Source organism: Eubalaena glacialis, chromosome 1 (assembly GCF_028564815.1).
Source record: "Eubalaena glacialis isolate mEubGla1 chromosome 1, mEubGla1.1.hap2.+ XY, whole genome shotgun sequence".
Classification (NCBI taxonomy): domain Eukaryota; kingdom Metazoa; phylum Chordata; class Mammalia; order Artiodactyla; family Balaenidae; genus Eubalaena; species Eubalaena glacialis.
Window position 1 is genome coordinate 112,619,127 of NC_083716.1, and position 69,697 is coordinate 112,688,823.

General features: G+C 57.5%; 1 protein-coding gene across 1 annotated transcript; it reads left to right on the forward strand.

Moving 5' to 3' along the window:
- The first annotated feature begins 17,124 nt into the window (after positions 1-17,124).
- Positions 17,125-60,475, forward strand: HS6ST1 (heparan sulfate 6-O-sulfotransferase 1). The gene is made up of 2 exons (XM_061183000.1): positions 17,125-17,713; positions 57,085-60,475. Exons 1-2 carry the CDS (start codon positions 17,187-17,189, stop codon positions 57,791-57,793), a joined length of 1,236 nt encoding a protein of 411 aa, XP_061038983.1. The 5' UTR covers positions 17,125-17,186; the 3' UTR covers positions 57,794-60,475.
- The last annotated feature ends 9,222 nt before the right edge of the window (positions 60,476-69,697 follow it).

A 69,697-nucleotide genomic window follows, 5' to 3' on the forward strand; every position in this document is an offset into this window, starting at 1 on the left:
GGAAGATCCCATATACTGCAGAGCAACTAAGCCCGCAAGCCACAACTACTGAGCCCGCGTGCCTAGAGCCCATGCTCCGCAACAAGAGAAACCACCGAAATGAGAAGCCTGTGCACTGCAACGAAGATTAGCCCCCGCTCACCACAACTAGAGAAAGCCTGTGTGCAGCAACAAAAACCCAATGCAGCCAAAAATAACAATAAATAAATAAATAAATTTTTTTAAAATACCAAAAAAAAATTATTTAAAAAAAATAAAAAATGTTAAGCACAGCTCCTAACCATCCTATGTCATGTCCTCTGCACAAGGTTTTTGTGTGTGTTTTAAGAGAATCATGAGCTTTTTCTTGCTGTATTCCTAGAATAAATCCTATTTTGTCATGGTGTAGTGTTACTGGATTTAATTTTCCCCTATTTAGTGTTTTTACACTTATATACAAAAGTGAACTTGGTCTAGAGTTGTGAGCTCGCATGCATCCGTGTGTGTGTGTGTGTGTGTGCGTGTGCACACGTGGGTGCTGACTTTATCAAGTTTTGACATCAAGGAAATCCTATGGGAATTACTTACCTAAAGTTTGGTAGACTTTGACTATAAAATTGCTTGCACCAATGAGAAATTACAATAGAAAAAAGTATTATATTTATAATAGCAATACAAAATAAGTATCTAGATATAAATTTCTCTCCACCGTACTGTTCTTTTTAATTGATGTATCTTTTACATACAACAAAATGCAAAGATCTTCACCTTTCAGTTCAAGAATTTTGACAGTTGCAAACAACCAAATCAAGATCCAGAATATTGGGGCTTCCCTGATGGTGCAGCGGTTAAGAATCTGCCTGACAATGCAGGGGACACAGATTCGAGCCCTGGTCCGGGAAGATCCCAAGTGCCGCAGAGCAACAAAGCCCGTGCACCACGACTACTGAGCCCACGTGCCACAACTGCTGAAGCCCACATGCCTAGAGCCCGTACTCCGCAACAAGAGAAGCCACCACAATGAGAAGCCCGCGCACTGCAACAAAGAGTAGCCCCCGCTCGCCGCAACTAGAGAAAGCCCGTGAACAGCAATGAAGAACCAACAGAGCCAAAATTTTTTTAATGAAATAAATAAATTATTTTTTTTTAAAAAATCCAGAATATTTCCATCACCCCAGACACTTCCTCATGCTCTTTTTCTGCCAATACCCGACACACACTTTCAGAATCAATCACCATTATGATTTCTATCACCAGAGGCTAGTTTTGCTTGTTCTAGAAATTCATGTAAATGAAACATACCATATGAACTTTTTTGTGTCTGGTTTCTTTCACACAGCATAATATTTTTGAGATTCAACCCCATAACTGTGTGCATCGATAGTTCATTTTATTGGTAAGTAGTATTCCAAAATTGTATACCAAAATTGTTTAATTCATTCCCCTATGGATGGATTTGGGATGTTTCCAGCGTTTGGTAATTTGAATAGAGCTTTAATGCACATTCATGTGCAAGCATTTTTTTTGGACTCTTGTGTAGTTTCCTAGGAGTGGAATTGCTGGGTCATAGGATATGTGTAAGTTTAGCTTCGTAAGGAACTGCCATCCTATTTTACATGCCCACCAACAATGTATGAGAGTTTCAGTTGCTCCATGTTTGATATTGTCAGTTGTCTTAATTTTTGCTAATCTAGTAGGTATACAGTGGTAACTCCTTGCAGTTTTAATTTGCTTTTATTTGATGACTATTAATGTTGAGCATCTTTTCATGCACTTATTAGCCATGTATACATCTTCTTTCGTGAATTGACAACAAGTCTTTGCCCGTTGTAAATTGGGTTGTCTGAATATTAATGATTTTTAGGAATTCTTCAGTACATATTATAAATATGAATCCTTTATCCATATTATGAATATGTTTCCCTCATTTGTCCCTTGCCTGCATGTTTTCTCTTAATAGCATCATTTGATGCTCTTGATGATGTCCAGTTATTATTTTTTGATTTATGGTTCATGGTTTTTGTGCAAATTTGGTCAGTGTCTTTGTCTTCCTCAAAATTGTAAATATTCTCCTATGTTTTCTTCAAAAAGATCGATGGTTCTAGGTCCATATTTAGATGAATTTTTGAATTATTTTCTGTGTGGTATTGTTTATTTTTTACGCAGATATCCAGTTTGTTTCAGCATCATTTGTTTAACAAGTTTTCCTTTCCCCTTTGAATTAACTTGATTCCTTGATCAAAAATCAACTGAAAGGAAGAGGCATCTGACCTCCTAAGCTCACTGCAGTATCATTCACAGCAACCAAGATATGGAAACAACCTAAATATCTGTCCACAGATAAAAGGATAAGGAAAATGTGGTACACATTTAAAATGGAATATTATTCAACCTTAAAAAAGAAGGAAATCCTGTCATTTGTGACAACATGTATGAAACTGGAGGACATTATGCTAAGTGAAATAAACCATACACATAAATACAAATACTGTATGATCTCACTTATATGTGGCATATTCTTTTAAAAAGCCAAACTCATAGTAACAGAGAATGGAATAGTGATTACCAAGGTCTCGGGCATGGGGGAAAGGAGTAGATGTTTTTAAAAAAAAATCAATTGACCATATTATGTAGGTGTATTTCTGTTCCACATATCCAATGTCTATCCTTATGGCATCCTTTACCACCTTGATTACTGTAGCTTGGTTGGAAGTCTTAAAATCAGGTAATGCACCTCATTCATTTTATTCTTTTATGAAGTATTTTGGCTCTTTTATATCCTTTACTTTTTCATATAAATTTTAGAATCAGCTTTCTTCAAAAAGGCTGTGTGGAAGTTTGTTTGGCACTGTGTTGAGTCCATAAGCCAATTTGGAGAAAATGGGCATCTTCTTAATATTGTGAACTCCAATCCATGAACATGGTATATCTCTCCATTAAGTTGGCCCTTATTTAATTTCTCTCAAAAATGCTTGTGCAATTTTCAGTATGAAAGTCTTGCTCATCTTTCATCAGATCTATTCATAGGTATTTCAATGTTATTTTTAAGTATTTTTAATCTCACTTTTGTAGGTTTTTGTATGCCTCCTTCATAAGATTGAAGATATTCTCTTCTATTTTTAGTTAGCTGAGATTTTTTATAATGAATATGTGTTGAATTTTATCAAATTCTTTTTCTGCATTTTTAAAAATAATGATACATTTTTTTTCTCCTTTAGTCATTTAGTTTCCTTTAGTCACCACTTTATGGTGGTTAATTACATTGATTTATTTTTGAATATCAGATAAACTTTTTTATCCTTGGCATAAATCCCACTTGATCATTATATATTATTCTTTCTTTCTATGTTTGCTGAATTTGATTTGTTAACATTTTAAGAATTTTTTCATATATGTTTATGAGGAATATTAATCTAATTATAATTATCTTGTCAAGTTTTGGTATCAGGGCTATGCTGGCCTCATAAAATGAGTTGAGAAGTATTCCCTCCTCCTTTATTTCCTCCAAAGGATTTTGTCAGATTGGCATTAGTTTGTCTATAAATATTTGATAGAATTTCCTGAAGGAGCCATTGGGCCTGGAGTTTTCATGGCAGGAAAGTTTTTAATTATAAGTTTAATAACTTTGATAGACATAAGGCTATTGAGACTTTCTATTCTTGTGTGACTTTTAGTAATTTGCAATTTTCAAGGAATTTGTCAGCTTCATCTAAGTTGTTGAATTTCCTGGCATAGCATTGTTCACAATAGTCTCTCATTACCACTTTAACATCTGCCTGATCTGGGGTGGAAAGGTTTTTTATTTTTGGTTTTGGTTGTTTTTCTTTTTTTTCCCCCCAGCATTTAGTGTTGTTCCACTGTCATCCGCCCACAATTTATTCTTTTTTTTTTTTTAATATTTATTTATTTATTTATTTTGGCTGCATCAGGTCTTAGTTGCAGCAACTGAGATCTTCCTTGTGGCACACGGGATCTTTTGTTGTGGCACATGGGTTCTTCATTGCAGCGTGTGGGCTTCTCTCTAGTTGTGCTGCATGGGCTCTAGAGTACGCGGGCTTAGTTGCCCCATGACATGTGGGATCTTAGTTCCCTGACCAGGGATTGAACCCACATCCCCTGCATTGGAAGGCGGATTCCCAACCACTGGACTACGAGGGAAGTCCCCTGCCCTCCATTTACTCTGATGAAAAGTCAGCATAATTCTTTCTACTGTTCCTCTGTATATAATGCCTTTTTTTCTCTGGCTGCTTTTAAGATTTTATCTTTATCTTTGGGCTTCAGTAGTTTGACTATGACGTGCCAAGGTGTGGTTTTATTTGTTTTTACTCTGCTTGAGGGTCACTGAGATTTGTGCATCAGTGGGGTTATTGTCTTTCATCAATCTTGTTAAATTCTGTATCATCTCTGCTAAATATTTCTTCTGCCCCAATCTCTCTAGCCTCCCCTTCTGATGCTCCACTTACACATTTATTGGACCATGTGGTATTGTCCCACAGATTTTGGATAATCCCTTCTTTTTTTAATATTCTTTTCTTTTGTATCTCAGTTTGGAGATTTTCTCTTGACCTATCTTCCAGTTCACTGATGTTTTCTTCTGTTGTTCATTAGCAAATAAATTTTGTGTTTTTGATAAAGTATTTTTCATTTATAGAATTTCCATTTTGTTCTTTTTTTTCTTTTAAAGACTTTTTATTAATTTATTTATTTTATTTACTTATTTTTGGCTGTATTGGGTCTTCATTGCTGCACGTGGGCTTTCTCTAGTTGCAGTAAGCGGGGGCTACTCTTCGTTTCTCATTGCGGTGGCTTCTCTTGTTGCGGAGCACAGGCTCTGAGCATGCAGTCTTCAGTAGTTGTGGCTCGCGGGGTCTAGAGCACAGGCTCAGTAGTTGTGGCACACGGGCTTAGTTGCTCCACGGCATGGGGGATCTTCCTGGACCAGGGCTTGAATCCATGTCCCCTGCATTGACAGGTGAATTCTTAACCACTGCGCCACCAGGGAAGCCCTGGTGTATTTAACTAAACAGAAAATTAGAACTTCTATATGACAAAAAAATATGAATTAAAAGATAAATGAAAGTCTTTGAGAAATTATTTCTAAAATCTGTAATAGACATGGGATTAACACTATTAATATTTTAGAAACTAATAAAAATAAAAAATAAACACCCCAATAGAAAAGCAAACTAAGAAAATGAGTGGGTAATTTGCAAAAGAAGAAAATAAATGGCCGAAAAGAATGAAAACAGTTCACTGTTATCAGTAATTGAATAAATGCAAATTAAAACAGTGAGATACCATCTTTCACCTATCAACCTACGACAGTTTGAAAATAGTTAAGAGTCCTTCATTCAGTAAATATCAGTTCAGCATCTTCTACATGCACCATCTGTATGTATCCCTGGGAGCTGGAATCCAGAAGTGAATTGACAGTCTCTGCACTTAGGGCCTAGTGTGGGCAAGACAAGGTGATAAGCGTAAGGGAGAAAGATAAGGGAAAGAAAGGGGGCTAGGAAATAATGGGGAAAGGGGATGGCTCTTTTAAATAAGATGAATGGGGAAGGCAATTCTAATCAAATAGTATCTGAGCAGGGACCTGAAGAAAGTGAGGGCCATTTGGATGTCTGGGAAAAAATATTTCAGGCAGAGGGAGCAGCAGGTCAGGTCAGGGACCAGCCCCTGAGGGCAGGACGTGCTAGGAACACTCAGGATGACAGTAGGAAAGCCATCCTGTCCGGAAACGAAGGCGAGCATGAATGATGGAGTCAGAAACCTTGAATTCCTGGAAACTAGTTTTCTCATACACTGTTGGCAGAAATATCCATTGGCAAACATTTCTGAAGGACACCTTGACAAGAGTTATCAAAAACCTTAAACCACACATATCATTTGACTCCAAAATTCAAAACTTCTGAATTTATCCTGAAGCAATAACCAGATGAGTGCACCAAGGTATACATAGAAAAATGTTCATCACAGTATTATTTACTATGGAAAACAGGGTAACCTAAATTTTCAACATTTGTGGTTATTGAAATTGTGTATATTCGTACAATGGAATTCTACATTGTTATTAAGCACAATAATATACTTGCACATTTCTTGACAAGGAAAGATGTTCACAATACGTTTTTAAAATGAAAAAGCAGATCACAGAATGATATGTATTTTATGATTCCATTTTAGCTAAAATGTTTTTTCATATGCATTTGCATACATAGAAAAAAGTCTGGAAATACAAATATGAAAACATGAATGTTGTTGTCTGCTGAGTGGTGGGATTGCAGTAATTTTTATATCTTTAATAAATAACATGCTTATGGGACTTACCTGGTGGTGCAGTGGTTAAGAATCCACCTGCCAATGCAGGGGACATGGATTCAAGCCCTAGTCCTAGAAGATCCCACATGCCACAGAGCAACTAAGCCTGTGCGCCACAACTACGGAGCCTGCACTCTAGAGCCCGCGAGCCACAACTACTGAAGCCCCTGCGCCTAGAGCTCATGCTCCACAACAAGAGAAGCCACCGCAATGAGAAGCCAGCAAACGAAGAGTAGCCCCTGCTCAGAGCAACTAGAGAAAGCCTGCACGCAGCAACGAAGACCCAACGCAGCCAAAAATTAATGAATTAATTGATTGATTTAAAAATAAATAAATAAATAACATGCTTAATTTTCTTGCGATCACCATGTATTACTTATGTAAGCTAGAAGGAATGTTTCAAAATCAAATGACACACCAATATGATAAGGGAAAGTGTTTTTAAAAGATGAGTCTCGGGGAACTGCAAAGAAAAAGAAAGCAAGGTTCTCTTTGACCACTATAAAGATTTTATTGTCTTCCATTTTCACAAGTTTAATTATGATGTGTCGACCTGAATGTCTTTGGGCTTATCCTATTTGGGGCTCGCTCAGGTTCATGAGTCTGTGGGTTTATGTATTTTGCCACATATGAGATGTTTTCAGTCATTATTTCTCCAAGTACTCTTTCAGCCCACTCTCCTTCTCCAGCTGGACTCCAACAACACATGATACAAAGGTGGGATCTCTTGTTATTGTCCCATGGATCCCTGGAGATTTTTGTTCGGGGGGTGTGGGGGGGGGGTTGTTTGTTTTTAGTCTATTTTCCCTCTTTTGCTCAGATTGGATGAATTCTATTGTTCTGTCCTCAAGTTCACTGATTTTCTATCCTCTGTCATCAACACTCTAGTATGGAGTCCATGCAGTGGGCTTTTAGAAATTTCTGTAATTGTACTTTTCAGGTATAGCTTTGATAACCAATTTCTTTGCTGAGATTTTCTATTTTTTTCATTTGTTTCAAGAGAATTTGTAATTGCTTGTTGAAGCATTTTTATGGTGGCTACTTTAAAATCCTTGCCAGATAATTCCAATGTCTGATTCATTCAGGTTGGCATTAATTGATTTTTTTTCCATATTCAAGTTGTGATTTTCCTGATTCATTGAAAGATGGCTGACTTTTTATGGTATTCTTGACATTTTCCTTACTACATTTGGTGACTGTACGATCCTACGTTTCATTTTAGCAGTCAGTTGCCAGTTTAGGTTTAGCCTGTATGTTCTGGCCTAACTTTATGGACTGAGTTTCCAATGAGAATCTAATTTCCAGAGCCTTACGGCACTATTTTGGTCTGTTGGTTGATCCTGTGCGTGCTGGGTCTCCCACTGGTCCCTGCTGGTGCCAGAGTGGTAGATGGGGTTTCCCCAGGCCCAGCCATCTGGGGCCTCTAGGTGGGTGAAGGGATTCTCCAGCCCACAGGGATGAAGGGGCTTCCTGGGTAGGGCCACTTAGGGGTGGAGGTGGAGCTCCCCCTTGCTGTGGGGTTGAGGCCCAGCAGGGAAGGAGAGCATCCCACCTGGCCACTCACTGTCAGGGACCTCCCCACTGACCCTCCTGCTGGTGCTGCCTGGCTCACCTGTGATTTCAGCAGCACTGCCAATCCACTGGGGGAGGAACGAGCCCATCCAGGCTCCTTACGTTGCCAGACTAGGGGGCGGAAAATGCCAGGCCCAGGTCCTTCTTCTGTCACTTGGGGTCTGTATGTAGCCCTGCCCCTGTGCTGTTCCTCCAGTCCTGGGGTCTCAAACTAGCTCGCCCTCCTCTTCTACCTTCCAGAATCCTCCGCAGGTTGTCTCCTGTGCCATTTCCAGGGTTTGTAGCTATACTTAGCAAGGAGGAGGAGGCAGAAACAGGTCTACCCCACCTTGTCCAGACCAGAAGTTGAAACATTGCTTTTTATTTTTTGTTTTTGTTTTTTTATATTTATTTATTTGGCTGCGTCAGGTCTTAGTTGCGGCGCACAGGCTCTTCATGGTGGCGCACGGGCTCCAGAGCGCACAGGCTCAGTAGTTGCGGTGTGCGGTCTTAGCTGCTCCGCGGCATGTGGGATCTTATTTCCCAGACCAGGGATGGAGCCCGCGTCCCTTGCATTGGAAGGCGGATTCTTCACCACTGGACCGCCAGGGAATTCCCAACACGTGGCTTTTTGTTTCTCCATCTACTCGATCTGCTTGACAGCCCGTCCCAGGGTTACGACAGAGAACACCTGATTTAGCCCCATCCAGTCATTCTAGACAGATCCAATCATTCATAAGGCTTTATTTTCTTTCTTTTTTTATTTTCTTTCTTAGCTTTTGTTTATGAAAAGTTGGAATCCATGCAGAAGTAGATAGCATAGCATAATGAACCCACCGACGCCCGTCCCATTTCCTAGGCACCCCTCCCCACGGGAGCATTTTAAAGCAAATTCCGTAAGTGCTTCAGATTGTGTCTCTCATCAGATTGTGATCCTCAAATCCTCCCTTTGGACAGCCTGGTCTCTACTTGCACGGCTCAAGTAAATTCTTTCAGAACTTTGAATTCTTGGGAGTCCAAGAGGGCCCAGAGCAAGAGGGCAGGTGAGATTCATGGGAAGCGGGCTCGCTGCTGGGATTGATCTGGCCACTGTCCCATGCGGTGAGGCTGGTGGAGCCGCCCGCATGCATGGGCACGGGCTTTACTGCAACCCCAGACCTGGCCCCATGGCCCACGGGAAGCCACCCTGCCCTGGGACGCAGTCAAGTTCTGAATCCCTAGTTGGGGCATCAGAAGCCTCCAGGCCCCACCTCAGCCACAGAGAAACCGAAGGCTGCTTGGGAGAACAAATCCAGCCTGCCCACCACATGTAGCCCGTCGGGGCTTCCCCCTGTTGGCACGGGCTGCCCTGCAGAGCGGACGACACCACCGAGCAGCTCCGAAGGGACTGGGCCCCCCACAGACACCTCTGTATTCACGGACACCTATTTTCATCTTGAACTGTTAAGAGATGAAAGTTGTCGAAAATCTTTACCTCGCAACGAAGTCTGCCTTTCAAGCCTACTGGCCAGGTGCAAATTCAGAAAGTCTCATTTTGGAATTCTGAAGCTGAAGATTGCTCCTGCATGCCCAAACTGCCCGAGGCAAGAGGATGCCTCCAGCGAAAGAGGGAGATGTCAGGACCAGGGGATGCAAATGAGATGGGTGTATTAACATATTCAAAACATGTTATTCCCACGAAAAAGTGATGAAGGCTGTGTGAGGGAAGCAAGGGCCCAGAGGCACACTCAGTAGGGTCCCTGGGTGGGAAATGCCAAGCCAAGAAGAGTTGGGCCAGCCCAGGGGGAGGCGAAGGCTGGACCCCACCCAGAACCTGGTTCTTGGATCCCCCCAGGGCTCAGCTGCCCAGAAGTGTGAAGGTGAGAGGACCCTCGGCCCCGGCTCTCACCAGGCATGGGATAGTGTCACCTTGGCCAAGACACTTCCACTTGTTCAGCCTTAACATCCCCATCTGTGAAACAGGGGAATGATGCCCATAGGGCAGCTGAGAGAACTGAATAAAATAATGCCCAGAGGAGGCCAGTCCAAGGGCCAGCACATGGGAGGAGTTGGTCGTCTGTATTCAATAGAGTGCTTACTACGGATCTTTAGTGTGTGATGTACGTTGGTTCACTTATTCCTTACAATGACCCTACGAAGTAGTCTATCCTCATTTTACAGATGAGAAAACGGAGGCCCAGGGATCTCAAGTAACCTGCTCTGGGTTACACAGCTGGTTAAACAGAGCTGGGAAGTGAACACAGCACCCTGATTCCTAACAGCCCCACTTAACTTTGTTCTTATATGGCTGAGGCCGAGACGCTCCTCCTTAGGCCCCTGGCCCACATGGCCTCAAGGGACCAGCCTGAGGCGGGAAGGAGTGTCCCAAGCCTCAGTCACCCAAAAGCCAAAGTCCCACAAGGAGGCTCTCGTCCAGCCCCAGGGTGGCCGGGATGTGCAGGCAGGCATTGCAGTGCAGGCCCCCATCCCCGGGCCTCCTCATCTGAGGTGAAGCCTCTCCCTGCCTTGCAGGCCTCAGCCATGAAGCAGTGGCCTCCATTCCCTGCCTGCTTCCTCCTCTGCTGGCCCTGTGGCCTTGGCCTGGCCTCCCTGAGTCCCAGCTTCCTCATCTGTAAAGACGGAGCGACAACCGGACTTGCCTGAAAAGTTGCTGTGTGTGCAGATTAAATGAGATGATGCCTGAGAGGCTGGTAAGGCTGGTTACCGGCACAGAGGTGGCCTGACTGCCCCGGGTGAGTGGGTCTGAGCTGTGCTCACCGGCCCTGCTGCCCACCTGAGCCAGAAGCAGACCCCTTCCTGACCACCAGCCACATGCAACCACCACAGGGAATTGGGCCCAGCCCAGACCTCAGCCAGGCAGGTGTCCTGGTTCTCCCCGCTCACGGTGTGCCCCCTGCCCCCTGCAGCTGCAGAACTGAAGTAGATGCTATAGCTGGGGGCTAGCCCTCCCCATCCCTCTTGTGGTACCCAGGGGGGGTTCTGCCCTCCTCCCATTAGCTGCTCAGAACCCCTGGGCCAGGGCCCAGCTGGGACTGTGTCACAAAAGGCTCCTCTGTGAAGGAGGGGGGTTAAAAAGGGGAAGGGAGAAAAATGAACGGCAAGAACATTCCCATTTGGAGAGACAGGTGGTCACTGCAGAGCTGGGAGAAAGTGACGTGGCCAGTCAGGTCACAGCTGGGGGACACAGGGGCAGTGCCTCCTGGGGCCTGGTTTCCAGGACAGATCAGCCCCCTCCCCACAGGGCTGCTGGGGCAGGCAGGCCACACAGGCAGCAGCCCGGGGACCCCCTTTGACACCCAGCCCTCTCCATAAGCCGCCCATATCCCCACCTTTGTGCCCCCAACTGGAGCCCACTAAAGGCCCTCTGACCCCGCCCAGGAGAGAAGCTTCCATCAGAAAAATCAACCAGGTGTCACACCAACTCGAACCTATCAGGAGGGTGAATCTTAAATAACAGCCTAAAATGACAGAGGAATCTGCTAAAAAGAGCCAGGAAGAGAAGGGAGGGGCAGGCCGTTATCTTGCAGGAAGGACAGCTGTCGCAAAAGGGGGAAATGCACCCCAGTGAGATCCACAGAGAAGTCGGTGGAGGGGCCAGACCCTCAGTGAGAGGCGAGCGGCTAAGCCCGGAGGTAGAGAGACACGAGCTGGTCACAAGCCTCACATGGAGTGGAGGGCGCTGACCGCACACGCCCTCTCCCCTCGCCAGCTCTGCAAGACGTCAGGTCCCCGGAAGACCCTCCCCCGCCACCCCGTGCCCTGGCCCTGGTGGGGGCAGTGGCAGCAGGCACCTCTGTCCTGGTGGCTCATCTCCATCTATTCCATTCAGCCCTCGCAAGGGCGCTAACCTCCCAGGGAATATTCCTACCCGTGCATCTTTCCCCTGTGCCCCCACTGGCCTCCCAGATGGCTCCCCCAACCCCGGCTAGGTTGGGACCCCTTCTTGGCAGAAAAAACAATGATATAAATGTGGGATGAGGTCCTGCTGGGAGCTGGACACACCAACGAGACACCTCTCGCCTCTCACCTCACCCTTCATTAGCCCTGGAATTTCCAAAGGCGTGTCCCTTTATGAGAAGTTTCCACGTATGAGGACAATGCCCTCGGGATAACATTATGCCCGTCCAGGCCTCACCGAGCTGGCAGTACCTGGCCCTGCCTAGTTCAGGCACTGTCCTGTCAACAACCCGGCCAGCAGGGACGCACCTGGGAGGAAGGCGGGCCTCACTGCCCTCTCTGTGGTCCAGGAGGGGAGGGAGACCGAGAACAGGGCCTCCAGTGCTGGGCGGGGAATCCCCACCAGGCAGCAGGCCAGGTGGGCCCCTGCCTCACCCACCTCCCAGTCCCCTCTACACAGCAGGCACCGGGTAGAGGGGTGCAGGGCCAAGCTCCCAGGTGTGATCGGTTGGCCAGGGTGGGCAATCACCCGGGCCTAGCCGGGCAAGGGCTGCCGAAGAGCCACTCACACCGGTTTCCCCTCTGGGCCACAACTGGGTCACAAACCTCAGCTTTTGGGGGCGCGTATTAGATGTGGACTGTTATTTCCATCTGAATTGCTCAGATTCTCATTAAGCTATTTATACTCCCACCTCCTCCCCACCCCGCCCCGAAAGGATTTAAGGATGCCTTAAAATCCAGCAGGAGAGAACACAAAAACCAGCCACTGGCCGCTGGCCACTCGGCGGTCAGGGCAGGCAGAGAGAGTTAGAGACCGCTGCTCTGGGGCGCCCCTCCCCCAGGCCGGGCCGGCCCCGGCCCTTCCAAAGTTCAGGTGGAGGTGGGGACAGCCCTTCAACCCACAAGACCGCGCCCTGGGAGGACACTGCGCAGGCCTCTGTGCTGGGCCGAGGCGGAAGGAACTGGGTACCGCGCATAGCCTGCGGGGCAAGCCAGCCCTGGACACCCGGACAGCTCTGCGGTGGGAGGGGCGGTTGAGAAGGCTCCCTGGAGGAGGAGGCCTTAAATAGGCGGGTAGGACACCCCAGGAGACCGGGGCAAAGGCAGGAGGCACGAGGGGGAGCGTGGGGACCCCTGGAGAGAGAGGCCTCCATAGAGGGGAGGACGCGCTGGTTAAACCAGCGTGGCCCTGAGTCTCCCGGCTCGGCCCCCTGGCGACCCCACCCTCCCAGGTCCCACTGGGCCAGCCCCTGGGGTCACGGCAGGCCGCTCGCGGCCCCCCAGGCGGGTCCAATCGCCGCGACGCCGATTCCGCCGCGATCCAGAGTCCCCTTTAAAAGTTTGTCCCCAAAGAAACCCCTCTCTCTCTCTCTGACCCGCCGTGGGAAGCGGGACCATCCCCGGAGGAGGCTCTGAGGACAGACTGGGGTGCCCTCCTCCACCCCCTCGGAAACAACAATGGGCGACCGACCGAAAGAGGACGAGGGAATCAAGCGTGGAAAATCCCCCAATCCTGCAATGTCAATGATGGGCGCGCGGCGGGCGGGCGGCCGCGGTGCTGCCTCCACGCGCCCTTCCGCGGGACTGCAGCCCGGGAGGGAGGGGTGCCACGGGTTGATCTCCTGGTTCTCAGACTCTGAGGACGCAGGGCAGGTAGGGAGGGAAAGCTTGCGTTTGGGTTCTTATGGCTATTTTAGGCTCAAAGGAAATTGCATTTCATTCCTAAAGCCGAAATCTTCTCACTGCTTGCACTTTCCCGAAGCAGAAGTACAACGACTTGTTTTTATTTGATGATCACATCCTACAACTAGCCGTGTTTTTTTCTCTTTCTTCGATATTTAAGCCAGAGACCATACATTAAAGACTTTATGAAGTGAATAGTCAGGGGACAAAGATAGTCACGGAGCAGAAGAGCGGCGATTGCTTTTTCCTGAACTTTGAAAACACTCAAAGCTGGGCGCTGCATCCAGCAAACTATTAGCCCTCCTTATATTCATACACGGTCTTAGGACCGTGGGGAACCTTGGCTACCAGGCCGATCAGGTAGGGAGAGGAAGGAAACAGCGTGTGAGGAGGACCCACTGAGTGCCAGGCGCTTGGCGACGCTGTGACCTCACTTGAGATCCACACTGCCCTTTGATGTGTGTGTTTCTGCCGGTTGTTGGGATGACAGTGAAGGCTCAGCCGGGAGTAGGTTGATGAGGCTGCCAGTCGGGGAAGGGGAGAGTCTGTATTCCATCCTTCTCCCAAAGGTCCACTGATTCACTGAAGCAACTTGAGTCCATCCGTGGCTCCTCTGACTTGACTTTGCGATAAACTCACCTATGGCCTTGGGGTCTCACAGTGTGTGCGCAGCATTTAAAGGGGATAACTGAGTAAAATCCTATAGCCATCTAGAAAGATTTTCTTCCCCCTAAGAGAATTCTAGGAAGAAAGGGCTTCTGAGCTAAATAGGAGGTTCCCTATGAGCCATTCTGGCAGGTACAAAGCTGGATAAAACAGCTTCCCTGGAAGAGCTGCTAATCCGAGGGTCAGGCAGCTCTGGCTCCCATTACGGCTCCTGGGAGGGGCAGCCACCCACTGCAGACCCTGTACTAGACCCTCTACCCTCTCTGGGCCTTAGTTTCCCCTTTGGGACAGTCAGATTGTCACAAGATGGGGCCACAGGCCGAGCACAGATGGTTTTGGTGGCCTTTCGGTAACACTCCAGGTTTCTCCTGAGCATTCTGGACCACATTCCCATCTGGCAGCAGAGACCATCGCCAGGAGCTGAGGAATGGTCCCTCTGGACCCTCTCGCTGTGCCCTGCTCCAGCCTTGGCCCCTGGCCTGGGGGAACTGAGTGGAGTGCAGGGGTGAGTAAGGGCCAGATGGGCCAGGATCAGAATCCCAGCTCTGCTGACTTCACAAGAGTAAGAGGAGCTCTGCCAGGCCTGGGGGCTACCTGGGCTCTCCACGCTGGGCCCAGACACCCAGAGCTGAGGGGATGGGGTGCCCGCAGGGGAGGCTTTTGCTCAGGCTTTGTTCACCCTGCTCTCAGTTTTCTCTTCTGTAAGATGGGTATTATAGTCTCCTCCGCAGATTTGCTGATGGGCTCAGATATGACACATCTACAGTGATTGGTACCCAGTAGTTCTGGGTAAGAGCAGCCTTAATTACAATTCACCACTTGATAGAGGATTGTCATCTGGGGAAGGACGCCCATTGGGTTGACCCTGGACAGTTCTGCCCTCCAGGTCTGAGCTGCTGCCTCCAGGGCCATAAAGGAAGACTCCCCAGGCCTCAGCCAAAAACGGGGTCAAGTGACTGCAGACAAGCAGGTGGCTCCAGGCTCCCCACTGTGCCAGCCTCCACTCCTGGCAAGAATGAATCATTGCTGGAGAAGTCTGAGCAAGCTACCCACAGGCCTCCTGGGCCAGGTCCAGTTTTCAGGCAGCTAGAGGATGGGCGGGGGCTTTGGGGCCCTGGGTCACACTGGGGACTGGCCACCCCACCCCACCCCCAGCGGGCCTTAGGTCACCCTGTAGAGTGCTCAGGGTGCCGCATCAGAGTGGATGTGCCTGAGGCCCCTTCTGAAAGTTGCATGCTCCCCTCTTAGTTGGATTTTGGGGTGTCGGTGGTTGGTTTTCCAGTTCTCCGGGTTTGCTACCAGAAGGGATTTCTGGCATGATTTTATATATTTTCAACAGTTTAGTTGAAGTATAATTGACAATATAAACCCTCACAAACCCTCCCCCCGCCCCCATGCTTGCAGGACCCATGACAGAACAGAAACCAGGGGAGCTCCTGACATGGGATGACGTGGGCATTTGAACCCAGGCCTGGCAGCAGCCTGAGTCCAAAAACTAGGACCCAACCCAGCGATGCGGGATACTGAGATTCTCAGCAGGTCATTTCTGACCCTGGCCCACCCTGTTCCACGGAGGTGACACAGCTTCTGAGCCCAGTGAGGGCCAGGCGGTGTGGGTTCCGGGGCTAGTGCGGGGAGTCTGACTCAGGGCCCAAGCTGGCAGGCGGGGGGCAGGCTGGGCTAACGGGGAGGGAGGCCCGCAGGGCCCCAGGGGCACCACCGCGGATAGGAGAGGCCCAGGGCCGCTAGACCCTCTGACCCATCTACCAAAGCCAGAAGTTAATGTTTTTGTGGACCATCAAAATTTTAAATATTGGTTCAACTTTTTATAACTTTTTCATTGGGATTATAATAAACTTGGAGGGAAAAGCGCACATTGACTGCAATTCCTTTTAAATAACGAAGGACTACATAAAGTCGGCCCCTGCGGACACTTTAGCATCTCTCCACGAGGGGGTAGGGGAGAGGAGGGGGGAAGGGAGGAGGAGAGGGGAGGGGGGGGAAGGAGGAGAGGGGAGGGGGGGAAAGGAGGAGAGGGGAGGGGAGGGGGGAGAGGAAGGGGAGGAGGGGAGGGGGTGGAGGAGAGGGGAGGGGGGAGGAGGGGAGGGAGGAGAGGAGAGGGAGGAGGGGAGGGGGAGGAGGGGAGGGGGAGAGGGGAAAGGAGGAGGGGAGGGGGAGGGGAGGGGAGGGGAGGGGGAGGGGAGGGGGAGGGGAGGGGAGGGGAGGGGGAGGGGAGGGGGAGGGGAGGGGAGGGGAGGGGGAGGGGAGGGGAGGGGAGGAAGGTCCCAGGCTCCCCACCCTCAACCCTCCCTTGTTCCTTCCCGACCCGCTCCCCGCCCCACCGCCCCACCGCCCCCAGATCCCACCAAGTCCATCCAGCCCGGGCCCCCTCGCGTTCCATCTTCAGAGTGCCCAGCTTGCAAAGCCAAGGCTTTCCCTCCCGTGAAGTGGTGAGGGGAACCCAGGCCCCAAGGCACCCACCACCGCGAGCCCCCTCCAGCACAGAAGGGCCGTCCGCGCCCCACCACACGTTTCTCCAGTCTCTCCCCACGCCTCTGAGGACAGAGATCAGTTCCCAGTCCTCGCTGCCCGCCTCGGAGCGGCCTCCCCAAGGCCGGAGACCTCCGTCCGGGCGCCAGGTACCGGCCTGCAGCCCCGGGGCTCTGGGGGCGGGGCCGCGGATCGACGCGGGCGGCGACGGCAAGAGGCGCGGCGGGGGCGGGCCGGGGGCGGGCCGGGGCGGGGCGGCGGCAGACTGCGGAGACGCGGCGGCGCGCGGGGCGGCGCAGAGCGTTCTCGGCGCGGCGCGGAGCGGAGCGGAGCTGGCCGGCGGGCGAGGGGCCGCAGGGGGAGCGGACCGGGCCGGAGCCGAGCCGGAGCTGAGCCGGGGTCGGGCCGCGGAGCGGGGCCCGGGTGGGGAGCAACCATGGCGCCGCGCAGGGCCGGGGCCCGCGCCGCGCAGGGCGGCCTGGGTGCCGAGTAGCCGGGCCGGAGCGCGGGCGGCGGCGGCGGCGGCGGAGGCAGCTGCGCCTGTGCCCCCCGCTCTCCAGGCCCGCGCCCCGCGCCCGGGCCGCCGGCGATGGTGACACATGCGGCGGCGGCGCGCCGGCGGCAGGACCATGGTTGAGCGCGCCAGCAAGTTCGTGCTGGTGGTGGCGGGCTCGGCGTGCTTTATGCTCATCCTCTACCAGTACGCGGGCCCGGGACTGAGCCTGGGCGCGCCCGGCGGCCGCGCGCCGCCCGACGACCTGGACCTCTTCCCCACGCCCGACCCGCACTACGAGAAGAAGTACTACTTCCCGGTGCGCGAGCTGGAGCGCTCGCTGCACTTCGACATGAAAGGCGACGACGTGATCGTCTTCCTGCACATCCAGAAAACGGGCGGCACCACCTTCGGCCGCCACCTCGTGCAGAACGTGCGCCTCGAGGTGCCCTGCGACTGCCGGCCCGGCCAGAAAAAGTGCACCTGCTACCGGCCCAACCGCCGCGAGACCTGGCTCTTCTCCCGCTTCTCCACGGGCTGGAGCTGCGGGCTGCACGCCGACTGGACCGAGCTCACCAACTGCGTGCCCGGCGTGCTGGACCGCCGCGACCCCGCCGCGCTGCGCACACCCAGGTGAGCGCCCGCAGCCGGCCGCGCCGTCGGCCCGGGACGGCGGGGTGCCTGCTCGCGGCCGCTCCCCCGGGCCCGGCCCTCGCCGGGCGGACCTGCGCCCACCCTCGCTCCCTGCCCTCTTCTCCTGCCCTCTTGGGGACGCCACTCGCCGCGGCCCTTCTGGACCCCCTCCTGATCTCAGGGCGCCCGAGTCCCCAGTTGGTCCGCCGCGGTCCGCTGCTCGAATCCCGCTCTCACCTCCTCTGTGCCTCTTTACTTTTCCCCACCACCCGGCGGGCTGCGCGGAGCCTGGGCTTCCCGGGGTCACCGTCCCCTGCCCGCCGCCCGTCACCTGTCGTGACCCAGCTCTGGGTCCATGCTGGCCTGTGTCGTCGGGCGGGAAGACGGGTTCCTGTGCGAGTGTAACCCACCTGGAGTGCTCGCTTTCCTGCGCTGCACTCACGCTCAAATCGGAAGTGAGAAAAGTGAGGTGCCTCTCCCCCTGCACCTGCGGGGCCCCCGGCCCGCCAGCCTGCCTCGAGAGGGCTGGGGAGGAGCTGCCAGCGAAGGGGGCTGGCTCTGCCGTGCCCAAGTGTGCAGGTAGAACAAAGGCCCGAGTGTCACCTGGGGCTGGGGGCAGGGGGAAGGCAGTGCTGCCTGCCCCTGCGAGTTGGGCCAGAACCGGGCGCAAGCTCGCTCTGGAAGAGCAGCAGGAGGCCCAGGGCAGGTTGGGGGGAGCTGAACTGGCCGGGGGCACCTATGCAGCCAGGTGCCTTCCCTGGGGGCCCCCATTACTGTGGAGGTTGGGAGCACAGGGCTGACCTGTGTTGGGGGACAGCTCTCCAGGGAAGCGCTTTGTAGCCAGAAACACTCTCTTTCTCTCCCCACGGTGCTGGGTTTCCAAGGGTTAAACTTGGCAATCTTCTCCTGTTCACGTGGGTGCCCTGCGGGGCCTTCCCCCCGAGATGCCTGGGCTGGGAAGGTCCAGAAAGGAGATTTTCTTGCCGGCCTTTTGTTTATCTTCCTCGTTTGCCTTAAGAGTGCGTTCGCGGGCAGGATGGGCGTCGGGGAGCTGCGTGACCCGTGTAGCTGAGTTCATCAGCACTCCTGGGTCGAAGGTGCAAGGTCTCCGTGTGCTTGGATGATGAAGCTTTGGTATCTGGCCAGCTCGGAGCTCTCCCTGCTCAGCCCTGCAGTCCTTCTCCTGTTGTCTTTCCCAGATGGTCAGGAAATTGGGGCCATGGAGCTGCGGCTGGGGCGGGGGGGGAGTGTCTTCCCACTTTCCCTTGGCTGTCCCCCCACCAGCAGCAGCTCCCAGCCTGAGAGGTGATGTGCTGGGTGCCTTAAGGCTACATGGCTACCAGTAGCCAGACGCGGCCTGTCCAGGGGCCCTTGAAGCATTGCTTCCTGCCCAGCACTTGGTCTGATCTGCATAGATGCACTTTCCAGGCCTCGTACCATCTCCTCACCCCCTCGCTCCCCAGGGTCCTGCCACTCTGTGCTAGACTGAGCTGGGCCTGGGAGCTTGCAGCCACTTGCCCATCTATCCTTCTGCCCACCAGGGCTGCAAGCCCCCGGAACTGGGCACTAAGCAACCCATATAAGCCCAGGTGGGCACTTCTCTGCCTGCAGGAGTGCGGGTGTGGAGGGCAGAACGGTCCTGTCTGCCAAAGGCAATTAGGTCGCGAGAGCCCGGAGGGGAGAGGGTTCAGACCTCGCTCTAGGCGCTGCCGAGGGGCCTGAGTCAGGCTTGCCAGCAGACGTGGCCTTGACCCTCGTTTGCCACCAGGACAGTCGTCCTACAGCCCCACCTCCCGAGGCTGATTTTCTCTTTGGGTCACCAGGGTGAAGGGCCCCTGGCGTCCCTTCTCCAGAGTCTGTCCGCCAGAGCAGGAGGCCCCGCTGCCCCTACAGACAGGCGCGGAGGAAATGGGGAAGTGGCCAGGGTCTCCGGGTGCTGCACGAGGGTGGGTGCGTGTGGCAAGGGTGGAAGACTCCGTGCGCGGTCCACGTGGTCCACGTGCGTGGTCAGCCGTGGCTCCCTCCTGCCGCGGTGGGGAAGTTGCTGAGCTCAGCAGCTGCCGGCCGTGGAGGAGGGGTTTCCAGGGTTCTCGGGAGGCCCGCCCTCTGCCGTCCGCTCGAGGAGTGGGCTGTGCCACCAGGCAGGTGACAGAGCCTTGCCGGCCTTCCGTGTCACTCTCCCCGCCTCCCTTCAGTTCTGGTCCAGGCGCTAGGTTGATGGCGTTTTTAATAAGCTTCCTGGAGGGGCCAGGGTAGTCTTGGCTTTGTTTGTTTACAAGCCTGTGTGCTCCCCTGGTCTGGGGCTGGGCCAGAGCGCTGGGGGTTCAGGAGGCAACGCCCCCACTGCCCAGGGACCCAACACCCAGAGGGACGGTGGCAGTGCCCAGCCCCCATGGGATGCCTGCTGTCGGGTGACTCGGGTGTCGCCCTTGCCCTCTTTCCCGCCCTCCCCACGGCCCTGTGGTGCTGGAGCGACTGCCTGGCTGGTGAACTGAGGAGTGACGTGGCACTTTGGGGTCTGGGCCTGGGCGAGAGCCCTGTCTTCCTCCTCTCCGGTCCCCAGGGCCAACCACCTTGGGGGGTCGGGGTGAGGGGCGAATGTCTTCCCGCTGTGAGGTATGCTTCTAGAATCTCTCCACCGAGCCTCTCCCAGCTCCTGGTGCCGGCGTCCGCGGGGCTCTGGGGCCTGCGGTGTGGGGAAGTGAGGGTTTTCATGCCTCCCACGCCTCCCCGCCAAACGCCGTCAGCCAGGGTAGTTCTGAGATGGGCGTGCATCGAGGTGACAAACGGAGATGGACAGGTTTCCAGCGTTTTGCTGGAATATGGTTTGGAACTTCCAGCATCTGTGAGCGCTTCCTGGCGTGGAAGAGAGGAGCAGGTGTGTGATAAAGCGCTGGCAGGTCCCTGTTTCGTCCTGTGTCCAGCAAGGGAGCTGCCACACCTGCTGGCATCTGCCAGGAATGCTTGTAAGGCCCCCAGGGAGGCCTGGCCTCAGGCAGGTGGCCGACTGTTGCCAAGGGCCACTTTGGTTAGAGTGTGTCAGTGCCCCATGCTGCCATTCACCTCGTAGGGTCGGGATGGGGCTCCTAAGGTCCAAAACGTCCCTCCTTCCTCTTCCCGTCGGCCTGAAGGAGACGGAAGAGGAGACACGGTTAGGGTCTTGCCTCGGTTGCCCTGGAAATGCCCCTAAAATCGTGTAGGCTTCATTTGGAGCCACAGAGGGCATTTGGGACCCGAGTATGGCTTCCGGGCCACCTTCATGGGGTCCTCTCTGCAGGTGGGCTCCCAGCATCCTTGATCTTAGCCGGCAGAGGCTGTGCTTCCTTGTAGGAGGAAGGAGTCTTTAGTGTCAGTCCTGCAGCCTCACTCTGGTCGCACACCCTCCCGCCACCATTCCGAGTCCTGTCTGGTTTCAGAAATCTGCTGGTGCCGCCAGCTGAGCCTGTGCCGCCCTCAGCGCAGCACGCCCTCCTGCCTACCACTGCTCACCCAGCTCCTCCTCTCCCTTCAGCCTCAGCTTTGCCGCCCCTTCCTTCAGGAAGCCTTCCCAGATAGCGCCCCGTTGCCTTAGGTGCCCTTGGCCGCTCTCCATCTGCCATCCTGGCATGTCCATGGCATGTTGGCACTGGCCGGAGGCTGAACGGGTGCTGCCTACATGTGGCACCAACAAGAACGTTCACCTCTTGGTCCTGCAGCCTCTCCGGGAGCTGCAGTCAGCGCGCCCTTCCCCCATGCGTCCTCTGGTGAGTCAGGTTCAAGGAGACAGTCTTGAGTGCAGTGCTGGTCCCAGAGAACCTCAGGGGCTTCTCAGTGGGCCCAGCCAGGTTAGCTTGGAGCATTCCTATGGCACCGGGCAACTTGGCTTCACAACCACATCCTTACGTGCAACTAAGGGACAAAACCTGCATTTGCCTGCAGTGGGGCAGATGTTACCCAGAGCACATGACAGGGACCAGTGAACAGGGCCCGGCCACCTGAAGGAATCGCCCGGAGAGGTCTTGGGTTGAGACGGAAGGAATCTAGGTCAAGAAATTCAGAGTTAGATTTTCTTTAAACATGAACAAACAACCCAAAAACCTTTTCTTTTTAAGCAAATGCGTGAGAAGACAAACTTTCAAATGACTTACCGGTGATCATTTTAAATGATGCCCTGGCTTGTGAAATCATCAGGCTCTACAATTCATGTTCTCCTCAAAGCACCACAGAACTTGCAAGACCAGGGCTTCCTGTCCTCCTAGGCACTTCCCTTGTAAAACCCGGGGCAGTGCAGAGTGGGCTGGACACGGTGCAGGGGCTTGTGTGCCCCCACCCCGGGTCAGAGAGCCTTCCTGGTGGGTGCAGCTCCCAGCCCTGGGGCCTGGGGGCTGGTGAAGCCCCTGGTCTTTGTGGAATCAGTCAGGGTCTCTTTCTCAGTGGCAGGACTGAGAGGTGGGGCTGCTGCCCTGGGAGAGTGGCAGGCCATTAGCGGGGGCCTGGCTTTGTCATCCTTAAGGGACCCTGAGTCTTTTCGTTTCATATGCTTCTCGTTTTTGTTATAAAGTAATGACTGTAGTAGATAATAGGCAGTAAAGTATAAAAAAGGAAAGTTACTGTATTCTCTATGCATACCTTTTTTTTTAATTATAATTGGAACTATAACATAAATAGTCTACAGATGTTATTCTGTGTCATTAAAAACAATAATTTAGTGGCTACAGGTGACTCACCTCTGGGTGCACCATAGTTGGTTCTCTGGTGTTGAATGTGCAGATTTCCCATTTCTGGTTCCTGTAAGTAACAGTGCAGTGGACATCCTTGTACATAAAGTATTTTTGCATACCCCTGACTTCCTTTGGAAATTCCTAGGTGTGGAATTTCTGAGTGGAATAGTCTGAATGTTTAAATGCTCTCAATGTAAATATTAAATTACTTTACACCTTATTTTGTAGCCAAGTATGATATTTGAGTATTCATCTCGTTGGTATTCAATATTGTTCTGGGTTTAAAGAGTTTACTCTCTTCAGTGAGCAAACTGTCTGTATCTGGTTTTTATTGAAAAGTCCCGCCTGACAAGTGCACCCTTGAGGGTGGCCCATCACTTTCGGGGAGGGGGGGAACAGGGCTGTACCCAGCCACCCTGAATGCCGGCCCGTCTGGTCACAGATGTGTGCATTTCACCCCTGCCCAGAGTGGAGGTGCAGTTCTCTGCCATCTGGGGCCAAAGGGGAGGGGTGAGCGGCCGTGGGGGCCTGAGTTGGGGGAGCCCGGGTCACAAAGGGAAGGGTGCAGATGGGAGGTTGGCTCTTGTCCCCTGAGTGCTCCGCGGGTACTTGGAATGGGCTATCTCATTTCCCCCTCCCCACTTCCACAAAGCACGTGTGACAGTTGTCCCCATTTTCCCCGCAAGGAAGTCAAGGCCCAGAAAAGTTAGGAAGCTGACATCCCGACGTCTGTCTGTCCTATGGCCCGTGTGCCCTGTGCAGCCCTCCCCCTTGCTGCCCCCAGCTGGGAAGACCAACCTCGGTGAGAACCACCACCAGCCACCAGCCGTTGCATCTGTCCCGTCCGAGGCAGAAGGGCTCCCGAGACCCTGGGCGGACACGGGCGGTTTCACGTGCAGATCTGGGTAGTCGGTGTATTGGAGAACATCTGGCAGTCTTCGCCCCTGCAGTAGCAAGACAGGACTCAGGCCACACCCTCCTGGCTCTGGCAGGGCAGCGCGGAGGGGCTGCGGGGGGCGTCGGCGCTGCTGACAGCCGAGAGCAGGCGAGGCTCGGGGGCTGCCGGCGCAGCAGGGGCTGCCAGCACAGCGGGGCCGGCGCCTCCTGCCGCCCCTCCTGGGTGACCGCGTCCTTCTCAGGTGGTCCTGGTCCTGCAGCTGCCAGCCAGCCCCACCCCCAGCCCTGCTGGAAGGGCTGTGGAATTCAGTCCAGGACATGATTCAGCTGATCTGCGGGGAGGACGGGAAGGGAAGGGGGCATGGGCCCTCCTGACAAGGTGGTCTCCCTGGTGGGCACTTACAGCCGTGTGGATGCGTCTCGTGGCCGACCCGCTCTCATCTTCTCGGGCCCGTCCTTTGGCCTCGCTGGCCGGCACTCGCAGGTGGGCAGGCGTGTTTGCAGGGTCTCCATCTCTCAACACTCTTACTCCTGCCTTTTCCACAACTCAGCGGTCTCTTTCTCTTCCTGTTACATTTTTGCTGTCAGTTTGGTTTGGGGTTTTTTTGGGGGGGTGGGGGGGATATTATGCAGGAAAAAGGTCCTAAGCACAAAAATAGGCAGGCATGCGAGTGGTGACAGCAGGAGGTGTGACCCGTGGCATCGGAGGGATTTGGAGGAGGCACCTCCGCGTGGGGTTTTGCAGGATCATTAGGAGTAGAGACGGGAAGCAGTGCTCTGGAACCACGGTGACTCACGTCGTCTGAGACCCACAGCCAGTCCCAGGGACAAATGGTAACAAGAGGGCAGTGGGGACAGGGAGGCCGTGTGCGTGGACAAGGGCCCTCCCAGAGGCCAGGGTGTCCAGTCTGTCCCCGAAGGCAGGCCTGTCACTTTCTGGCTGTGGGACTTGTGGCCTAATCTCTCTGTTCCTCCCGAGGTAAAATGTCCCCTTCCTGGTGTGGTGTTGTCCCAAGTCCCCAGCTTTCAGGCCCTGTTATTTTGGAAAAGCATTGCGTGGCCACATCCACACACCAGAGAGCTAACAAGCTGCTCCCAGGCTGCCTGACCTGGGTGGGCACTGTTGGAGGACATCAGGGTCAGTGGTGGGGGGGGGCCCAGGGAGGAGGCGTCCAGCCGCTGGAGACCGCACACATCCTGCCCCAGCCTTGGTTTAGACCTGGGGTCTCTCTTCCTTGATGGGGGAGCAGAAACCAGCCAGGGCAGCCCTGCTATCCCACTGCCAGCGAGGCCCCCGGCCAGGCTCCCAGCCGGCTCTGTGGGTGCTGGCAGCTTTGCTGAGGACACGCAGCCCCGCGGCTGGCCGGCGGCCTTTCCCTGCAGCGCTGCCTGCGTCCGTGTCTCTCGAGGCTCCTCCAGGACAGCTGGACTGTTTGGAGGCCCCACCCCGCCCTAGCTGTTGTTCTGTTCACTCGCTCAGCCAAGCACCCAGGGTCTGGGGCCTTGGCTTACCAGGGGCTGCCTGCAGGGACTGACACACCCCGAGTTCTGCAAGGCCTCCACAGGAGCTCCTGGGACCTCTCTGGGTGCCCGGGGCTCAGGCTCCGGGGCAGGGCGGAGGTGCGTGGGGACTTGGCTCTTGGGTTCCTTCTGAGAAGCCCAGGCAGCAGCTCTGGGCCCCAGCAGGCCCGACTGGGAACCAGAGGAGGAGAGAGGAACTCCCGGCAGCCTCTCTCACCTTGTGTCTGGAGCCAGTGGGTCTCGTGGGCACAGAGAAACAGCTGTCTGAGCCTCAGTTTCCCCATCTCTAAAATGGGGATATGGAGCTTGTCATTTGGTTCTCTGGAGGAACCCAGTGTCCTGTTACCCATGACCTCCTGTGACTTCCTGGGCCCTCCAGCCCCAGTTTGTGTCCGTGTCCTGTTGGAGCCGTGGCCACTCGTAACCCCGTAGAATTCTGCAATCCAGGGGTGAGCGCAGGCCTCACTGCCCAGGGGTGGGGCCCAGGTCCTCACCTGTATGGGGGCGGCTGTCAGCAGCTTCCCTCAGCGCAGAGTGAGGGAGGGGGTGGGCCTGGGGCACTGTGAGAGAGTCTGGCCTCCTGGCCACCCATGAGCCTCTGTTACATGGGTAAAAGGCCCCGGGGTCGGGGTAGAGGTGGGGCATGAGAGCAAATCAGTAATCGTCTGGAAGGGTAGTAACTAGAGAAATTAAAACTCTGGAGTTAATTGTTTACAAAGCTGTAGAGTTGAAGGAAGTCAGTGGTGTGGGGGACCCACCCGCCTTGGTCACAGGCAGGAGCTGGGACCCCAGCCTCTCTGCAGGCCAGGTCCCTCCACAGAAGTTGTGCTTGCCTGATGCACCAGGGTGGACACCTGAGCTCCTGAGTCAGAGCCGTCTGGGTTCCCTGCTCCCCACCTGTGTACGCGTGATACTCTGAGCCACGTTTTCTCCACCTGCCTTGTAGAGCCGTGGGAGGACTCGGGGGACATGCCGGACCCCAGCAGGTGGTCAGCTCCGTAAGGGTCTCTCCACCCTCGATGATAAGGAAGGACAGAGGGCATCTCTGGGCCCCCCAGCAGCGAGGGAGCAGGAACAGCGGGCGGCCGGGCCCTGCCTCAGCCCGGGAACCCTGTCTCTGTACCAGGGGTGGTGGCAGAGCAGGGGAGGGGGCCCAGACTTGGAGCCACACCAGCCGGCTTGAATCCCGGTTCTGCCACCTGGGAGCTCTGTGACTTCTGTGCCTCGGTTTTCCCATTTGTGAAATGGGCGTAGTGACAGTGCCTGTCTGATAGGTAGCAGCTTGCAATTATGCCTTGTTGCTGGGGACTCTTTTTTTTTTACAAGAGGCTACAGTGCCTCCCCTCTCTCCGGGGACAGGGCAGAGCCCTTCAGAGCCAGCTGGGAGCTTGGCTCCTGTCCCCACTCTGAGCTGGTCAGCTCAGGGGTCAGCAGGGCACTTCCCTGGCAGAGGCTGAAGTCTAGGCACTTAGCTGGGAGGCCAGTGACGTCCACAAGCGTCACTGGCCTTCCAACATGATGGCCTGGGGTGTGCTGTGTTTCGGCCATGGGGGTCTCCTGCTCACCCCAGGCTGTGGCATTGGGGACCCCCTGTTCCTTCCTGCCTGTGCCCACTTGACAAAAGGGCTTGTTCGCTCCCTGGGTCTCCAGAAGGCCCCTGCCTTCCTGTAATCATGGCCTGTGGGGACAGTGCAGGTTGGTCCTGCTGTGCGGGCAGCTTGCCCGCCTACCCCTCTGAGGACCTGGAGACCCAACCAAGAAGAACTCAGTGGTGAGGGGAGGGAGGGGCAGAAAGGCCAGGTGGGTCCCACGGCCTTACTTCTCTCCCCTCCCTGGGCCCCCGTCTGCCCTGGCCCTGGGCTGCGGTCACCCACCCACGGGCATCGACAGGAGGGGAGCGGCAGGCAGGCTCGTGTGTTCATGTGGTGATCACCGTGAGCTGAGCCACCCGCACCTCTGCCCCTCCCCCCTCCCCACCACCGTGTCCCTTGCATCCTCTCTTATGCTTTCACTCACCACAAACGCATGTATCCCTTGAACAGCACACGGCACCGTTGCGTGTTACACACTGTACTTGACCTTCTGCTCCTTGCTTCCTTCACTAGGCCTTGTTGTTGAGATTTATCTGTGTTGGTCCATGACACGCATATTTAATTCATTGACTGCTGGGTTTGTCTAGACACATCTTTTTTCCTGGGCTTTGTTCTGAGAGCAGACGGGAGGCATGTTTCACAGACCAGATGATAGTGACCAGGCTTGCCCATCCTCCCCCCGTGCTCAGCTCTGCCAGCGCTCTCCAGACAAGCTCCACTGACACACACACACACACACACACACACACACACACTGCCACCCCCAGCCATGCCTGAGGTCCCCACCATTTGGCCTGTCAGGTGCTGCCATTTCTGCCGAGCCAGCAGCCATGAGCTGGTCCGCTATGGTCTTAGCACATGTTTCTTTTCCCCTAAATGGGTGAGACGGGCATCCTGTTTTGTGGTTACTGGCTGCTGAAGTTTCCTCCAGCTGCTTACCTGCTCACATCTTTGGGCTGTTTCTCCCCGAGAGGTGGCTTGTCCTTTTTGTGTATCCTGGTATGAAGTTCTGTGCGTGGTGTGCTTGACAGGCATCTCCTCTTGACTGTCCTTCCCCTGCCTGTGGGTCTGGGCATTTGGTTTACCGGCGCCTATACTGGGACGGGCTGGGTGGGCCAGGCATGCCCTTGCCCTTCAGCCAAGTGCACGTGCAGGGGAGGAAAGGGAGCGTGCCTGCTGACCTCTGAACCCCTCCGGGACGCCCTTGTGCTGGGGGATCAGCCAGAGGCCCGGAAGGTTGAATGAGTGGACAGGCGGCCAGCTGACCGGCCGTCCTCCCTGCAGCAGGAGCACCCCCAAGACCTTCCTCAGAAGTCCTGAGCAGTGCCCGGGGCCGCAACTGCACAAGCCCAGAAAGCCAAACAAGTAGACTGTCCTCCTGCTGCATCTCACTCCCATCAGCCCTGGTTTGTTGAGTTGGAAGAAAGGATCCTGCAGCCAAAACCAGAGCCTGCAGCCCACTGCTGTAAAGTCATGGGCCCTCCCTTCCCCTCCTGATGGAAATCTGGGCAGGGCTTTCCCAGAGTGAGGCCTGCCTGTGTCACGCCCCAGCCGGGTACCTGGTCCCCCATCTGCAGCAGTCACCCCCCAGGGCTTAGCCCTGCATGGCCCTCCTCTGGAACAGAGCTTCCTGCATCCTCCTGGAAAGGCAAATGGGGGCAGGGCAGCCTTGGAACGCAGCAAACGCCCCCGCCAGGCCCCACTTGGCCCCAGCCCATATTTGCAGCATTTGCTCCTAGACCACCTCCCCAACCCGGCCTGGGAGGGGTGGCCCGTAAATCACCGTCCATCTGAGAGTTACCTCCTGCCAGGGTTCCCAGGGCCCCAGGAACAAACACAGCACGCATTTGTGGCCCTTGAGCAGTGGATGAGCATCTCCCCTCTGCCTTACGAGCTTTAAAGTCTCACTTGTAAATATTTACTCCCCTGGAGTGCTGGTGTCCTTGGAAAATGAGGACCTGCAAACACAGAGGCTCTGTGTTTGCATCAGTGCGACAGGAAGTGGGGTCGGGTGTCGTCCCAGAGCAGTGAGGGTTTTCTGTGAGTCCTGGGTCACATTCCCTGTTAGGGAACCTGACCACGGCCGGGGAGGGAGGGGCTGGGGAAGGCTCTGATCTCTGTGCGCCCCACTTACAGGGTGTTGTGCACCGTGCTGGGGGCGGGGTGAGCAGGTGTCCTCGCCCGGAGGACACAGTCTGGGAACAATAAGTGGCCGTGACCGACAGCCACACTGGGTGCCAGGCCTTCCTCACTCCCACCTCACTGTCAGGGCCCCTCTTTGCAGATGAGGAAACCAAGGCTCTGAGAGCCTAAGTAACTTGTCACCACGGTCACACGTGGCAGAGCTGGGATTCATACTTGGCCTGTGGTCCCAGGGTTTCCTGTTAAGCCCTCCTCATGACAGGGAGCGGGCAGGGTCCCCCAGAAGGGGAGAGCCAGGTGTCACCCAGGCGTAGGGTTCAAGCTCGCCACGCTGCCTGCCTGCGCGGGAGGGTGTCGTGGCTGCTTGGAGGGTGGGCTTTCTCAGCAGCCCAAGATGATACAGGGTCCTGGAGGGAGGCCCCGAGTGACCGCGGACCCCCTCCTCCTTGGGGCCCCGCCGCATGAGTGGCCGCCCGCCGGAAACAGCCGAGCCATTAGGTCTGACGTGTCACTCCCCGGGGGGGAGGGGATCGAGGCAGGTGGAACCAGGGCAGGCGGAGCAGTTGGTCTCCCAGGGGTTTGGAGGTTTCTGATGTCACCCGTGAGGAGGGGCCCTGCTGGGCAGGCGCGGAGCTGGGGAGCGGGTGGGCCGTGGAGTGAGAGCACGCTTCCCGCCCGCCCGGGGCACCACGGCCTCGCCTGCCCTGCCTCACGGCCTTGCCACGGTGCTCTTCCCCTAGCCACTGCACCCCTGCCCCCCAGCCTCTGTCCCGCAGGAGAGGCCGCAGCTCGGGCACGTGCCAGCACCCTCCGTTCCCTCAGCGAGCGGGTCGGCAGGCCAGCAGGTCCAGGCACCGTGTCTTGCTCAGACAGGTCCAGACGGGAGGCTGCTTGGTGGCCCACGGTGCGGACCCTGCAGAAGTTGAGGGCCTACCGAGCCCTGCTTTCAAACCAGCATCCCGCCGTCAGAAAGCCCAGGCCTGGGAGGAGAGCTCTGTCCCTTTGCTTTCCTGGAAGCTTGGCTGGCAGAGCGCCCAGCGGGAAACATCGTCTGTCAAATCAGAGGCAGTCACGTTTCAGCCAAGTGGGTCAAAGGCAGGCAGTGGGATTGGTGGCACACCCCCCCCAACCGAGCAGGAGCAGACCCCTGTCCTCAAGCATCGGGTTGAAAGGGGGCCCGGCGGGCGTCAGGCGGGACTCGCCACGGGGCACGGAATGCATGCCAGGCCCGCAGGGGCCCAGGACACACACGCGGAGGAGGCCCCTCGCCCCCTTGGCCCGCCCGAGCCACAGAGCACTCGGGCAGCCGAGGCCGACAGCCGGTGCCTTGGGCCCCTCACCCCACAGTAGCCGTCCTCGGGGCCAGCGCTTCCCACGAGACCCTCCCTGGGCGCAGAGCAGTTGCGAGGAGTTGACACAGCTCCCCACGGGCTGAGGGCCACCCCCGGCCGCGGGGCGGGGGCCGTGCTCGCCCAGCAAGGCTGAGGGAGCCCCAGCAGTCCCTCTCGCCCTCCCCCAGCCTGAGCCCTGCTGTCTTTGGTCACCTGTCCTTCTGCTGGTCAGGCCAGCGGAGGCCTGAGGTGGTGTCGGCCGTGGAGGGGCCGTCCCAGAGCTGCTGGGGGCGCTGACTGTCCCCAACGTGGGCCAGAGACGGGCTGGCGGGCAGGGGTGGCGGCCTCCTGCAGCGCCTGGCGGCCGGCGCATCACGCGAGCTGCTCCGGGTCTCTGCCAGAGGAAGCGCCCTTCAGAGGGTCGGTGTGTTAGCGCAGAGCCTGGGGGCGGTGGCCTCCCCCAGCCCTGAGCCCTGGCCGCAGAGCTGGCACACGAGCCTGAGCCTTGGGGGCCGACAGCTGTTGCCTGCTGAGCTAGCACAGAAACCCCAGCCCTGACCGCCCGGGGCTCTGTGCACGGAGACCCCAGCCCTGACCGCCCGGGGCTCTGTGCACGGAGACCCCAGCCCTGACCGCCCGGGGCTCTGTGCACGGAGACCCCAGCCCTGACCGCCCGGGGCTGTGTGCACGGAGACCCCAGCCCTGACCGCCCGGGGCTCTGTGCACGGAGACCCCAGCCCTGACCGCCCGGGGCTGTGTGCACGGAGACCCCAGCCCTGACCGCCCGGGGCTCTGTGCACGGAGACCCCAGCCCTGACCGCCCGGGGCTCTGTGCATGGACCCCTCTGGGTCTTTTTAAATTCGTTCAGTGGGTTTTGATGGAGCCCTCGCTCTGTGCAGTCTCCAGAAGGACACTGGTGTGGGATCCTGGCCCCCAGCCCTCCCTTCCAGGGCCGCCCAGCCCTGTCTGCAACGGGTGCCCAGCTGTATCTGACGGGCAGCCAGGTGTGGGAGGGCCTGGGGGTCGCAGCATCCAGCATCCCCCTTGGGTTGTGCTTGTGGTCCCCCTCGAGTTCCCAGGGCAGTGTAAGGGCCTTGGCCCCTCGGGTGGTGACTCCGCCATCCGTCGGCCAGGCCTCACTCTGGTTTTCTCCAAGTGACATCAGGTCGGGGTCCCTTCACACACGCCCTTGCTCTGCCCCTGTCTCGGTGCACCCTGGACCCCCAGTCACTCTGCCGGCCTCTGGGTACTTGGCCCTGGCTTGCGGGGACCAGTGGGCACAGGTGCTGTCCCAGGTGCGCCGAGAGGTGGCTCCACTCTTCTCCTGTTACCGGTGGGGAAGCAGAGGTATGGAGAGGTCAGGCGACTTGCCAGAGGTCCCGTGGCTCGGGCAGCAGACCCGAGTGTCCTGGAGCCCCGTCTGTACCACCCACACCCCTGGCTGCAGCTGCTTGGCAGTTGTCATTCTGGAGCCAGTCCTCAGAGAGGGGGCGATGCTCTGGTGGGCCGCCAGTCCTGCCCCAGGGAGCAGCGACTTACTGAGGGAGGGCCATCACAGGAATGCAGCCAGCATCCTGGCAGAGACAGAGGGCGCCCAGAGGCAGCCCGGTCGGTCCCACGTGCAGCAAAAAGGAAGCTCAGGGTTGCGGAAAATTCAGTGCTAGAGCTGAAAACTTTTTTAAATATTTGCCTTCCGTTCTTTCTTCCTACAACAGAAGCACATACCGTAGCTCGGGAGCTGGCCCAGGAGTCATGGGGCCCAGACGGGGCGTCCTCCTCTTGCTGCGCCTCTCTGGGGAGGCCTCACTCGGAAGCAGCAGTGCCAGCTTAGAGTGCGGGCCTGGCTGGAAGCCTCCGTGCTGCGGCCCCACTGTGCGCGGCGAGGGGCCGTGCGGTCTGGCAGCCCTCTGGGTTCCCGGGTGCTGGGTGAGAGACAGGATTGCCTTCGTGGGTCGGGGGGAGTGTTTTCTGGTCGACTGGGGCTCGACTTTACCCAGAGAGAGGATGGTAGGCACGTGGAGGGGCTGGCACTCTGCCCCCCGCCCCGCCCTCAGGCCCAGCTGGGACCTCTGAGTGATTCTGGCTGGGGAGGCCGGGGCCAGCTGAGCCCTGAGGGCACACTCGGCGATGGTTTCCACTGGTGTTGGAGGATGCCATGGGGGCCAGGCTCTGGCAGGCAGGGCCACGGCCTTGAACCTGCACACGTGTCCCCGAGGTGGGAACGAGCCCCTCCACCTCGGTCCCGCGCACAGACGGTGCACACGACTGGCAGCTCCTGGTCCGACGCCCGCGGAGTCTCCACCCGGCTCCCAGCCCCTCCTGCCCCGACGCCTGCCGTGCACACCCAGGGCAAAGCTGACAGGCCGCTGCCATGGGGAGCGTGCCTTGGCCCCAGCTCTAGTTTGGAGGCCTTTTTTGAGGTGTCTGGTCCACGTCAGGCCAGCCACAGGCCATCCTCCACCACCCAGAGCGGCGGCCTCGGGCTGGGGCTGGACTTCTTCAGGGACACGGGGTCCCCTCCCCAGGGAGAGGGTGGGGTGAGGGGCCGGGGGCCCCCCGGGGCTGACCCCAGGCCGCTTGAGGCACCCACGCTGCCACGCAGCCACCCCACCCGTTCCCAGTCACACGCCCGCGCACACCCCCGGCAGCAGCTTGCGCTGTGGGGCAGCGGTGACCCAGAAACTTGTCCTGGAACAAGAATCCTTTCTTCATTACAAGTGGTTGGCACTTTGAGACATTTCCTCCCCTGTGAAATTCTTTCCCGCTAGCCCCCTTTAAGAGCCGAGTGGTTTTTCCACCCTGTGGCTGGGCCACCCCTTCATCCCTGCCACCTCCGAACAGGCCAGGACATTAAGGAAACGTGTGTTCGTGGGAAATTCGCTGTTGTTGCAGAAATGCGGGCAGGGGGCAGCCTGGAGCTGAGCCCTCAGCCCCCTGCCCGCAGAGAGCCGGGAGGGCCGGGCCCTGGGCTTTGCAGGAGGCTGTCATGGGGTGGAAGACCAGACTCCCTGGACAGCTGGACCTTGGCTCCCTGCCTTCTTCCTCCTGGCCTCCCAGGAGGAGGGACCCTGGCTGATGACAACGACAGCAGTCCTGGTTTCTCGGGCAAGCGTGACGGCGCGGGACACGAGGTGGGGCAGGCCTTGGAATTAGCCGCGGGAACTCTGGGTCAAAATCTTCCTTGAGGGGGTCCCTGGAGAAGTCCCCCCATTTTGTGGAAGGTGTAAAAGGAGGGGGTCCTGGAGTCCGTTTGCCAGGCAGAGCCGGGCAGAGCTCACCTGGCTGGGGTCTGATGTCCTGTGCTGCCCCGGCCTGGGCCCCGAAAGGGAAACCTGGGTGTTGGGTGTGGATAGGAAGAGGCCAGCAGGACCCCTGGCCAAACCCCCCCGCCCCAGCCTCTGCCTGGCAGATGGGCAGTGTTTGCAGGGCCGGGGGCGGGTGAGAGGCCGTGAGCTTCTGTGCACCATAACCCCCGCCCTGTTGGACTCTGTCCCACCGACAGCCGGGGTCCCTCAAGACAGGCTTGGGCCACCGTGACTCTTTGCTGAGAGGACCTGGCCCAGAGTAGGTCGTGACCTTCAGAGACAGCCTAGCTCAGGCCCCCTGTGTTGTGGCCTCGGGCAAGTGTGACCAGTCTATGCCTCGGTTTCCCCATCTGTAAAATGGGGCCCGTGGTGCTCTCTCCGATTCCCCTGGGGGTGGGAAGTGCGGCCTGCTGGGGTGCCTGGCACCCAGAGAGGGCCCCGGAGGAGAGGGCACTGCCGCTGTCCCTTCTGTCCACCCTCGTGTCCCAGGTTTGAGATCAGGGAATCCTAAAAGGACCACCAGTGGTTTCCCCGTCGCCCTGGGCTCACGGTCTTTGTCGCGTTGACTTCGTGTGTTTGTTGAGAGCGCTGGGGGGGGCCGGTGGGGCAGAGGCCTGGCTGCAGCAGCCGGTGAGCCTCTGGAGCCCCACCTCACGGGCGCTTGGGGCGAGGGTCCCCAGCATCGGCGTGGAGTGTGGGGTGTGGCTCTGTGCCCCTGTCCCCACCGGGCGAGGCAGGTGCTTGCTGCGCCCCTGCTGTCTGGCCAAAGAACAGAAGCGGGGTTCTCGGCCGGGTCACGCCTGAGGCTGGTGCCCTGGTCTGGTCTTCGGTCCTGTCACCGCCCCTGCCCCCCCGAGAGAGCTGAGGGAGTTCCCCACCCACCGTGGTGGGGACCAGTTTAGACTGGGCAGGCTCCGTTTGTCACCCCGTCACTGCGGGTCCCCTGGAGCGGCTGTACCCACAGGAGGGCCTCCTTTCCTGAGAAGCCTGCTGTGGTTTTGCCCGAGACTTGCTCAGCCCAGGGCTGGCTGCAGACGCTCCATTGTAGGAGAGACTTTTTTTTTTTTTTTTTTGATTGTGCTAACGTGTACATAACATAAAATTTACCGTTTTAACCATTTTTAAGCGTACAACTCAGTAGCATTAGGTGTGTTCACATTGCTGTGCAGCCATCACCACCATCCGTCTCCAGAACTTTTCCGTCTCCCACAGCTGAACCTCTGTACCCATTAAACACCCTCCCAGCCAGCGCATTACAACCACCCTTCTACTCTCTGCTTCTATGAATTTGACTCCTCTAGGGAACTCATATAAGTGGACTCATGCAGAATTTGTCCTTTTGTGACTGGCTTATTTCACTTAGCATAATGTCCTCAAGGTTCATCCATGCTGTAGCATGTGACAGAATTCCTTTCCTGTTTAAGGCTGAACAACACACCATTGTACGCATATACGTCATTTTGCTTTTCCATTTTTCCTTCGATGGACACTCGGGTTACTTCCACCTCTTGTTCCTTTGAATAACATTGCTGTGAATGGGCATGCAAATAGCTGTTCACGTCCCTGCTTTCCATTCTTTTGGTATCTATTCTAGAAGTGGAATTGCTGAATCACGTGGTAATTATACGTTCTAATTTTTTCAGGAAACCGCCATCCTACTTTACTTTCCCATCAAGAATGCACATAAGGGTTGCAGTTTCTCCGCATCCGTACCAACACGTCGTCTTTTCTGGTTGGTGACTTGTCACGGCCTAGGGCAGGACGGTCCAGCATGTGGTGCAGAAGCGCTGGGGTGGGAGTTGCTTGGGGTCTCGGGAGGAGTCTGGCAAGGCCAAGTTCAGACTCCGTGGGCCCAGAAGTTGGGGAGGGCTGGGGTGTGGGACAGCGCTGTGTGGAGTTTGGCGCAGGGGTCCAGCAGAGGGTCTGGATAGGTACAGAGAGCAGAGGGCAGTTTCCTGCCACTGGCTCCAGAGCTGAGCTGAGGAACGGCGGCTGCACGGTGTGTTTGGCCCTGCGGTGGTCTCAGCGTGGACCCACGACCGGGGCCAGGCCCACAGCCTGGGAACCCCAGCACGGTCAGTTCAGCTTCTGCCTCATTCAGTGTGGCCATTTCATGGTCCGAGGCCAGCTGGGAGACTGACTGGGTCTCGTCGTGGCCACAGACCCCTGCCCTGTGTGGCACGCAAATCCCTTCGCACTTCCCAGGTTGGTTCGTAATTCCTCAGCCCCCCGTGGGCAGCCGGGAGGCAGCCACGTCTGTGCTGCCTGAGGCCGCCGCGCACGCGTGGGCTCTATGTGCCAGGCCGCCCCCGTGTCCTCTCTGCCTGTCCGTCCCTGGGGCCCCATGCTGGCCGGGCTGGGGGGTGCTGGGAGCATATGCCGAGCTCTCGTGGCCTCGGGCACCCGGGGTTTATGAAGGATGCCTGCACAGGGTCGTCTGTGGCTCTGGAGGCTCCCGGGTCTCAGGCCATAGTGGACTTACCACTCCCCTCCTGGGCGCAGGGCTCTGGACGACAGGCAGGATATTTACGGCCCAGCTGGCGCCACTTGCAGGCTTGTCGCCTTCACGTTCCTGTTTCCTGATTCCCACCAAGATTGGTGTCACATCAGGGACAGTGCAGGGGCCTTTGCCTCTGAGGCCATCACTCAGCAGCCAAGGCCCCGGACGCACAGTGGGAAGCCTTCTCATCCGGCAGGAAGGGCCGCGGCAGCGCCCTGGAGGACTGGAGGCCACGGCCCTTCGGCTAACTCTCCAGACACGGTTTGGGCCATGTGTTTCTTCTTCCTTGTGAGAAGTTTTAGATGCGTGTGTCCCGACTTCTGAGTCCTCCTGGGGCCTGGCAGTGAGGCCCCCTCCTTGTGTATCCTCACGCCTCACCCCAGAGCCCCAGGCAGTGTCGGCCCTGGGGTACAGATGGTGTGGGTCTTTGTCCTGCCCTCCAGGATGCACTCAAACCCCATCTTGAGTCGCCTTCCTCTTCTGGGTCCTGGGGGTGCCATCCGCGCCCAGGCCCACCCTGCTTCTCCGTGCGGGCTGCACACACCCTGAGGTGTGGCCTCAGCCAGCAGGGGGTCCGTCCCCAGGTCTCTGGGGGCCCATGGTTTGCTACTGCAGCTGCTGCTTCAACCTGGAGGGCCCCTTCCTCCCTAGGGGTCGGGGAGCCGCGGTTTCTGGGAAGTCCGGAAGCTGCTCTCCTGACCTCCCCACCCCGCGCCAGGCAGTTGCCCGGTGGGTGGGCGATGGTGGCCGAGGTCACCACCACGGACGGCTTCTGCCCGACGTCTCCGGGAGTGCGCGTCACGCTCCCTGGTCAGTGCGTTGCCAGCCTCCGAGCCCGAGTTGTTCTCTGAGTCCTCGCTCAGGCCCCGTGCCGGCCCTGGGGACCTGGGCAGACGGGCCAGGCTAGTGGGAGACAGGCCAGGAGAGGAGAAGAGCCCCACGTTGTGTGCCACGCCACGGTTGAGAGGTGGGCCAGGGTGGAGAGGGTCCGAGGGGAAAAAGGGGAGGAGGAGGGTCCCCGGAACAGGACTGGGGAGCAGCGCGCCTCGGCAAGGAGGCGGGCGTGCCGTCGGGCACCGGGATGCCTGGTCCACCTGGGGGCCCCGGCCCACACCGAGGGTTGGCTGTTGGGGCAGGAGAGCGCAGCATGGAGGGCTGCTGAGCAGGGGAGCAGCTCCGCCGGCGTCCCTGAGACAGCAGCGTTCAGGTCCTGGCCAGCTGAGGGGCCTGCAGCCACACAGAGGACCCCAGACGTGGGCCTGGGTACCCCCAGGGTGGCCTCCAGGACCCCTTTGCAGCAGGAGCGGGCTCAGAGCAGGAGTGGGAGGGAGGGGCAGGCGCTGGCACAGTGGGTGAAGCGCACGGGGCCAGACGGGAGGGAGGCCAGCCTGGACTCATATCCCCAAGGGAGCCCCCTCCCCCGGGGACCTGGCACTCAGCGGGCAGCCATGGGCCACACCTGGTCATGGCAGGCATGCGGTCCTCCCTTGACCTGTCAGCCCTTGCTCCCAAGGTGGTGGTGAGGGGCTAAGTGGGCTCCTATGGCACGGGGACCTCGGTCCTGAAAAGGGCCTGTGTCTCCAGATAACTCCAAGGGCCTCCAGGGTCCCTCGGACGTGCTGGGAGGACCTGGGCTGGGGTGGGCCCAGGTTCAGCTGTGCCAGGCGCAGGGGTCAGCAGCAGTGGGGTGGCTCTCCATAGACCCGCCCTGAGCTCCCAGCGGGCCAGGCCCACCAGGAACCCCACAGACAGGCCTTGGCCATGGGTTTTGCCCTCCCTGAACCTTGGGGAGACAGATGTGTCCAGGTGGGAATGTTGGCATGACCCTGTGTGTCTGGGGGAAAGAGATACGGGGGGCCTGCCCTGCAGTGGGTGGATAACCCTGTGCTGCAGCCCCTTGGACTTGCCTAGAGATGCCCTGAGGGGGTTGACGCCCCACAGTCAGGGTCCCGAGGTACTAAGCCTGGGCCACTGCCCCTCCCTCCCCCAGGTTCCTGCACGCTGGCCACGCCCTGCCTCTGAGCCGGGAGGGGGGCCCCCGGGTTCTGCCTGCTGCCGCAGTGGGAGGGTGAGCGCCCTGTCGGTGCTGGGGCCTGTCTGCTGCCCCAGGAGAGGAGCGCTAGTGACCAGAGGCGTAGGTGTGCCCAGGCAGAGGCCTGGCCGCAGCCCCTTGCATGGCCTTTTTCAGGATCTCCTGTGTCTCGGGCATCCTCCCGTGTGAATCAGGCCATCTTTTCAAGATGGAGCCTGCCAGCTGACTGTACCCCGCCCGCCCCCCTACTCCACCCCCACGCTCCCAGTGAGTCACACCTCGTGCCCTGGCCTGCAGCCCGCAGAGCGCCCTGAGTGTAGGGCCGCCCTCACTTCCTCAAACGCTGTTCCCTCTGCTTCAGGGCACCACTGTCCCCACCTGAGCGCCGGGACACCCCTTGCAGGACAGCCCGGGCCTCTGCTCAGCGCCCACAGCCAGGAGAGCTCTGGCCTCCTGTGCTGGCGCCACCCGTTCACGCTGGCGTCATGCCCGGGGTTCCCAGCTAGACTGTCAGCGTTCCCCCAGCGATAGGGTGCTCGCCTGGACGCTGGCGTCCTCCCCTGTCGTCTCCCCTCACCCGGGCTTGGAGAGCCCTGCTGATGGGCACTCTCTGCTGGCTTCTCCTGGGAAGCAGGTCCCTGAGCTCCTGGGCACCGAACACACTTCCCCTTTAGTGCAAGGTTCAAGCCCTGAGTGTTTCTGTGTCCGGGCTGGTATAGGCCTGGGCCCGCTGCTTCCTCGTCTGCATGTGGTGTGGGCGTCCCTACCTCGAATGCCAGGCCTGAGTGTGTGGTGCTAGATGGGCCGGGATCCCGTCCAAGCCACTGTCCTGCCAGACTTGGGCTCCGGGGAGGGACGGGCATGGCTAGCTGGGGATGGCCCCTCTCAGGTCACACCCCTTTCACCCAAGTTGGTCCCCGTGACACTGGGAGGGCCTAGTGCCTATTCCGCCCCGGCCCACTGGCCTCCTGCCCCAGCTCTTTCTGTCCAGGCCTTTGTGCTCACCGCTGCCCAGCTCAGCCTCCCCCACCTGGCTCCCTCCACCCCCAGACAGGCCCGTGCTCCTCTGCCGGGCACGCAGAGGCCCTCTCCTGGGCCAGACCCTCTCCCCGCGGCCACCCTGGAATCAAAGAGGTCGGCAGGGGGATGGTTCGCCCAGGGAAGGCCAAGGGAGGAGCGTACATTCGGATGATCCTGAGCCATGAGGGAGTTGGACGCAGGAAAGGGAGGGCTGAGAACAGTTTACTGGGAGGCACAGTTCTGCTTGGGCAGAAACGCACCCATGGGCCCCTCGGCCAAATCAGATGAAGCGTGAGTGAGCAGGCTCTGGGCCCAGGGCCTTTTGCGCCCAGGGCAGAGCTGTTAGAACTCATCCTTGCAGGGGCTGTTCCCCCCCGGGTCTGTCCAGGGGCCTGCTCTGTTTCCTGAGCACGCCCACATCTCCCACAGACGGAGGAGGGGCCAGCTGATGAAGGCAGCGAAGGCCGGTGCCAGGAAACAGGAAACAGGCTTGGAGAGGTGTGGCCCCCAGCCTGCCACCCTGTGAGCGCACCCACTCCACTTGCTCCAGACGGGGCATCGGCCTCTGGAGACCCCAGATCATGCAGCCAGGGCCTCTCCTTCGGGGGACCAGAAGCTAGCCCGCTGAGCTCGCTCAGAAGCGGGCACTCTGGCTGACGCACCTGCTGAGCTCACCTGGGGCCTGGGGCCCTCCCTGCCGAAGGCCCAGGCCCCAGGAGGCTCAGCACACAGAGGATGCAGGCCAGTACGGCCACTGCTGCTCCGGTTGCGTGGCTGCCCCAAACCCCCAGAACCCTCAGCCCTCCAAGAGCAACCCAGACCCTTAGCACCAGGCACTCCGGGACCCAGCAGAGAGCACAGGGCCTGCAAAGCAGCCCCCTCCCACCTCCAGGTTCTGAGGGTGAAGCCCCAGCCCGGAGCCTGCACACAGGTGCTCAGCAGAGACGAGGGGGACAGACAGGCTCCTTGTTGTCATTTTATCGCAGGAGTGGAGAGTCGCGGCCCGGGGAGTGGGCATCTTTGCCCCATTCCTCATCTTAGAGGAAATGCATCTGACTCTTCCCCACGAGGACCATGTTGGTTCTGGGTTCTTTTGGATACTTTATCAGGTTAAGGAAATCCTCTTGCAGTCATGAATAATTATTTAATTTTAGCAAGCACTTCTTAAACATCTGTTGACGTCTGTAATCCGTGGACGTGATGAATCAGATACATGGATTTTCTCATATTAAACCATCCTTGCATACCTGGGATTACCTGACTTGGTCATAGTGTCTTAGCTTTTATATGCTCTACTGGATTTGATTCAATAAGATTTCTGTTTGCAGTTTTTTACGTCTATATTGAGAATGAAAAGAGCTATAATTTTCCTTTCTTCTGATGTGTTTGATTTTGTTGGCCTCAGAATGAGTTGGGGGTGAGGATGTGCATTTCTTCGCTGTTATCTAGGAGAGCTGGCATAATCTGTTCTTTTAAAATTAGGTAGAAATTTTTTTTGTAGGAATTGTCCCCCCACTTTTTATTTTGAAAAAATGTCAAACCTACAAAGCAGTTGAAATAGTAGTAAAACTTGAGTGCTTTCACTTAGACACACTGCTTGTTAACATCTGTCATCTTGGCGTACGTGCCGGTAGGTTTATGCTGTCTCTTGTTCTAACACGTAGGAAGATTTTTAATGACTGCTTTGTTTTTTTGTTTTGTTTTGTTTTTAAGTTTATGGGGCTACTTGTGGTTTTTATATTTGACTGACGGCTTCCGCCTCTCTCTCTCTCTCTCTCTCTCTTGCACGTTCTCCCGGTGCCCCTACCCACGCTTGGTGAGAGCAGATGAGTTCGTTCTGGCTGTTTCCTTCCCTCGTGGCCCTCCTCTCCTTCCCTCTGGCTGGGCTGGAGGTCCCTGGATGGCCTCCCTCATGTGGGGGGCATGGTGTCTGTATCACGTGGTGAGAAAACAGATGCAGAGACATTCCTTGGGTTACCCATCAGGGCCACACAGCAGCTAAGTGGCCGAGCTCATGGCAGGTAGGGAGCCCCGTTCCCGGTGCGTCCTGCCCCAGCTCCCCCTGGAGACCCTGTGTCTGGGGTCAGTCAGCAGCAGACACACGCACCAGGGGTGGATGCCCCTGATAACTGGGAAGCTTCAGCGGCAGAAGTCTGCCCGTCTGCAGAGGGCATCTGACAGCGGTGCCCACCCCAGAGGTCACAGGAGTAAAGCGAGTGTGTGCCAGCTATGCCCCACCGCCAGCCACAGAAGCACTTGGTGGAGGGGCCCCTGAGGTGGCCTGGCGGTTCCTGGTTCTGGAAAGGTCCATTTCTCTGGCCCTCAGGACCAAGGGTCACTACTGAGGGTACTGCCCTCCCAGCTCACAGGGTGGCTGCCCCTCCCGGAGCACAGGGCCCACAGGCCAGGAGAAAGCAGGGCACTGCGGTCAATCTGGGCATCACGTGGCTTCTGTCTGGGGTGTGCCGTTTCGGCTCTGGATTTCTGTGTCTGGGGAAAAACAGTTTCTGTTCAAAGAGCTTGTGAGGCCATCATCCCCTGGCCGACTCTGCTTGTGTGGGAGCATGTGTGTGCGCGGAGCGGGGGGCACGTGCCAGCCCCCTCCTCTCCGTTCACAGGCTCCGTGCGGCCGCGAGAGAGGGAACCAGGGGGTTTCGCAGGGGTTCGCTCGTGGGAGTAGGCGTGTTGTGGGGTGTGAAGCCAGCCCCCAGCCGTGGGGTCAGCAGGCTGAGCCTGGAGGGGGTACCACGGATGCCCCCAGTGGTCCCCAGACCAGCTCAGGCCCTCCTGACCCCCAAACAGGCGGATCACTGCTGGTCTCGGGGCTTTGGAGACATCTGCACAGCCACGGGGGAGGCCCAGGGCCTCCCAGGCCTCTGACTCCGTACCTCTAGTGAGAAAATCAGGTTAGATCAGCTACACTGAAGGCCTTTAATCTGTTTGTTTTGTAATACAGGCTTGGTTGTATAAAATTGGAAAAATACAAAAAACTGAAAGCAGAAGAAAAAGTTGCCCAGAGCTCCAGGCCCGGGGACGAGCCCCCTCCTCGTTTGGCGTGTGTTGTGTTTCTGCCCCGTCTTTCCCCTGTGCCCAGTGTCTGTGTTTTCCAGAGCTGGCGTCAGGTTGTAACGTGAGCTTTGACGTGGCGCTTCGGCTCATCACGCGTACGTACGTGTGTTCCTGTGTCATCGCAGAGTCCCCAGAAGGGCTCTCCCTGTCGCTGTGGAGTCACCGGGCGCAGGTTTCGAGTTCCCTGAGCTCGTTTTAGGCCCTGAACTGTTTGGGACCTGGCGGGGGCAGTGTCCACTGAGCTGTGCCCTGCTGCGTGGGCCTTCTGTGCTGGGTCTTGACCGCCGTAGGATGCGTCCCTGGCACGGAGACCCAGAGGCTGGCGGGGCCCGGCGGACGGCAGGAGGAGGGGGAGCTGGGCGTGCGTGCTGTGTGCCCGGGGCGGCGCTCCCGGTCCTCGGCGTCACCCTCCTTGGGCCCCGGCGGGTCTGCGGTTACAGGCTGGGAGGACGAGGGGGACGGTTACAGGCTGGGAGGACGAGGGGGACGAGCGCCAGCAGAGGCCTGGAGGCAGGTCTCAGGCCCAGTCGGCGAGCGCACGTCCCCACCTGGGGACGGAGCAGGGCTCGGTCACCTTCCCTCTGCCCCGGGGCGGGAGCGTGCGTGTTCAGGTGGAAGTGAAGCCTCCCCGCCGGTGTCGGAAGCCAGAAAGCGCCAGGCGGGCAGGCACGAAATGTGAACGGCAGCCCCGCGGGGCCCCGCAGGTGCCGGGCTGGGTCACCTCCCGAGCAGCGCCCACTTAGCTGGAGCACTGCCCGGGAGCCGAGGCGGGAGCCTGGTGGAGTTGGGGGGCGGAGGGAGGCTCCCTACTGCCTTCGGACAGCCCGGAAGAGCACCGCTTGTGACACTCGGTCGAGAGTCCAAGGCTGAGGCCAACCCTCAGAGTTTGGGAACAGCAGACAAGCTCCCAGAAAGCCATCCTTTGCTCATTGGAGGGAACATCTCTGGAAAGGCCCGTGCTTGGGTAGGTGGAGAGTAAGCCTGGCCTCAGCTGGGAGGACATTGCCAGTCTATCCTCCTATGGCCCCGACCCTGGGCAGCGCTCCCAGAACCCCCAGCAGCCGCAGCCTTTCTGGTCACCTGCCAGGAGGGGTGGTCAGGGGCCTGGCATCCATCCTGGGTCCCTCGGCATCCCTCGGTGCTGTGGGAGGTCTGTTGTGGGTCTGTGCGCCACTGCCAGGCACAGTGCCATCTGTCCCTGCGTGCATCTGGGAAGGAGACCTCACCTGCCCCTTCGTGGGCAGGGCACCCGAGCTCCCAGTGCTGGACGTGTCCACTGAGAGGTTCTTGCAGGACGATCACCCCTGGTCAGGAATGGAGAGTGACCGGCACACAGGCTGGAGCCAGGAGTGCTGGGGGCCTGGCTGGAGGCCCAGGCGGGACCAGTCTGCAGCCACACCTGTGGCCACCAGCTCTGCCCCTCGTGGTACCCAGCTCTGGCTTTGGGCCTTTCCTCCCTTCGGTGCGCACAGCTCCCCCCAGCGTGTGTTGGCCTGGTGGTTAAGTCACACGCCCCCTCTCACTTCATGGCTGTCCTGGGGGGCCTTGTGAGGGTCCAGTGGGATCACGAAGGTCAGCGGGCTGGGGAGGAAAAGCTCAAGCTTCCTGTAGACGTGGGGTCCTTGCCTTGAGGGGGAGGCAGGGGCTGCAGGCCCCTGGAATGCACTCGGTGGGCCCTCCTGCCTTGGGGACCCCCTTGCCATCCCCCGCCCAATCGGCAGTGACTCGGATTCTCTGGGTCGCGGAGCCAGGGCCTGAGGTAGTCTGCTCTGCTTCCCTGAAATTTTGCTAACGTTGTATATAAATCAAGGGAAGATTTTCATCCACCCACGGAACTCTAGGTGCTTTCAGGGGAGGGGGAAGCCGACTGCAGAGGTGCTTCCTAAGCCTGAACTAGGAACACTCGTTTTCCTTCATATGGATTTTTTCAACCACTTGGAATTTTGAAACAAGGACGGAAATTTCCTTTTTTCCCGCGGTTTTATAACAACGTCCTTTCCTCGTTGAAACCAAGCCCTCCTTTCTGCCTCTCACCGACCTGTGCACTTAGATGAACCAGTCTGCGCCGTGGTGTGCCGCCCCCGCCTGGCCTGGGCCTCCTCTGCAGGAATGCTGTCTCACCCCCACCCCTGCCCTCTGCCAGGCCTCCGCGTCCTCCCTGTCCTTCAGAGCTCACGTCAGATGTCACACCTTAGAGGCCCTGCCGGACCCCGACCCGGCATCAGGCACCCGATCTCTTGGCACTTGTTCATCTGGGTGTCTCACGGTCACAGGTCCAGCCCTTCAGATGCTGCAGGAGGGAGGGCTGCATCGGTCCCACACACAGCACGCGCTCCTGTGACGGAGGAAAGGAAAAGTCCAACGGGAGGGGCCGTGGGGTCCCCGGCAGGGTGCTGATCCCGGACGCAGAGGGGTGTGGTCCCCCAGCTCCCCGCCTCTGGACCTGCCCGGGCTGCGAGTTCCTCGCCTTGGTGGATCACCTGGGCTGCAGGGCTGCTTGACACATTCCCTTTCACCCGATCCTTGCAGGAGCCTGGGAGGCACAGGAGGCGGTAACGGGCTCCGAGGGGCCGGCATGGAGGCGGGGACGGGGGGGAGGGGCGGCAGAGTCTGCCGCTTGACCCGCCCGCTCTGCGAGGATGCCTCACATCACAGGGACAGGATGCAAAGCTCCCTCGTCCTCGCCCTACTGTCTCGTACATGCTCAGCCTCCTTACTGGGACAGCTGTTTTGGGACAGACAGCGCCCGTGTGTCCCTGCTGGCCCAGGGAAGGGATGGGGGCTCTCAGCTCCCAGCAGCGCCCCTCTGAGCCAGCACTAGGCAGTAATGGGCAGCCAGGGCACCCACGTGGGTAGGGAGACAGCGTGCGAGCCTCCTGGCAGGAGATGTGCGGGTGGAGGATGCCTGGGGAGGGTTCTTCTGCTGTGGAGGCCTTGCCGGAAGGTCCCATCCCCGGGTCCCGCAGCCCGGGGTCAGACAGCCCCCCTCACCCTCACCCACTCCCTTTTTGGGTCCTGCTGGCACCTCCGCGCAACTCTGACGGCCCCCTCCCAACGGCTTGTACAGACCGGCCCTGGGGGCGGTGGGCGCACTGCATGCGGGGGCCAGGCCAGCACTCCCCTGCGAGCCGTGTCCATCCCTCCAGGCCACAGAATCCCGGAGGCCCTGGAAGCAGGTGGTCAGAAAGGCCTGCATCTGGAGCTGGGGGCCCACGTGGCCCGTACACCCCCAGCAGGCTTAGGCCTCCAGCCAGGCCCTCCTCCTTCAGGTGGGAGCTCCTGGGGGCACGGGCTTCCCCCGGGGGTGGGGGGCAAGGGCATAGGGGCAGGGCCGCAGAAGCATTGAGCTCAGTGCGGGCTCACGGCAGCCCGGCTCACAGCCCTGCCGCTCCTGCCTTGGCAGGGACACGGGGCCCCGTGAGAGTCAAGCCCTCCCCCAGGCTCTGCGTCTGCATTAGTGTCATCAGCCAGCAGGAGGCAGGGCTGGAGCAGGGCTGGAACCAGAGGAGAACCTGTCCGGGAGGCCCACCCCGCATCCCACAGCCAAGGTGCCCAAGTCCAGGGCCGGGCAAAGTCCAGGACTTTGGCTCTTCCCCTCCCGGGACGGCCATCAGGAAGAGGGTCACAGCTGCTGGGTAAAGTGGTTCGTCTCAGGGCTGGTTCGTCCTCACTGCAGGTCTGGATGTGTTTTTTCTTTATGCAGACCACTCTGACTCTTAATTAACTCACTGTACTTTAAAGGAAATGGATCGTAAATTGTGTCCATAGTTTAGTTAAAAATACCACCACTCCTGACTGTTGTTTGGCAAGTGGTCAGCAGGTGGCCAGGGCCAACCTTGCCAGGTGATGTGTTCATGTGCCTTCTGGGGCCTGTGGCTCATCAGGTGACCAGTTCTCCCCAGGAGGTTACAGGCTCCGGGGACCTGAGCTCCAATCCCAGCACTGCCACCAGCCAGCTCTGTGGCCAGTTTTGCTGTTTAACCTTTCTGGACCTCAGTTTCCTTATCTGCAAAATGGGAATATTTTCTTCCTGTAGGGTGTCTGGCAGTGTCCAGGATGACCAGGGTAAAGCCTTGAGGGTTCACTAAATTAATGCAGTTATTACTGAACTTCTGATACCCCAGGCCTCGCCCCAGACCTGGCTGGCCTCACCACTGATCGTGCCTGGGTCCTCGTGCATTGGTCCTGGAGTAGATGGATTAGGTTCAGAGACCAAGATAGGGTGGAAATTTATTCCTCTCTCTTTGAAAAGGAGCCCAGCGTAGGCAGGCCAGGCAGGTGGTGCAGCCGCAAGACGCACCGGGAACCCAGGCTCTTTCTCTGGCCCTACCATCCCCAGAAAGCAAGGCTTCTGCTTCATGGTCCAAGACGACTGCTGGCCCTCTGCAGTCACGTGCATGCTCCAGCCAGCAGGAGGAGAACGGTGGGGGGGGGGGTGTCTCTAAGGACATCCTGATGGCCAGGCTTAGTTACACAGCCACACCTGGCTACAAGACACTTCCTGGGCTTCTTCCTCCTCAGGGATTTCCATGCTGTTTCCTAAACCTGTGGAGCCACCTGGGGGCCCACGTGAGCACCACTCTCTCCCCGCTGTCTGTAAGAATTCAGCTCCCTGGGCGAGCCAGGGAGGGCCTTCCCACCTTGTTGGAGGTGGGCGGGGCAGGGAGCAGAGTTGTGAGGCCAGCTGGGCCCCAGCCTGCGGAGGGCACATGCCTCCGGGCGTGCCCTCTGCTGGGGAAGGATGACAGGGCTCCTGTGCCCAGGTGGCCTTGGGCCGGCATTCTCCTCGCCACCCGTCCAGCTGGGACGACCAGCGAGGGGCCTGCGCCCGCCCCAGAGCTTCCATTCTGGTCCTGCCAAGGATTGTGTCCGTTTTAGGCTCTGCCTGCCCTGGGCCTCCGGGGCGCAGGGACTCTGGGAGGACTGGCCCACCTGTGTGCACATAGCACCTGACCACTGATGCCACGGGGCTGCTCTCTCAACCCGGGTATTTTGGGAAGCAGAGTCAGTTAATTGACAAAAATAACAGCTATGAGTTCATAGCTGCTCTGCGGACACGTTGCCCAGGAAGAAAGGCCTGAGGCCAGCATCTCCTACCTGCATCTGGAGAGGGGCTCCCCAGCCTGCACTGCCATCTCAGCACTTGCGGATCTGGGTTTTTCCTGCAGGTACCCGAGAGGGGCGCCGTGCTTTGGTGCAGGGAGGTGAGTGCCGGCCAGAGCCAGTAGAGACTGTCCATTCCATCAGCTGGTTCACTCCTGTGCTGCCGGGGATGGTCCGGCTCCCCACCCATGCCGCTCAGAGCGGGGCCCGCCTCTCCTCCCACCGGGCTCCTCTCGCATGGGCCCGCACTGCTCACTCAGCCGTGGTGAGGAGAGGGAGGTGACACAGCTGACAGCTGCTGGGCCCTGCCCTGGGGAGCTGTGCCTTCCTGTGACAGGAAGGGGAGGACACAGCCAGCCCACATGGGCACTCAGCTGCTTCCACCTCACCGTGGGAGTCAGAGCTAGATCAGGCTTGGGTTTTTTCGAAGGCCTCAAATCCCTCATCTGGGTTCGGTGCTGCGTTGCTCTATGGCGTGAACCGCGCTCCCGGAGCTGGCCTGACCCGCCTGCAGCACTGTCCAAGGCCAGGGGACCATCGGGGGCAGCAGGCACTTCCAGGCCGTGGGCTCTGGGGGGCACCTGGCCTGAGGTCAGCAGCACGCAGTGCTGACGAGGGCCCAGCTCAGTGACCTAATGACCAAAGTGGTTCATGCCATGACCTCCCGAAGGGTGTCATCTTCTTGCTGGGAGGGGGACCCGGACCTTGGTGAGCGAGCCGGCACCCCCACCCTGGGATGCTCCCCAGGCCCTGGGGTGGGACGGTCATCAGAGTAAGGCTTTGGGAGGCTGCTGCACACCTGAGCAGGCCCCATGGCAAGTTCTGCCCAGGGTCCTCCCTCTGAAGTTCCGGAGACCTCTCAGAGTATGGTTTTTTGAAAATTAACTGTCTGGATACTGGCTTCACGGTGTGGCCTTTGTCCTCATGAAGGGACTCCTGGGCCCTGGGAGACCACAGTACGGAGTTGGGGTAGAGGGGGCCTCAGGTACCCCTCACAGAGTTTCCCTTGCTGCTCTTGGACCCCAAAGCTCGTCCTGGGGGAGAAAGTGGCAGTGAAGCCAATCCCCCTATGGCATTAATTTTTTTTCAGTGACTGTATATCTGGAAGTAATACAACAGTATTTCTTTTTAAAAAAAGAAAAGGTTGTAATTCTAATCCTAAATAACAGTCCTCACCCGCAATTAGGGAGCTGCAGCTCTGCTAGCACTGGTAGAAAAATCCAGCTTCGTCTCAGGGTCTGAGTTTGTTCCTGTGAGTTAGAACCTCGTTCACAAAAGCCCTGCCCTTGGAGCCCCCAGCCCGGAGCGGAGGGGGCAGCCGGCGTCCTATCACAGAGGACACGTGAGCACAGAGCTTGCAAAGCTGGCCCTTTCTGATGGCCTCTTTGCACCCCAAGCAACAGGGATGTTTTATGACCTTTATTACTTGACTTCAGTTACGTCAATGACGTGTGCTCACTGCGGGCAATACAGAGTATATAAAGAAGAAAACGGGTTTTTTTTGTTTTTCTGGGTTTTTTTTTGGCCGCACTGGGTCTTCATTGTGGCACACAGCCTTCTCTAGTTGTGGCACGCGGGCTCAGTAGTTGCAGCGTGTGGGCTCTCTAGTTGTGGCACACAGGCTCAGAAGTTGTGGCACGCAGGCTCCCTAGTTGTGGCGTGTGGGCTCAGTGGTTGTGGTGCGTGGGCTTAGTTGCCCCGTGGCGTGTGGGATCTTAGTTCCCTGACCAGGGATCAAACCCACGTCCCCTGCATTGGAAGGCGGATTCTTAACCACTGGAGCACCCGGGAAATCCCAAAAAATGTTAAAGTCACCCATTTGGGCATATGAGTGTTCACTGAACTTTCAATTTTTCTTGAAGTTTGAGTTTTTCATAATAAAATGTTGGGGAAAATCCACAGTTTCGCTCTTCTGAGAGCCGCTTAATAGCGCCTTCTGTCTCCGCACCGGTGGGCACAGGCCCTTCTGTGCACCAGCAGCCTTGTAAGCATCTGCGCCCTTGGCTGCAGGACCGTCTGCCGTGTGTGTCTCCACTGACTTCTGCGTCCGGGTCTCCTGTAATGGCTGGCATGCCACCAGCATCCTGCAGCAGACTTGCCACATCTCAGCCCTGCTCTTTAGAGCAGACTCCTTCTGGAAGCGTAATTGCTGATCCAGCCCCTCACCCAGCCACAGAGTTGTGCACCCACCCCTGCTCTGGGCTCCGGGCTCCCGGCTCCCAGGAAGAGGGTCAGGAGTGGGATTTGGGGCAGAAGAGGGAAGCTCCTCCAACCATGGGTGTGACCCGAGGGAGGGGAGGGGCCGTTTCTGCTTCCGAGCCTTGCATCAGCCACCCACCTCTGCGAGCCCGGTTTCCTCATCACTGATAAAGTATGCGGGATACAGAGCGGACCTCCCAGTCGGGACTGTGGGCTCCGACTCGCCCGATGCCCACAGCAGCGGGCAGGAGGGGGAGGGGCTTCTGAGGACAGTGAGAAGGGCCCTCTCCCTGATCCCAGCCCTGCGGCAGGGCAGGCCCCACAGCCCCTGCCACTCAGCCACCTCGCAGCTGTCACCTTCCAAGGAAGGAGTGCAGAGCTGCACCTTGCAGAATTTTCCCAGAGGCCGTCTGAGTGTTTGTCATCAATAAAGCAGGGCTTCCGGGCTGCTGGTCCCGTGAGAACTCAGACCCTTAAAACTTTAGAGCTGGCCGCTCCCTGACAGCAGTGTTTGCACCCAAGAACAAAACACATTCCTTGTTCACTAGGATGTACACGATTGCGGGATGCACCGAACCAGGGCACACAAAAATGTCAGAACAGCCAAGGTCACAGAAAGCATTAAACAGAGCATAATTAAATGCAAGGAAACATGACGCGGTCGGTTCACATGTGGGCTCTTGGGAGTGGTTGTAGACCGGGCAGGCTGGAATTGTTTCACGGCATGAAGTTTCTTTGAAGTCCTATGTTCTGTCTTTGAATCCATGTGAATTTTGCACTCTGTGCCACTTCCCATCGGAGCTTGTTTTCCTGTAAATGAACAAGACCCTTCTCTGTCCGGCCCCACCTGCACCTCAAGCCTGCACTGTCCCCTTCTCAGGTCACGAAGGGCTGTGTCCCCACCGTCTCTGAGACGCCTTCCTGACCTGCCCCGTTGGTAAGCGGTGCCATTCATCACCTCCTACTGCCCTTGTTGGTTCCGCCCCACCCAACCCAGAGCGCTCTAAGAGCCCTGCCCGCCTCTGAGCCTGGGCTTATCCTCTGTGAAAGGGGAGAAGTGCCTGGGTCCCGGGCTCTGCCTGGCACGTCGCAAGCCTGTTGGCTGTGGCCACTGGTGCCGTTGTCAGGGCCCTGGGGGCATTGCTGGTTTATGTCCTTTGCTGTGCATCTGCAGCCCTGGATGCCATGGGCTGTCTCCGCGCTGAGCAGGGCACTGCGGTGTCCCCAGTACATAGGCCTGCCTTCCAAGAGCTTGCCCCCATTGGGGTGAGAGGGTGGGGTGAAGACCCTGGGGAGAGGAATGGCGCATGGTGGCGGCCCGAGTGACCTTGCACACGGCTGCAGAGGGACGACCTCATGCCACGTCCTGCCGCCAGCAGTGGACCATGTGGGGTGCCGGCTGGCTGGCTAGATGGTGGCGAGCAGCCAGTGGTGGAAGCTTCAGGGGAAGAGGTGTGAGCAGGGCCTCCTTGTCATCCCCCCGGTCCCAGTGTGTGCCCCGCTAGGGTGACAGCGCTGTGAATCCTGCCCCCAGCTCACAGGCAGGACGGTCTGGGCTGGGGCGTGCTCTGCGCCGCTCCCTGGGTCTGTCCTGGGATGTAGCGGGCAGCCCTGCTCCACGGAGACCTGCCCTGGAAGTTGGGGTGCAATGGGCTCCCACTTAGGCCAGGATGTGGGTTAGGGCTGTGCTTGCAGAAGGTGCCAGAAGCCTCCCACCCTGACAGAGCATAACTTGCCCGACAAGTCACTAAACAGGGTCCCTGCTCTCCTGCGTTGGGATTGGCAGCAGGAAAGGGGAGCCCCAGGGGGTGGGGCTCACTGTTTGCTGGCCCTGTTTGCACCCCAAGGCCCTCCTGGATGGGAAGCTGGCCATCGGCTGGGCGCTCTAGCTCCGGAGGAGCTGTGGTTCCTTCCCGGAGGCAGGAGCAGCTGACTCGCCATCATATGGTTAGTTCACAAGCCACAGGGCGGCCCTGACTGACCCACAAGACTGGCCACCCTCACGGTCCCCAGAGGTGATGCCCCCAAGGGGTCCTCCCCTCCCCCGTGGAGCCTCACCCTACTCACATTAGCATGTAGGAAGGGGTCAGGGGTAAGGAAAGGGCTGCAGACACCTGGAATTGGCTGGCACAGAGGTGGGAGGGGAAACCAGACGCTTTGAGGAACTGAGGCTCCAGGTTTGGCAAGAATGCTGTCCACCTGCAAGGCCAGCAGGGGCCTCGCAGGCCGCCCTGGAGAACCTTGGTTTTAAAACTGCTTTCCTTATCACACGTGTTTGGGAAATACAAAAGAAGTTGCGTGAGCGTGCATAGGGAATAAAGCACAAGGATGCACACCTGCACCCTCGCTCCTGCCTTAAGCACAAGGGCGTGATCAGTGCCATGGACGCCACCACGGACTAGCACGGTCCCTGCCGCCCCCGCCGCCACCCCCCAAGACACCAAGGCTAAGCTCTGACCGGAGGGCTCCTGTGTATCACCTCATCACCTTTTTCTTTTCACTGTTTTCAGTACATATGTACGTACCACTAAATAGCATTTTCTTTGGTTTTATTTTTAGAAGCTTGATAAACCATATTGTTGCACTCTGATACATTTTCTTAATTTGCATTCTTTCTGCAACATCTTATTCACCATATTTACCCGAGTGGCTGTGAGTAGCTGTAGTTTGTTCCTGTTTGTTGCTGAGCAGTGTTCTGTTGGAAGAATCACCCCGTTTGTGTACGCACGCCTCTGCGGCGGATGTTTGGGGTTGTCAGCAGCAGAGTGCTGTGGACTGTCTTGTCCACATCTCCCAGGGCGCGTGGACGAGGCTTCCCCGTGATGTGTGCCTAGGAGAGGACTCGGGGGGGTGAGTGTGAGGGTCACGGGGTGAGTGTGTGTGCGCCTTCCGCCTTCCCGTGAAGTCACTCCACAACAGCTGTCCCAGTAAGCATTCGTCACAAGTTGGCCTTGCCCCACTTTGTTTTGCTGCTTCAGTGGGTATCACATTGTGGCTGAATGTGCTGTTCCCTCGATGACTAATGAAGGGGAGCGTCTCTCCGTATGTTTTTTTTAAGCCAGTTTCCACATTGTTTTAGTGTTTTTAGTTACAAGAATGCACACATGCTTAAACACAAATAGCTCCAAGCGGTTTATGATAAAAACCAACAGATCTCCTTTTCCTTTCCAGCTTCCCCAAAGAACCTCTTGCAGCTCTTTTTGGTAGTCTTCATGTATTGACTTCCATGTTTCTGAGTCGTGTATAGTGCTATTTCTTGTTTCATTGACTTAAATGCTATCTGTGTACTTTCTGTTTTGATAGATGAAGTGTTCTTATGCCCTTATCCTTCTCCACACCCCACCCATTCTCCAAGGAGAGTTAAAGCTCAAGTTTTTATTCAATCACTTACCACTATTTATATCATGATGTCCCTAAAACCATTGTTTTCTTCTGAGCCTAGTAGCATACTTCATTTTTTTTTTTTTAACGTAACTTTTCGTTTTCCCTAGAATTAACGATTGCCCTGCTTTTTACTTGCTTTGTCTTCCATCTTCATAGACTCAGTTTTTTCCAGGTGATTCCAAAGATCTGCCATGTACCTACCATTCACTTTTTCCACCAGTGCTGTGTTTTGTCAGGTGATCAGTCTGTGCCCCTTTTTCTGGAAGCCCTGTCTCTCTGCTCCTGACAGACCCAGCGGGATGCCCAGTGGACATCTGGGATCTCTCCTGGCTTCGAGCTCCTGTGTCCCACACTTTTTTTTTTTTCTCATCTACTATATGAGATACATACTCCAGTATCTTCCTAGAACAGGATTCACAGAAAATAAATTTCCCAAGCCTTCACGGGTGTGAAGCTTGGCTGGGTATGAGATACAGTTGGTCTATTTCCCATCAGCATTTTGAAGCCATCACTCCATTGATTCTTAGCGTATGGTGTTCCATAGAGAAGTTGAGTCCCACTCTTTACGTGTTCTGGTTTTCTGTCCACGTGCTTCATGGGTCATCTCTGTAATCCTGGGTCTGGTCTCCACGTTCATTTGCTGGGCAGTGGGCGAGCCATTTCACTCTAAATGAATTAGGTGCTTGACTTCTCATTGTTTCTTTCATCATCTCCTCCGCCATGTCCTCTCTGTCCTCCTTCTGGAACCCTTGCTGGTTAGCAGTTGGACGGCCTGGATGGGCAGATCCTGCTGGAGGGTGAGAGGCAGAAAGCCCCCTGTTTGTGGGGGACCCCAGATGTGAGTGCAGGGGGAACTTCACTCTGGGGCAGAAACCCTGCAGTTTCCTCTGGGGTGCGGCTGGGGCAGGGGCTGGGTCCCCCATGAGCGTGCAGGCCGTTGTTTGGCCCCCTGCCCAGTTCCTCGTGTCTCTGAGCCATGAGCGCGTCCAGAGAACACACATCTGGTTTCGTCCTGGGCAGGGAGCTGCCTGGACGTGGACGGTCGGTCGTCTGGGGGGGTCTTCTGCCCCCTGCCACACCTACCCTCTGCTCACTTTTGATCAGTGCCCTCGCTCCCCCTTCAGTAGCCGGTAAAGCTGCCCTGTCTGCTGATGTGTCTTACGGGCAAGGGAGGGCAGAGCAAGTGAGACAGGAGCAGGAGTGCTGAACAGAGGGTGGCCAGGGCACAGGCCTGTGGCCACGGGTGCCTGCTGTGTCATGACAGCAGAGCAAGCAAGGGCCATGGTGGACCGGGAAGCGGAGGTGGGGGGTCAGGCATATGCGCTGCTGAGGAGGCCAACCAAGTACAGGAGTGCGCGCCCACAGGGGCTCCCGTGCCGTCCAGGCAGGAGCAGGGCGGGGGCTGGGCAGTGACCAGGGGCGGCTGGCCCCGCGCACAGGGTCTAGGGTCTGCCTGGACCCTTAGTCTCCACCACAGGCCGTGTTGGGAGGACAGAATCGGGGGCCCAGGGCCTGGCAACGTCCTGAACGGAGGAGGCTCAGCACGCCCCATCCTAACACCACCCGCCCCGGTCACCATGGGCGAGCCCCTGCTCCTGTCCAGCCAGGCCGGCATCCAGGGATGCAGCGAGGAGCAAGGCCGCCCCACTCAGCACCCATGTGGTGCGCAGGGGAGCCGTGGGGGTCAGCGTGAGCCCGGGGGCTCAGGGGGCTCAGTCGGCTCTGGCTCCGGCACGCCGCAGGAGGGCTAGCGGCCCCGTCCCCCTCTCAAGGGTGTATTGAGATCTGTGAGGGTCTGGGGGGCAGCTGGACTTCTCCAAGCCTGCCCTCGTGGTGGGCGGTGACCAGTGCTGACGCAGGACTCCAGGCCTACGTGACTGCAGAGGCCCGCGGGGACACAGACGCTGGGGCGGGCGCTGGTGCCCCGCTGTGCACCGTGAGTTCTTGCCCTCAGAGGTCACCTTGCAACCAGGTTGAACCCCGACTGGCTTCGATGGGGCCACGTAGACGAATCTTTGTCCGTTGACACGTCGTACTCTGGTTTTCTGTGTCCAGGAGAGCCCACCGCGCTGGCCTGCCCGTGTGCACACGGGGTGGGGGGGGCCGAGGACAGGACACGGGGCCAGCCGGGCTCAGTAGTGGACGCGGTGTGTGGCAACAGCCTGCGCGCAGCGCTGTGTTTGCCCACGCGCGTTTCTAGGTGTATCTCTGTGTCTGCCTGTCTGTCGCGGCCTCTTCAGAAGCAGCTGTCGTGGTCGGGGCTTATAAATGTCATATACTAGGTCTCTAGAAGGCTGGCCCTGGGATGAGCTGACCTCCTCGTCCTGGCTACACTGAAGGTCTTTGTCACCGGTCCCAGTCCCCCTAACCAGGGTCTGCAGAGAGGGGCCTGGCCGCCCGCCCTACCCCAGTGCTGAAGCCACTGGGGGCCTCCAGGTAGCTGCCTAACCTCTCAAGGCTTGATTTCCTCCGCCAGGGACTGAAGGTGCTCTGTGAGGGGCCTGCCCCGAGGCACCTTCTGTCTTGGACCATCTGGCCCCTCCCAGTCTTGTCCCCAGGGGGGCACCATGGCCCTGCTTAGCGCACACACAGGAACCAGCTCCCCGCAGCCCCCTTCCTACCGCAGGGTGAGCTGAGAGGTCAGTGGAAAGTTACCACTGTGACAGAAGCCCAAGAGGGAGCCGTGTCTGCAGGACGAGGCTTCCCTGGGAAGTGGCTCTGGCTGAGGTCTAGGGTATGAGTCAGAGCCAGCTGATGAAATAGAGGGAGGACACAGTTCGTGCAAAGGCCCTGGGGTGTCTTCTTGGGAGCCAGCAAGGGGGGGCGGTCCCAGTGGTCAGAGAGGAGCTGGGAGGGCACAGGTGGGCTTTTGTTCTTCTCCCAGGGGCAGCCAGAGCCACCAGGGCACGTTCCACAGGAGCTGGGGGGAGGGGGTCACATTGGGGCTGCCAGCCACCCTGACCCCACCCCAGGGGCTGGGACATGAGCCCCCTGCAGAGGCCAGGAGCGCGCTGTCAGCACCTGGGCTGGGGCAGGGCGTGTGAGAGCTGACGGGGGCCCGAGGCACAAACAGGAGAACCCAGGCTTCGCGGAGGGCTCAGGAGTCAGGATGCCCATCCTGCTCTCTCCTCCCTGCGGAATCCCTCCCCCAGCCCCCTGGGTGCCCTCTGCCCAGGCCTTCTCCCGCTGTCTGCCATTCCTGCGGTTTTCTGAATGTGCCCCCCTTAGACTGGGGTGACCCCCAGTGGTACCCCGTCACCTTCGCCCTTGCTAGTTATCATGCCCGCACCCCAGGGCCCCCTTGCCCCCTGGGAGATGCGGTCAGATCAGGGCACTGCCAGACCCTGCGAGGTGTCTTGTGCCCCCGTGGCTTCCCAGAGGGCAGTGTGAGGGCTGCTCTTGTTGGGCCTCCGTGAGGAGGGGGCAGTGTGGGTGCAGCTTCCATGTTGCCATCGGGCAAGGGCCGGGGAAGGGGGGAGGGACCCCCCAGGAGTGGTGTGTGGGACCCAGCGGGCTCCTGCTGCCCACTTCCGAGGACACTCTAGGCTGCTTGCCCCAGGCCCTGGTTCCCCCTGGCCTGGGACCTGCCCCACCTGCTCAGGCAGCTGCTCTGCCAGCCCTGGAGGTGGGGCTCCGAGAAGAGCCGCAAACCCCCCCTGGGGCGACCCACACCCACCAGGCCCGTCACAGTTCCTGGCACTGGGGCCGATCATCACAGCACACCCTGCAGGGACCTGAATCATCCCGGCTGCCTCTCACCCCGAGGGAGAGGGGAGAAGGGGACACAGCCCTCCTTGAGTCAACTCTCCCATGGTACGGATGGATGCCCCTTACCCACAACGTGGGGAGGTGGCATCGGTGCCCAACTCCTTGGGGGTTGGAACAGTTCCTGGGAGACGATAAAAATTATGAGTTACGGCTCACCCCGGGGGCTGGGTGGTCTCCTGGTGCCCCTCCCCCACTGGACCTCTGCAGGAGCCTGGGGTGGAGTGGGCCCAGTGGGAGGCCCTGACCCAGACCTGCCGTGCAGCCTGGGACTGTGAGTGACTTCTCAGTGGCCCCTTGGGCTGCACCAAGCCTGCCACTGTGACAGCTCTGTAAACGTCTGGTTCCAGGTGGTGTGGACTCAGGGGCCACTCTCCTCCACCCCCTGCAGGGCAAAGTCAGGTTGTCCCTCCCAAGGTGCGAGCAGGCAGGAGGGCACGCCTGGGGCTCGGGGGAGGGCGCCAGAGGAGACCCTGGGCCAGGGTTCAGGAGGGCACCAGGGCTGGGCCCTGCAGGAGACTGCAGCGGTCACACTCGGCATTGTGGTGGTGGCCTGAGACCTTTGCAGGTTACATCACATCTCACACCTGGGTTTCTCATTCAGCAGTGGCCCTTTGGAGACCTGAGATGTGATGGCTGATCTCAGAGGTGAAGCCACTCCCCGGGGGTCCCATAGTGTAGACGCTGAGCAGAGCCATCCGACTCAGGGCTGCAGCCTCCCCCCTCCTTCACCCTCCAGTGGTCCCTGCGTGCCCCACCCCTGCCTGGCGCCCCAGCCTCACCTCCCCCCCGCTCCCCGTCTCGTTGCAGGAAGTTCTACTACATCACCCTGCTGCGAGACCCCGTGTCCCGCTACCTGAGCGAGTGGCGGCACGTGCAGCGGGGGGCCACGTGGAAGACATCGCTGCACATGTGCGACGGGCGCACGCCCACGCCCGAGGAGCTGCCGCCCTGCTACGAGGGCACTGACTGGTCGGGCTGCACGCTGCAGGAGTTCATGGACTGCCCCTACAACCTGGCCAGCAACCGCCAGGTGCGCATGCTGGCCGACCTCAGCCTGGTGGGCTGCTACAACCTGTCCTTCATCCCCGAGGGCAAGCGGGCCCAGCTGCTGCTGGACAGCGCCAAGAAGAACCTGCGGGGCATGGCCTTCTTCGGCCTGACCGAGTTCCAGCGCAAGACGCAGTACCTGTTCGAGCGGACGTTCAACCTCAAGTTCATCCGTCCCTTCATGCAGTACAACAGCACGCGGGCGGGCGGCGTGGAGGTGGGCGAGGACACCATCCGGCGCATCGAGGAGCTCAACGACCTGGACATGCAGCTCTACGACTATGCCAGGGACCTCTTCCAGCAGCGCTACCAGTACAGGCGGCAGCTGGAGCGCCGGCAGCAGCGCCTCCGGAACCGCGAGGAGCGCCTGCTGCACCGGGCCAAGGAGGCGCCGCCGCGGGGGGGCGCCGAGGAGCCCGGCCGCGTGCCCACCGAGGACTACATGAGCCACATCATCGAGAAGTGGTAGTGGCGGCCGGCGGGGGCAGGTGGGACCAGACAGACTGACCGACACACACGGCCCCCAGAACTCGTGGGAAGAGGACCCCCGTCCGCTCGCCACAAGACGGACGAACGGTTGAGGGAGGGGAAGGGGTGGGCCTGGCGGGTCGGTTCTTCCCACCCTCCCAGGCCGGGGCTCTGAGAAATCAACGTGGGAACCCACTGGGTCAGAGGGAAGGGTGCTTGGAGGACCCCCCGACCAGGCCTGCAGTGGTGGGAGCAGGTACGTCCCCGCTCTCCCGTCCTCATGGTCACAACGGCCACAGGTTTGAAGACTAGAAAAATCCAGTGCAGTGGAAGGCGGACCTGCCAGGCCAGGTGTGAGGTCACGCCCACCAGGCACACGCCCGCTGCCCCCACCCACCCACCCCCCCTGCAGGTAGCTCAGCCTCCAGGGAACCCCTGGCCCCAAGGCCTGCGTGGAGACACGGCAGCCCTCTGAGGTAGCCTCAGGAATGGAGCTCCCAGCTCACCCATCTTCAGGGTCAGGGCCCACCCCGTCTAAAGCCAAGAAGACTCTAGTCCAGCCCCTGGGAAGCCCACTCCCCTCTCTAGCCCAAGGTCAAAACCCACAGTGTGGCTTCATGCTTCGGGTCAAGAGATCAAAGCACATCACCTGGGGTCCCCCACCCCGTTTTCCTCAGTCCCCAGACCGAGGGGCACTGTGGGGAGATGGGCCCCATGCTGCACTGCCCCCTTGCATGGGCGGAGGGCATCCCAGGAGTAGGAAGGCATAGGTGAGGATGCTTCCACCTGTGTCCAGGCAGACCTCCCAGACAGACCAGCTCAGACAGGAAGGGGGACAGAAATCAAGAGCTCTCCCTGCCCGCATTGTCCTTTCTGACCCTCTGGGCTTTGTTAGTGGGCTGCCCCCAGCCCCAAGCCCATGACTTGGACATTTATGTGGGACTTAGACCCGTTCCCCCCACAGCCCCATGTATAAAGTTCAGCCAAGCCTTAGTTGGCTGGAACGCTGCAGACCACAGCCACTGCCCACAAGCCATACTTTGGGTCCATGGTGGTTCAGGACAGCCAGGAAAGGGTACTCGGGCTTTCAGATTCTCCTCCAGGATTGGAAGAAACAGCTCTGGGTGGCTCCCCTAGTACCCAGACACACAGTCCCCCGACCCTGGGCTCTCCCCATGTTTTCCTGCGCACTTGCCCCTACCAGCTGGTCAGGCCTGTTCCCTGCAGCCCTGCAGATTGGAGAAGCCATGTTCAGTCCATTGTAGACACTTGCCCCACGCCCGTCCCTCCTGTGCTCGAGGAGGCCAGGCCAGCGTCGCCTCTGGACGTGCACCCCCTGACCTGAGGCCCGAGACCTGGTTCTGGAGAGCTGAGTGTGAGCCCCACGCCCGAGGTAGAAGGGCACCCCATCTCCCCAGGAGAGGAAGCACGCGTGCCCGGCGGCTGCAGGCCCGACTCAAGGAGGGTGGTGAGGGCCCCGGGCCCCCGGCAGCCTCCTGGGCAGATCCTGCCAGGGTTCCCTGCCCCAGGTTTCCCTTGGCCACCCTAGCTGCCCTCCTGTGGAATGAGGGGGTGGGAGCCGAGACCCTTCCGTAAGCACCGGAAGGGTTGGGGTGTTGTCGCATGAGGTGGCTACCCAGGAGCCAGCAGCTTTAGTCTTTGCTTGTCTGGCCTGAGGGCCCCCCCCCTTCCAGCTTCCTGCGCTGGCCACTTCATCTTGCAGTCCAAGGACAGCGCAGTCAGCAGGCCCCCGAGAGCGGACACGTCATGCTGCGGAGGTGAGCGCTCAGGTGGCTCTTTTAAAGGGGTGTGAAGGTCAGCATGCGGGTCTGCTCCAATACTCATCTGGGGCGGGCGTGCTCCAGGGAGGAGGGTGGGACGCGCTCACGAGAGCTCTGGGGTCTCGCACGAGCACCTGCGACGCTAGGGGCTTGCTGTGGCCTCCCGCCGGGAGGAGGGCTGTTCTCCGTGAGCCCCCCGGGCACCCGGCCAGTGGCCTGGCTCAAGCAGCCCTCCCCAGGGTGCGCTCCTGAGGGTGCGGGCCTGAGTGCAGGATGTGTTTTGTACATAATGGAGTGTTTTAACTCACGGCCCGTTGTCCCAAGTCAAACGGTCTCCTCGGTTTCTTCACTGCATCTGGAAGGAGGTCCTGGCTCCGGCCAGCATCCAGGCAGGGGTGCCAGTGACAGCACCGGCTGGCAGTGCCCCTCGGCCACTTGGGTCTCCCGTCCAGCACTGCCGGCTCAGGACGCCTGCTTTGAGGTAAAGGCTTCTTGTGCCTGCAGCATCTCCTCCAACACCACGGGCTGGGGCTCCAGGGAAGGGTTGGCCTCCCCAGGGCTTTTCCCAGGGCCAAGGGACAGAAGCAAACATGCAGTGAGCAGACAGCTCCCCGCTCCCACCACCCCAGGCCTTCGGTGGCCTCTCTTGGAGGAGGCGTGAGGGACGAGAGAACTGTCCAAACAATGAGTCTGTGAACGTTTTGGGAACTGGAAGAGTTTAACTTGAACCCAGGAGCGTTTAAAGCTTTATTTATTTATAGCTTCTTATTAAAAAAAAAAAAAAAAGTGTTGAGAAGAAACCTTTTGGTGACTCATACAAAAAAATGAGTTGATGATGGAAACGCAAGTCATAATCATTTAATTGTTTTTGTCTAGGTCAAGATGAATGTTAGCAGATGAAATAAACCCTGAAAAGGAACGCTGGTGTGTGTGGTCTGTGGTCACATAGCAACGCGCCTGGCGTGGCGCCGTCCCCGTTTGATTTTCGAAATGAGCGTCTGTGAGCGCACAGGAATCACACAGGAGCAGCCGGGCTTCCCTCAGGAGCAGGCGGCGGCCCAGTGAGAGAGGAGTTAACACACTGTGTCACTAAGCCTTGCTTTGCGAAAGTAAGAAATGTGACTGTCATCACCGCCAAGAATAACTTAGGGACTTCCCTGGCGGTCCAGTGGTTAGGACTCGGCGCTTTCACTGCCGAGGGCCCAGAATCCATCCCTGGTCAGGGAACTAAGATCCCACAAGCCGCACGGCGTGACCAAAAAAAGAATAACTTACCAGTCATTAATTATAGGACTTGAAAAGATGAGGCCCGCTTAAGGGAAGACAGAGCAATGCAGACATCGTGTGCTTACTTTCTGAGCCTCCTTCCCCTCAAGTTTAATTTTGAAACATTGCAAATGACAGGTTGAAAGAGTAGGTCGTGGACACCATAAACCCTTAGCTGAGATTCCCCTGGATTAACATGTGTCACATTTTGCTATCCTGCACTCCCACTCGTTTTCTGTCTCTGTGCACACGCATCACACACGTGCACATGGACACACACACGTTTTTCTGAAACATTGGAAGTTGCAGTCCCCAGAATACTTCAAAATACTTCAGCATGTACCTCCTAGGAATGACATTCTACCACATACACACACACACACACAACCATTATCATATTCCTAAAATTTAACATAAGATAACATTAGCTGATGTACAGTCCGCATCCAAATTTTCCAGTGGTCTGTACAGCGTCCTCAGAATGTTCCTGTGACCCTTGCAGCGCTCAGCTGTCACGCCTCTACTGTGTCCTTTAGCTAGACAGAGCCCCACCCGCCCCTTTCCTTCGTCTGTCTTAGCGTTGGCATTTTAGTATAGGCCGGTTGTCTCTCTTAAGGTCCGCGTGTGTTTTCTCACGGTCAGATTCAGTTAAAGGTTTGGGGCATAAATGCTGCGCAGATGAGGTGGTCCTCTGTCCCACGGGACAGGGAGGGAGGCCCTTACTTGATGTCTGGGTCCTGACGTGATCACGGGTCTCACTGCTTTTTCTTCATGGAAACGGATCCGTTGTGCTTGCGGGTAGGGCTGGCCGTTGCTGGACAAGTGGAGGGCCGGGGGCCTCGGGTACCGGCCCCTGCACTTCCGCCAGTGGGCGCTGTCGCACACAAGACTCTGGAAAGGCTGTGTTCAGACCCTAAGGTCTGAGGGTCTCTTCCTCCTCTTCCCACGGTCTCGATCTGGATGCTCCTGCATCCAGGCCTCCTCCCCATCCCTCCCCATCCCCTGCCCGCAGAGAGGAGGAAGGGCAGTCACAGCCGAGGCCACGGCGTGCCCGGGGGCGGAGGTGGCCGCTTCCTAGTCACCAGAGCATGCCCGCCCAGTGTGCTCTTGACCCTCCGGGTCTGTGAGGAAGCGTCCTCTCTCTTATCGGAGCGGAGCCTTGCAGGGAGGGGGAGCGGACGCCCCGTGCAGCCCCAGCCTCAGCGCCTCCTGGACATCACACGTGGGGCCTCAGCCTGCTCCCCGCTCAGCAAACCCAGGGGGAACGTGTCCTCCCGCTGCAGTGGCTCTGTTCAGCCCCGCGGAGCCAGTGTGTGAAAAGACCTCCCCCCAAAATGGGGGCTTTCGCCCGCCTTCTCCTGTTTAAAGCTGAAGGTCACTTCGGAGTCTTCTGCACTGGCTGCGGCCTCCCCTGCGTCGGCCCAGGCTGTCAGCCCCTCCACCCCTTCTGACCGCCCCGCCCCTCCCGCCTCACCTTGCTCCTCCTTGGTCTCTCCCCTCCACCCCACCTCCTCTTCCCCCACCAGCTGCCCCGCAGCCCAGCCTCCCACCCCTGCATCCCTTGCTGTTTCCTCTTCACACCAGCCATGCCCCAAGTGGCAGGCCTGCTACCTGCGTGCTTTCCCTGGATCCTCAGCCCCAACCTTCAGGCGAGCTCGGGACCCCTCAGTGCTCTGCACCAGGTCCCTCCTAGGGAAGGCAGTCCTGACTTGCCCACCCACCCAGGCAGGTGCCCTTGGCAGGGACACAGAGCGGAGCATGCCCCCAGCCCAGAGCACGGGAGATCCCTGGGGGCCATCACCAACCCAAGAGTCTCCTTCCAGAACACACACCTGGTCCCAGGGACCTCCTCCCCGAGGCCTGGGGGAGGACTCGGGGTGCAGGTCCTGGGAGCCTTGGCCCAGCACCCCCAGCTGACCAGGCCCCCTGCCCACAGACTCCTGCCCCGGTGGGCGGGGATTGGCGAGGGCTTCGCCCTTGGCGTGGGGGGCTGGTCTGGGCTCCCTTCCACGCTGCAGCAGCGGGCAGAGCCTCCGGGAGTACAGCCTGTTGTCAGGCCAGGTTCGGAATCCAGCTGGCCCATGATCCTGGGTCGGCCCTTCTCTGTGAAACAGAAAGGCTGCCGTAAGGGTTCACCCGCTTCCGGAGGACAAGGCAGGGCCACACGGGCCACAGCGAGCCACGCCTTCATCTCGTCTCCAGCCCCGACCACCGAGCCGCCGCTGGGGAGTCCTGACGCTCCCCGCGACCAGCTCAGCCTCACCTACCGCACTGCCCCCCGAGGAGCCAAGCCACGTGGGCCTCAGCTTCCCCTGTGGAAACAGCTAAGGACTGTCCTCTTCCTTTCTTCCCCTCGAAGGACCGTGACAGATTTCCAGGTGCCCCGCCTGCCAGCCCCGTCCATCCCCCCGGCCCCGGTCAGCACCATCTGGTTTCCCGCCCCTAGGAGTCGGGTGGGTCACCCACCTGCCTTCTGTCTCTCTGCCAAAGACAAGACCTTCCTGGCTCCACGCCTGCTGGGCCTCCCGCTTTCCTGCACCCCCAGCTCAGCCCACCCAGTCTTGGGGCATCTCCCATGGCCCAGGCTTCAGGTGGGACCCCGGTTCCTGGCGGGCCCAGAGGAGGGGTCTGAATACACAGCACTGCCCAGACTTGCCCCCGAACATGCCCTTTTTAGAGAAATTGCTCATATCCTGACTTTAAATTTCCATTCCCTCTGAAGTGTGATTGAATTTTTTAAATATGTCCCTTCAAGTTAACAGTCTCTCCCGGTTAGAACCAGTGTGTTAGGAGTCCCCCTCTGATTCCCCTCCCCTCTGGGTGGCATCTGGGCATACGGGACATTCCTATCCCCCAGTGATGGGTGGCAGGGTGCTCACACGCCCCCCCCCACCTCGTCCCCCTGCCACCTTGTCAAGAAGGCCATCGGGCCCCCGGCCAGGACCCCCCGCCTCTGTCCTCACCGGCTCCACTGCAGGGTGTCCAGGACAGTCGGAACTTGGGATCATCCTCTTGGCTTGGATGAGGCACAGAGATCTCCCCCCGGGGGGCTGGCCCTCCAGCACCTCCTCCTGCTGTTACTGACCAGGGTTCTTGGCTTCCTCAATCAATAGAAATTGTCAAGAGACCAGACAAGAAATTCAGGCGAGGCTTTACTGGGGCCCCTGCTGCAGCAGGTGGGGAGCGAGAACACACAAAAGTTTCCCTTGCTCACTTGCTCCACGAGTGAGGGGCGAGCTGGTTCCTTATATGGGGTGAGGGTAGGGGTGTGTCCAGAGGTCAGCCGGAGGGGTGGCTGAGGTGGTCTGCCCACCCCTTTGGTGGAGTTGAGTGCAGGGGGCATGCGCAGGACCTTGCTTTTGCTCCCGACACTCTGATTTTGCTCCTGTCTCTTTAGAAGTGGCAGTTGGGGGTTTTTTGGTCTTTTTGTATCTTATTGTCCAGAATTTGCCCCAACTAAATGTGCATGCGGTTATTTTTAGTCCCTTATAGTTTCTTTGTATTTTGTTGCTCGGAGACATTTGTCTAGGTACAAGCACTGCAGCAAAGGGTCCCAGATCCCAGGTCCCAGCCTGTCTCACTGCCACGGGGAACCCCACACACACCGGCAGGTTCTTAACCTCCCCCCAGACAGGTGTCCCCAGCCCACCAGCCATAGGAGGCCAGCTCTCTGCCTCGGTTAGCCTGCCACTCCGCTGCAGCTGACCCGTCCTGCAAACAAACAGCTCCAAGGCCCCAAACGGGCCACACGTGGTCCCCTTTCCTTCTGCTTCCCTCTCAGCCCAGCCACGCTGTTTCCAGTGTCTGACCCTGGCCAAGGCCACTGGCATGGAGCACTGAGACCTGCCCTTCATCTCTGCCTGCGAGTCCCCCTAACCCCGGCCCACAGCAGCTTCTCCCTCTGAAAGGGCCTGTTCTCACTGACCCCATCCTCCCACTCTGTGGCTCATCGAAACCCTGGAATTTCTCTGTAAAAGGAAGCCTAGGGACTGTAGAAAACACTTCTTTCGCAAACAAAAAGCCAAGCATTCAAGACATAGCCTCTCCAAGACTCAAGAGAGCCGGCCTGGAGCCTTGCAGCTGGGGCTCCACAGGCTGTTTTGTCCTGTGTCACACCTGCCCTTCCCCAGAAGCCGCAAGGCCGGTATTCAGGCCCCGGGGGCTCCGGACCATATTGTGTGCTGAACAGGTCTTTTCGCAGTGCCGTTGAGGAGGGGGGCGCCTCACACAGGGTGCTCTAAGGGACTCTGGCCAGAGGGCTTCCTGTGCAGCAGAGGCCGTGTTGTACAGTTCACACACTGTTCTCTAGGAAAGATGTTTAACGCCCAGTCTGCCCTCGTGCTTCCAAAGCGCATTGAGAGGTCCTGCACGGGTCCTGGCCCGGACTCTCTGCCCATTTCCAGCCGGCACTCCACACAGGAAGTGATTTGTCCCCATCAAAGGATTTTAAACCTCTGGCATTGCAGCAGAGCCTGCTGGTTGTCCCCCGATAGTTGTCCCCAACTCCTTCCTTAGCAAGAGAGCCTCCACGGGTCAGTGGGCGCACAACCAGCCAGGGTCAAGACCACACTTCCCCGCCCCCCACAATGACACATGGCTACACCACGAAACTGGCTGACAGAGTCTTAACCACTAGACCACCAGGGAATTCCCCCTTTTGTACCTTTTGAATTTTGAAACATGTGAATGAATTACCTTTTTAAAACATAGGTGGCTGAAGATAAAAACAAAAGTGAAATGGAAGATAAATGTTCAATTCACAACAGCGATTTTTCTCAGAGTTGGCAGAGCAGGGAGCGGGTGGGACTTTGGCTAAAGGAATAAGGGGATTTCAACTTTATCTGTAACTCTTTACGTGTTATAGTTAGAAAACAAGGCACATCAAAGAGTAACAACTGTCACTTCTGGGTGGTGGGTACGGGGGCAGAAGTTGTCATGTTATTTTCTGTACTTTCTGCATGGTTTTCTGTCTCTCAAAACAAAATCATCATTGTGAAAAGCCTGCATGCAAGGCAGGCACAGAAGCTTGGGAACTCGGGCTTCAGGATCCTGATGCAAGAAGGGGCCCAGGGAGACAGCCAAGCCCAAGAAGAACTCCTGGCGGAGACATGGGACTGAGGGATGCGGGGCTTGGAGCTTTTGCTTCACGTCATTTTGCTGGATGAATATGGAGCAGTCGTGACGGTCCCCAGTGTGGACCCAGCCTTCCCACACGTCTGTTTGTCCCCTTCACTGGAGCCCAAGTGGAGGTAGAAATCAGGTTCCCCACTGGCCTCTCTCGTCGCCCGAAGTGGGGCTCCTCACTACTGACCCTCGTGGGGGGCTTATTACCAGCCAACGGGGGTAAAGGCCTTCCCTGACACCTCCACCCTCAGTAGGGATGCTGGGACCACGGGTAGTCTAGGACCCCCACTGGGCCTTTGCCACTGGGGGTGGGAGCAGGGCCACCGGTTTTTCTGTGCTGATTGGCTGGAGCAGGGTGGTTATGGCCTAAGCGTTTTCCATTCTGCTAGGCTGCCCCCTTCCTAGTCTTTTGGCTAAGACAGCCGGGCTCCCTGGGGCTTTGCTGTCTACGCCCATTGGCGTTCCTGGGTTCAGGGCTGCCTCTGCTCCAGCTCTGGGATACGTGAGGCAAAAAGAAAACTCAGGAACTTACCACCATGTCATTCCTTTGGTCTCAAAGTCCCTAGTTGGTGTGTTTCTTCTTTGCCTTCTAGAGCCTAGGTAGATACAGATGATAGATAGATGATAGATAGATAGATGATTGATAGATAGATAGATGATAGATAAATAGATTAGATAGACAGAGTAGATAGATGATCGATAGATAGATAGATAATAGATAGATGATAGATGATAGATGGATAGATAGATAGATGATAGACAATAGATAGAAGATAGACAATAGAGAGTTGATAGATAGATAGATGATAGATGATAGATAGATAGATGATAGATAATAGATAGAAGATGGATAATATATGTTATATATACTATGTAGATAAGTCTTCTGTATAGATACATAGAGAGAGAGGTGGTTTAACTTAGCAGGAGGAATAGGAAAAAGTATGTCTACTCTATATTCCCAGGAGCAGAAGCTTCCTGTCTAAAAGACTCCTGTTGTAACCAAGCTGCCTTTGGATGTGGTTATTCTTAGAACAGGCATCGGTGTTTCCTCCGGTCAACGTAAGGGGGGCTCCACGCAGAAAGACCTCAGGCACAGTCACTGAGAAAGTGGATGTGAGGACAGAACAATGACCATCCGGCGTCCTCACTGACCCCCGACTCAGGACGGCGCCCACAGCAAGCTTGGCCCAGGCCCTCCTGAAATGAGTATTTCTGACTTTCCCGAGCACGAGAGAGACCTGACTCCCTCCCAAGGCCAGCTCCGCCCGTCTGCGGGCCCAGGCCAGAAGCAGAACCGGCACCGTCCTTTCCTCTGCAGTCACCTCTTTGGTTCTTCTTTCAGCTTGCTGGGCGTCCGTCCCTGGGCAGGCTGTGTGAGCTGCACGCGGCTGGCTTCCCTGCGTGGGCCCCGGCCCACTCTGGAGCCTCGCCCTATGGGGTCAAGTGACAGGAGGGGTCATTGAGACAGGATGTGGACACCACGGGCTCCCCCCTCAGCTCCATCTCAGCTCACATGCTGGTGGGTTGGGAGGGAAGGGGCCCCCGTGGGTGTGCTCCCCCAGCCCCCAGCCAGTCCTCTCATGCTCCCTTCCATACCCACCCGTGACCATCACTCTGGTCCTGAACTCACCGGCCTAGGGTCCAGTGTGGATTTCTACCCACAGACCCTCTGCGCCAGCTTTGGGGCAAAACGCTGCTTCTCGTTGTCCATGTGCTTCTGCTGTAAGATGAGGGGTCGGATCTGATCTGAGATGCAGGTAGGTAGTGGCTGCCCGGAGCTCCCTGTGACATGCTGTTTGCAGCTGGACAACAAATGGCTCCAGGACAGAGAGGATAAGTCTCCGGGGGTCCCGGGGATGGACCACCTTGCCCATCGGGCCCTGCTCCATAAGGCCATCTGCTGTCCCCTCCACATCCTCATTCACGTACTAGAGCTCCCTGGAAACACCTCCTGACCACGCTGCTCGCCACTGAACTCTTGCTCCAGGCCTGCTTCTGGGGAACACGAGCCCAGAGACCCTGCTTCCAGGGCTGTCACCAGAAGGCCTCTCTCCACGTTGCTTCTCCCTTCATGGAGCCACAAGGGGACGGAGGGAAAGAGGCCAGCCTGGGGGTCGGGGCTGCAAGGCAGCTGGAGGTCCGGCATTGCTGAGAGTGACCGCTTCACGTGGCTCCAGGGACTAGTACAGAAGAGCGTCCTCTGGTTGTAGCCACGTTACAAAGGCCCTCTTCTTTATCCCAGCTTATTCTGGCCGGGGCAGAAGAAGGAAATAATGGGTAGAGGGTGCGGGGCGTGGCAAAACGAGCCTAGTTACCCCACCAGCAAAGTGATTCCCACTAAGACCAGACCCCTGGGAGAGGTGCCTTGCCCTGTGCTTCGTGCTGTATATGTTACATGCTGTATGTGTCATGTGCTATATATGTTAGACGCTCTCTGCATTACATGTTAAACGTGTGTGCATGGTATGTTTGTTGCATGCTATGTGTGGTGTATGTTGCACGGCATGTGTTACACACTAGGCATGTTATACACTGTGTACTGCGCAGCAGGTACTGTATTATGTGTTATATGCTATGCGTTGTGTGTTATATATATTACATGTTATATACACATTATTGCTCTATATGTTTCATGCTGTAATATTGTTCACTGTGTTACATGCTCTCCGTTATACTCTCTCTGTGTTACATGTTATGTGTGTGTACTATACACATGCACATGCTGTATTGCACATTACGCATGTTTACAGTATGTGTTGCATGCTATGTTTTTTAATTTTTATTGAAGTATAGTTGATTTACAATGTCATGTTAGTTTCAGGTGTACAGCAAAGTGACTCAGTTATACATATACACATATCCACTCTTTTTTATATTCTTTTCTCATGTAGGTGGTTACAGAGTATTGAGGAGAGTTCCCTCTCCTTTACGGTAGGTCTTTATTAGTTATCTATTTTGTATATAGTAGTGGCATGTTACGTGTTATGTCATACATGTGCGTGTGCTGTTATGCATGTTTTGAACTGCGTACTACACGTTATGTGTGCTGCGTGCTATGCACACTGTACACCGTGTGTGTTAACGTGCAACTCCTCACAGACACTGGGGGTTGAGTCCAGTCTCCCAGGAGGAGGGGCCACTGGCTGCTGCAGGCTGCGTCCTCCCCAGTTCTGAGCTCCCTTTACTCCCAACTCTGCCGGCCAGGGTGCTACCACCAGATGCCAGGTCAGGCCCACAGAGGCAGCCTGTGCTCCTAGCAGGGCTTGGTGAGAGCCTGGCCTACGGCAAGGCACTTCTGTGCTTTTAGATCAGCGACAGATGAATGTACATAATTCCTTTATCCATTCTCCTGTTGTGGGTTATTGGGTTGTTTCTAAGTTTTAACTGTTTATAAATACACTTGCTATTAAATTACTTACGTGGAGATGTTTTTATTTCTCTTGGGTAAGTACCAAAGAGTGGAATTTCTGAGTCATGTAAAAGAAGTGCATTTTAACTTTATAACAAACTTCCAGTTTTTCAATGTGTCTGAACTAATTTCCCCCACAGGCTCCACCTCCTTGCCAACCTTTGTTGATGTCAATCTTTTCAATTTTCATCATTTTAGCAGTTGAGTAGTGACATCTCCTGTGGTTTTTAATTTTTATTACCCAGATAAGTAATGATGTGGTGTACCTTTTCGTATGCTTATGGGTCATTTGGAAACCTTCTTTTGTAAAATGTCTCTTTTG

What these genes read in the sequence shown, in the direction of transcription:
- HS6ST1 (XM_061183000.1), top strand. Translation starts at nt 17,187, where the DNA reads ATGCGGCGGCGGCGCGCCGGCGGCAGGACCATGGTTGAGCGCGCCAGC. An exon ending in GCCGCGCTGCGCACACCCAG is followed by an intron (nt 17,714 to 57,084) that starts GTGAGCGCCCGC and finishes GTCTCGTTGCAG; the next exon opens with GAAGTTCTACTACATCACCC.